The sequence below is a fragment of the Leptodactylus fuscus genome, chromosome 1, assembly GCF_031893055.1.
Source record: "Leptodactylus fuscus isolate aLepFus1 chromosome 1, aLepFus1.hap2, whole genome shotgun sequence".
NCBI classification, from domain to species: Eukaryota; Metazoa; Chordata; class Amphibia; order Anura; family Leptodactylidae; genus Leptodactylus; species Leptodactylus fuscus.
Window position 1 is genome coordinate 355,886,725 of NC_134265.1, and position 72,089 is coordinate 355,958,813.

The following is a 72,089-nucleotide window of genomic DNA, read 5'->3' on the forward strand; positions in this document are numbered from 1 at the left end:
TCTGCATCAGCTCTTTAGTTGTCCAGGACCATTGTCCAACCTGCAGAGGTGCGGTGTATGTCATTGGAAGGTTCCGGCACTCACCAGTGAGTAGTACATGACTCCTAGGAACAACCTGCTTATGGCAACATCCTATTACAGTGCAGGGCAGGAAGAGGTTAATTGGTGGCTGACATTATGAGGGGGCATCTGCAAATATAAGGGGTCTAGTTGTGTTCTCCATATGAGGAATGGAGGAAACTGATAGTTGTGAAGTGTTTGGTGCTGTGAGGGGAACATTATACATAGCAACAAAGTGAACCAGCCACACAAAATATATGAATAAAAATGAACTTTTATTAAGTGCTCCTAAAAAGGTGTAGCAACATATATACATACCAAATATATAAACAAACATAAAACAAAATCATATAGGGGTAGACAATGCTACAAATACCAACTTGTCAGCCATGGAATGTACAATGGATGGCAACACTAATATCATAGTACAAAGGGCTCAACCATAGCTAAAACTGAAAGTGTCCAATAATAAAGTGTTGTAAATGAAAACAACAAATAATCAGTGTAATAACCCACAGATAGCTATGAGACTGCCCACATCAGATGATCCAAGATTAGCCTCCATACATACCAACAGTAAAGGGACCCGACGCGCGTTTCACCTGTACTTGACAGGTTTCGTCAGGGGACCTGTATGTATGGAGGCTAATCTTGGATCATCTTATGTGGGCAGTCTCATAGCTATCTGTGGGTTATTACACTGATTATTTGTAGAGATGAGCGAACAGTGTTCTATCGAACACATGTTCGATCGGATATCAGGGTGTTCGCCATGTTCGAATCGAATCGAACACCACGTGGTAAAGTGCGCCAAAATTCGATTCCCCTCCCACCTTCCCTGGCGCCTTTTTTGCACCAATAACAGCGCAGGGGAGGTGGGACAGGAACTACGACACTGGGGGCATTGAAAAAAATTGGAAAAAGTCATTGGCTGCCGAAATCAGGTGACCTCCATTTTAGACGAATAGTGGATTTCAAATCCGGGTCATATGAGAATGTGAACTTTGTGACTATGAGACAGGGATAGCTGTACAGGCAGGGATAGCTAGGGATAACCTTTATTTAGGGGGGAATGTTATTAAAAATAACTTTTTGGGGCTCTATCGGGTGTGTAATTGTGATTTTTGTGAGATAAACTTTTTCCCATAGGGATGCATTGGCCAGCGCTGATTGGCCGAATTCCGTACTCTGGCCAATCAGTGCTGGCCAATGCATTCTATTAGCTTGATGAAGCAGAGTGTGCACAAGGGTTCAAGCGCACCCTCGGCTCTGATGTAGCAGAGCCGAGGCTGCACAAGGGTTCAAGCGCACCCTCGGCTCTGATGTAGGAGAGCCGAGGGTGCACTTGAACCCTTGTGCACCCTCAGCTCTGCTACATCAGAGCCGAGGGTGCGCTTGAACCCTTGTGCACACTCTGCTTCATCAAGCTAATAGAATGCATTGGCCAGCGCTGATTGGCCAATGTATTCTATTAGCCTGATGAAGTAGAGCTGAATGTGTGTGCTAAGCACACACATTCAGCTCTACTTCATCGGGCTAATAGAATGCATTGGCCAGCGCTGATTGGCCAGAGTACGGAACTCGACCAATCAGCGCTGGCTCTGCTGGAGGAGGCGGAGTCTAAGATCGCTCCACACCAGTCTCCATTCAGGTCCGACCTTAGACTCCGCCTCCTCCGGCAGAGCCAGCGCTGATTGGCCGAAGGCTGGCCAATGCATTCCTATGCGAATGCAGAGACTTAGCAGTGCTGAGTCAGTTTTGCTCAACTACACATCTGATGCACACTCGGCACTGCTACATCAGATGTAGCAATCTGATGTAGCAGAGCCGAGGGTGCACTAGAACCCCTGTGCAAACTCAGTTCACGCTAATAGAATGCATTGGCCAGCGCTGATTGGCCAATGCATTCTATTAGCCCGATGAAGTAGAGCTGAATGTGTGTGCTAAGCACACACATTCAGCACTGCTTCATCACGCCAATACAATGCATTAGCCAGTGCTGATTGGCCAGAGTACGGAATTCGGCCAATCAGCGCTGGCTCTGCTGGAGGAGGCGGAGTCTAAGGTCGGACCTGAATGGAGACTGGTGTGGAGCGATCTTAGACTCCGCCTCCTGCAGCAGAGCCAGCGCTGATTGGCCGAATTCCGTACTCTGGCCAATCAGCACTGGCTAATGCATTGTATTGGCGTGATGAAGCAGTGCTGAATGTGTGTGCTTAGCACACACATTCAGCTCTACTTCATCGGGCTAATAGAATGCATTGGCCAGCGCTGATTGGCCGAATTCCGTACTCTGGCCAATCAGTGCTGGCCAATGCATTCTATTAGCTTGATGAAGCAGAGTGTGCACAAGGGTTCAAGCGCACCCTCGGCTCTGATGTAGCAGAGCCGAGGCTGCACAAGGGTTCAAGCGCACCCTCGGCTCTGATGTAGGAGAGCCGAGGGTGCACTTGAACCCTTGTGCACCCTCAGCTCTGCTACATCAGAGCCGAGGGTGCGCTTGAACCCTTGTGCACACTCTGCTTCATCAAGCTAATAGAATGCATTGGCCAGCGCTGATTGGCCAATGTATTCTATTAGCCTGATGAAGTAGAGCTGAATGTGTGTGCTAAGCACACACATTCAGCTCTACTTCATCGGGCTAATAGAATGCATTGGCCAGCGCTGATTGGCCAGAGTACGGAACTCGACCAATCAGCGCTGGCTCTGCTGGAGGAGGCGGAGTCTAAGATCGCTCCACACCAGTCTCCATTCAGGTCCGACCTTAGACTCCGCCTCCTCCGGCAGAGCCAGCGCTGATTGGCCGAAGGCTGGCCAATGCATTCCTATGCGAATGCAGAGACTTAGCAGTGCTGAGTCAGTTTTGCTCAACTACACATCTGATGCACACTCGGCACTGCTACATCAGATGTAGCAATCTGATGTAGCAGAGCCGAGGGTGCACTAGAACCCCTGTGCAAACTCAGTTCACGCTAATAGAATGCATTGGCCAGCGCTGATTGGCCAATGCATTCTATTAGCCCGATGAAGTAGAGCTGAATGTGTGTGCTAAGCACACACATTCAGCACTGCTTCATCACGCCAATACAATGCATTAGCCAGTGCTGATTGGCCAGAGTACGGAATTCGGCCAATCAGCGCTGGCTCTGCTGGAGGAGGCGGAGTCTAAGGTCGGACCTGAATGGAGACTGGTGTGGAGCGATCTTAGACTCCGCCTCCTCCAGCAGAGCCAGCGCTGATTGGTCGAGTTCCGTACTCTGGCCAATCAGCGCTGGCCAATGCATTCTATTAGCCCGATGAAGTAGAGCTGAATGTGTGTGCTTAGCACACACATTCAGCTCTACTTCATCAGGCTAATAGAATACATTGGCCAATCAGCGCTGGCCAATGCATTCTATTAGCTTGATGAAGCAGAGTGTGCACAAGGGTTCAAGCGCACCCTCGGCTCTGATGTAGCAGAGCCGAGGCTGCACAAGGGTTCAAGTGCACCCTCGGCTCTCCTACATCAGAGCCGAGGGTGCGCTTGAACCCTTGTGCAGCCTCGGCTCTGCTACATCAGAGCCGAGGGTGCGCTTGAACCCTTGTGCACACTCTGCTTCATCAAGCTAATAGAATGCATTGGCCAGCACTGATTGGCCAGAGTACGGAATTCGGCCAATCAGCGCTGGCCAATGCATTCTATTAGCCCGATGAAGTAGAGCTGAATGTGTGTGCTAAGCACACACATTCAGCACTGCTTCATCACGCCAATACAATGCATTAGCCAGTGCTGATTGGCCAGAGTACGGAATTCGGCCAATCAGCGCTGGCTCTGCTGGAGGAGGCGGAGTCTAAGATCGCTCCACACCAGTCTCCATTCAGGTCCGACCTTAGACTCCGCCTCCTCCAGCAGAGCCAGCGCTGATTGGCCGAATTCCGTACTCTGGCCAATCAGCACTGGCTAATGCATTGTATTGGCTTGATGAAGCAGTGCTGAATGTGTGTGCTTAGCACACACATTCAGCTCTACTTCATCGGGCTAATAGAATGCATTGGCCAATCAGCGCTGGCCAATGCATTCTATTAGCGTGAACTGAGTTTGCACAGGGGTTCTAGTGCACCCTCGGCTCTGCTACATCAGATTGCTACATCTGATGTAGCAGTGCCGAGTGTGCATCAGATGTGTAGTTGAGCAAAACTGACTCAGCACTGCTAAGTCTGCATTCGCATAGGAATGCATTGGCCAGCCTTCGGCCAATCAGCGCTGGCTCTGCCGGAGGAGGCGGAGTCTAAGGTCGGACCTGAATGGAGACTGGTGTGGAGCGATCTTAGACTCCGCCTCCTCCAGCAGAGCCAGCGCTGATTGGCCGAATTCCGTACTCTGGCCAATCAGCACTGGCTAATGCATTGTATTGGCTTGATGAAGCAGTGCTGAATGTGTGTGCTTAGCACACACATTCAGCTCTACTTCATCGGGCTAATAGAATGCATTGGCCAATCAGCGCTGGCCAATGCATTTCTATGGGGAAAAGTTAGCTTGCGAAAATCGCAAACTGACAGGGATTTCCATGAAATAATGTGACTTTTATGCCCCCAGACATGCTTCCCCTGCTGTCCCAGTGTCATTCCAGGGTGTTGGTATCATTTCCTGGGGTGTCATAGTGGACTTGGTGACCCTCCAGACACGAATTTGGGTTTCCCCCTTAACGAGTTTATGTTCCCCATAGACTATAATGGGGTTCGAAACCCATTCGAACACTCGAACAGTGAGCGGCTGTTCGAATCGAATTTCGAACCTCGAACATTTTAGTGTTCGCTCATCTCTAATTATTTGTTGTTTTCATTTACAACACTTTATTATTGGACACTTTCAGTTTTAGCTATGGTTGAGCCCTTTGTACTATGATATTAGTGTTGCCATCCATTGTACATTCCATGGCTGACAAGTTGGTATTTGTAGCATTGTCTACCCCTATATGATTTTGTTTTATGTTTGTTTATATATTTGGTATGTATATATGTTGCTACACCTTTTTAGGAGCACTTAATAAAAGTTAATTTTTATTCATATATTTTGTGTGGCTGGTTCACTTTGTTGCTATGGTCATTTACCCACACATAATTTGTTATATTTGCCTCGGTACTATTCCGTTATCGGGCCAGCAGCAGCGCATTTCAGCACCAGCTTTCGGGACAGCAGTTCAGTTCAGCAGCGGGAATTACAATGACATCTGAGGACTGCTGGCCCGATGCTTGTGCCCAGTAGCCAGTACATCAATGACCCCCCCTCCATCTCCTCCTCCTTCCAGTGCTGCCCCCCAGCTCTCCTTACATCTACCCCGTACCCTCTCCCCGCCACATGACTAAGCCGATGCTGGCCCGATGATAGAGGCCGTGCTTGTGTGTAGTAGGCAGTACATCGATCGATGCCCTCATCCTCCTCTTCCTTCCAGTGCTGCCCCCCAGCTCTTCTTACATCTGCCCCGTACCCTCTCCCTGTAATAGGCCTCACCGTAAATCTTGAGCAATGAATGCTACTAGATAGCCGCCGGACGCTGCAGAAAGTTTGTCCCTCCGGCTCGCTGTAGCTCACCGTTCCTATAGTCGGCGTGTTTCTTGTCAGGGCCTGGATTGAGCCCCGGTGTCTTTCCTTTCGGTCTCGGTACTAGCGCTGAGGTGAGGCCTAGTCGTGTGGCGGGGAGAGGGTACGGGGAAGATGTAAGGAGAGCTGGGGGGCAGCACTGGCAGGAGGAGAAGGATGGGGGAGGGGGGTCATCGATGTACTGGTTACTGGGCACAAGCATCGGGCCAGCAGTCCTCGGATGTCATTGTAATTCCCGCTGCTGAACTGCTGTCCCGAAAGCTGCTGCTGAACTGCGCTGCTGCTGGCCCGATAACGGAATAGTACCTTTGCCTCTATTGTTTGCTGTTGGTTGAGCGCAACCATGCTCCATATCTGCATTTCCACGAGCCCGTCCTCATCCCTGTCCCCTTGCGCTAGCCTTACGCATTTTTTGAGCAGGAACTGCCTGCTGTGGATTCCTGCTATTTTTTGGGGGGACACCCCTAATAAAAGCTGTTTGTCACGTACAATGTTGGCCAAAAGTATTGGCCCCCCTGCAATTCTGTCAGATAATACTCGTTGTCTTCCAGATAATGATTACAAGCACAAACTCTTTGGTAATATCTTCATTTATTTTGCTTGCAATGAAAAAACACAAAAGAGAATGAAAAAAGAGTCAAATCATTGATCATTTTCCACAAAAGTCCAAAAATGTTCCGGACAAAAGTATTGGCCCCCTCAGCCTAATACTTGGTAGCCCAACCTTTAGACAAAATAACTGTGAACAACCGCTTCCGGTAACCAGCAATGAGTTTCTTACAAGGCTCTGCTGGAATTTTAGACCATTCTTCTTTGGCAAACTGCTCCAGGTCCCTGAGATGTGAAGGGGGCCTTCTCCAAACTGCCATCAAGAGATCTCTCCACAGGTGTTCTATGGGATTCAGGTGTGGACTCATTGCTGGCCACTTTAGAAGTCTCCAAACCATTTTCTAGTACTTTTTGAAGTGTGTTTTGAGTCATTGTCCTGCTGGAAGACCCCTGACCTCTAAGGGAGACCCAGCTTTCTCACACTGGGCCCTACATGATGCTGCACAATGTGTTGGTCGTCTTCAGACTTCATAATGCCATGCACACGGTCAAGCAGTCCAGTGCCAGAGGTAGCAAAACAACCCCAAACCATCAGGGACCTCCGCCATGTTTGAGTGTAGGGACCGTGTTCTTTTCTTTGAAGGCCTCTTTTTTTCCTGTAAACTCTATGTTGATGCCTTTTCCTACTTTTGTTTCATCTGACCAGAGAACATTCTTCCAAAACGTTTTTGGCTTTCTCAGGTAAGTTTTGGCAAACTCCAGCCTGGCTTTTTTATGTCTCTGGGTAAGAAGTGGGGTCTTCCTGGATATCCTACCATACAGGCCCTTTTCATTCAGACGCTGACGGATAGTACGGGGTGACACTGTTGTACCCTCGGACTGCAGGGCAGCTTGAACTTGTTTGGATGTTAGTCGAGGTTCTTTATCCACCATCCAATTTTTCTTTTCCATCCACATCTAGGGAGGTTAGCCACAGTGCCATGGGCTTTACACTTCTTGATGACACTGCGCACGGTAGACACAGGAACATTCAGGTCTTTGGAGATGGACTGGTAGCCTTGAGATTGCTCATGCTTCCTCACAATTTTGCTTCTCAAGTCCTCAGACAGTTCTTTGGTCTTCTTTCTTTTCTCCATGCTCAATGTGGCACAAACAAGGACACAGGACAGAGGCTGAGTCAACTGTAATCCATTTCAACTGGCTGCAAGTGTGATTTAGTTATTGCCACCACCTGTTAGGTGCCTCAGGTAAGTAACAGGTGCTGTTAATTACACAAATTAGAGAAGCATCACATGATTTTTCAAACAGTGCCAATACTTTTGTCCACCACCTTTTTTATGTTTGGTGTGGAATTATATCCAATTTGGCTTTTTGACAATTCTTTTTGTGGTTTTCCATTGAAGACAAATTAAATGAAGATAATAATACTAAAGAATTTGTGATTGCAATCATTATCTGGAAGAACATGAGTATTATCTGACAGAATTGCAGGGGGGCCAATACTTTTGGCCAACATTGTATATAGCAAGAAGTAACTGCTGTGGATTCCTGCTATTTTTTGAGGGGGACCCTTAATAAAAGCTGTTTGTCACGTATATAGCAAGACGTATCTGTTGTGTATCCCTGTTTCCCCGGGGAAAGCTGGACTGATGTCCCTGCAGTGTATAGCTCTGAGATGAGCTGTTGGTTTTCTTCTTTAGTTCTTCCCTGCCTATCTGAAGCTAATCACTATCTAGCCCTCAGCAGATATGTCTTTCTCTCCCTATCTCTGGCCGCAAAAATGGCGAATATGGCGGTGGCCGTTCTTATGAATCGGAGGTCACATGTTTTCGGCAGCCAATGGGTTTTTTCAATTTTTTCACTGCCTCCGTTGTCGTAGTTCCTGTCCCATCTCCCCTGCGCAGTTATTGGTGCAAAAAACACGCCAGGGAAGGTGGGAGGGGACACAAATTTTTACTGCGTTTGCCTCGTGGTATTCGATTGTAATCGAATACCTCGAATGGCCTGATATTTGATCGAATATCTATTTGATCAAACGATGTTCGCTCATCTCTAATCATTATTAATAACACAGATTTACTATTGTGTAGGGGGGAGTTTGGGGAACATTTTTGTTATAGTTTACTAAACTGTTTTACTTCCTTTTTGTGGAAAAAAGTCCTTAAAGTTCTCCCTAGTAAAGCTCTACCTAAGCTAGTCATGAGGGACTATAGGAGTGTGAGGTCACTGATGATGATGTCATAGTCATGGCTATTATGTAAAAAGTTCAACCATGAATTCTGTCATTTTGTGAGGACAGAGATCACATCAGACAGGGTATATTGGAGCAATTACTCACACTGACGTAACAAAGGATGTCGGAAGAACAACAGACTCCATATCTCATTCACTGACCTGTGAACACCTCATGGACACTTCACCTTCTATAGTCCACCCTCTGAGGTCACCTCATTACTTCTATCATACATGTCCATTCGGTGTCACTCCAGTAAAGGTTCTTGTCTTCTCCTTCAGATCCCAGTATCCCGCTGCTCAGAGCCATGTTTACCTGGAAGCAGGAAGAAGACAAGAGAAACAATTCACACCTGCTGCTATGACTGCGTGCCATGTTCAGAGGGAGAGATCTCCAATATAACCGGTATATGATAGTAGGAGTAGGAGTACTGTCTCACCAGTGTGATAATGTTCTAGTAGGAGTAGTAGTACTGTCTTACCAGTGTGATGATGTTCTAGTAGGAGTAGTAGTACTGTCTTACCAGTGTGATGATGGTCTAGTAGGAGTAGTACTACTGTCTTACCAGTGTGATGATGTTCTAGTAGGAGTAGTAGTACTGTCTTACCAGTGTGATAATGTTCTAGTAGGAGTAGTAGTACTGTCTTACCAGTGTGATGATGTCCTAGTAGGAGTAGTAGTACTGTCTTACAAGTGTGATGATGGTCTAGTAGGAGTAGTAGTACTGTCTTACCAGTGTGATGATGTTCTAGTAGGAGTAGTAGTACTGTCTTACAAGTGTGATGATGGTCTAGTAGGAGTAGTAGTACTGTCTTACCAGTGTGATGATGGTCTAGTAGGAGTAGTAGTACTGTCTTACCAGTGTGATGATGGTCTAGTAGGAGTAGTAGTACTGTCTTACCAGTGTGATGATGTTCTAGTAGGAGTAGTAGTACTGTCTTACCAGTGTGATGATGTTCTAGTAGGAGTAGTAGTACTGTCTTATCAGTGTGATGATGTTCTAGTAGGAGTAGTAGTACTGTCTTACAAGTGTGATGATGGTCTAGTAGGAGTAGTAGTACTGTCTTACCAGTGTGATGATGTTCTAGTAGGAGTAGTAGTACTGTCTTACCAGTGTGATGATGTTCTAGTAGGAGTAGTAGTACTGTCTTACCAGTGTGATGATGTTCTAGTAGGAGTAGTAGTACTGTCTTACCAGTGTGATGATGTTCTAGTAGGAGTAGTAGTACTGTCTTACAAGTGTGATGATGGTCTAGTAGGAGTAGTAGTACTGTCTTACCAGTGTGATGATGGTCTAGTAGGAGTAGTAGTACTGTCTTACCAGTGTGATGATGTCCTAGTAGGAGTAGTACTACTGTCTTACCAGTGTGATGATGTTCTAGTAGGAGTAGTAGTACTGTCTTACCAGTGTGATAATGTTCTAGTAGGAGTAGTAGTACTGTCTTACCAGTGTGATGATGTCCTAGTAGGAGTAGTAGTACTGTCTTACCAGTGTGATGATGTTCTAGTAGGAGTAGTAGTACTGTCTTACCAGTGTGATGATGTTCTAGTAGGAGTAGTAGTACTGTCTTATCAGTGTGATGATGTCCTAGTAGGAGTAGTAGTACTGTCTTACCAGTGTGATGATGTTCTAGTAGGAGTAGTAGTACTGTCTTACAAGTGTGATGATGGTCTAGTAGGAGTAGTAGTACTGTCTTACCAGTGTGATGATGTTCTAGTAGGAGTAGTAGTACTGTCTTACAAGTGTGATGATGGTCTAGTAGGAGTAGTAGTACTGTCTTACCAGTGTGATGATGGTCTAGTAGGAGTAGTAGTACTGTCTTACCAGTGTGATGATGGTCTAGTAGGAGTAGTAGTACTGTCTTACCAGTGTGATGATGTTCTAGTAGGAGTAGTAGTACTGTCTTACCAGTGTGATGATGTTCTAGTAGGAGTAGTAGTACTGTCTTATCAGTGTGATGATGTCCTAGTAGGAGTAGTAGTACTGTCTTACCAGTGTGATGATGTTCTAGTAGGAGTAGTAGTACTGTCTTACAAGTGTGATGATGGTCTAGTAGGAGTAGTAGTACTGTCTTACCAGTGTGATGATGGTCTAGTAGGAGTAGTAGTACTGTCTTACCAGTGTGATGATGGTCTAGTAGTAGTAGTAGTACTGTCTTACCAGTGTGATGATGTTCTAGTAGGAGTAGTAGTACTGTCTTACCAGTGTGATGATGTTCTAGTAGGAGTAGTAGTACTGTCTTACCCGTGTGATGATGTTCTAGTAGTAGTAGTAGTACTGTCTTACCAGTGTGATGATGTTCTAGTAGTAGTAGTAGTACTGTCTTACCAGTGTGATGATGTTCTAGTAGTAGTAGTAGTACTGTCTTACCAGTGTGATGATGTTCTAGTAGTAGTAGTAGTACTGTCTTACCAGTGTGATGATGTTCTAGTAGGAGTAGTCAGGGCCGCCGATAGGCCAGTATTACTGCTACTGGCGTCAGGGGCCCGGCCAAATTGAAAAATGGGGGGGGGGAGGCGGTTTTCGTCCGCCACCGTGTGTCGGCCCCCTGGCGCCCGCAGCAGTCGTGTGTCCGATTGCTCAGAGAATGCAGATCTGAGTTGGACACATACGCGGCTACAGCAAGGAGCTTACACAGGTCAGCTCCTCGCTTCGCCGCTGCCGCCGGCTACTGGCTTGTAGACGCGATGTGATGATCGCGTCTACAAGCCAGTAGCCGGCGGCAGCGGCGAAGTGAGGAGCTGACACAGGTCAGCTCCTCGCTTCAGCCGTGTATGTGTCAGCGAGAGAGGCGCGCAGCGGCGAAGCGAGGAGCTGACCTGTGTCAGCTCCTTGCTTCAGCCGCATATGTGTCAGCGAGAGAGGCGCGCAGAGAGCGGCGAGGGAGCGGAGGAGAAGGTAAGAACGTGAAACTGGGGGCAGATGAAGGAGAGGACGGCATGACACTAGGGGCAGAGATGGAGAGGACGGCATGACACTGGGGCAGAGATGGAGAGGACGGCATGACACTGGGGCAGATGAAGGAGGGGACGGCATGACATGGGGAGCAGAGATGGAGAGATTATACTGTGTGCGGACACATGAAAAATTAATGAGAATGGGCGGAGTCAACATAAAAAAGGGTGGGGCTAAATTTGCCGCAGAGCGCGCAGCACATTTTGTCCCTCTTTTGGTACTTCAAAAGTTGGGAGGTATGGGTACAGGGGGCAGTGGAAGGATGTTAGAAGGTGGACGGGGGGGGAGGGTGATTGTTGGGGCATCGGGTGTGCGGCACTGCGGAGAGGGAACTGGGGCAATAATATATAATATATAAGTTTTTAGCTGGAGAACTACAAAGCACACAATACCTCTAAAGGTATCCATCTTCAGCTCAACTTTATTAAGGACTAAAGTATAATATGGAACCAATTCAATACAACATTACAACTTGCTAGAATAACCTGTAACAAGCTTCATATCATATTACAATACGGGATAGACATCTTGTGAAGTAATATAGGAATATCATGTTGTTTTGAAAAGCCGGTCATCTCATGATACACATATCTGGTCATCTCATGATACACATATCTGGTCATCTCATGATATATATATATATATATATATATATATATATATATATATATATATATATATATATATCTGGTCATCTCATGATACACATATCTGGACATCTCATGATACACATATCTGGACATCATAAAGCTACAAGAACAAAGCCGATCATTTCAGAAAATGACAGAATCCAAATAGAATAAAAGGATCTCTCCCCAAAATATATAAAAATACATCAATTTATTCAATACAAAATATATATATATATATATATATATATATATATATATATATATATATATACTTATAAACATGAGGACCACAGCAGTTTTTTGGCATCACCCCCAGAACGAATATACAATACAATATATAACACTCATAACAAGCCAAGAGATGGCTAGTGATGAGATAAATCCAATAAGCAATGACATAGTGTATGTATAATAACTAATCTCAGAGCCGCCCCCATATTGTCATGTATATCCGATCTGGGGGTAGTGACAAGAAACAGTGTGGTCCTTATGTTTATAAGCATAGGTATTTTTTATTTAGAGTAAAAGTTATGTATTGTAATATATTTCAGGATGATGATTACAGGTTCGGCCAATAGTAAAGGTAAGGAAGGACACAGCTGTATGATCAGACATCATTGAAGTTGGCCAACACCACCAAGGATTGCAACGGAACTAGGGAGAGGTAAGTAACATTGTTTTTTTATGTTGGTATCCCCTCTCGGTCCCTGATTATTATACTCTGGGATCTAAAAAGACCTTAGAATATAATAATTGTTCGTGGGTGTTCACAATGGGGCATAATTAGAGATGAACGAACAGCGTTCTATCGAACACATGTTCGATCGGATATCACGCTGTTCGGCATGTTCGATTTGAATCGTACACTGCGTGGTAAACTGACTAAAAACTCGATTCCCCTCCCACCCTCCCTGGCGCTTTTTTTGCACCAATAACAGCGCAGGGGAGGTGGTACAGGAACGACGACAACAGGGACATTGAAAAAAATAGTAAAAACCCATTGGCTGCCGAAAACATGTGACCTCTGATTCAGAAGAACAGCGGCAGCCATCTTCGAGTCAGTCAGAGCTTGCACTTAGTCAGGGACGGAGGTCTCCGTCACTTTAGATAGGGATTAGATTCTGGTAGGCAGGGATAGAATAGGATAGGAAGGAGAAGAAAACCAACAGCTTTTTTAAGAGCTACATTGAAGGGAGAATCAGAAAATGATTGTCACAGTGTCCACCCACTAACGCTAACGTGGGATTCACAGGCTGCATCAGCGCTACACCGCTTTCCGCGGTGGGGATAATACTAAGTGGGATACACTGAAAGTGTATTCCCACATACTCTATATACCCTTAATCCACGTCCTAATAGTGTACCCTCCGGAACTAACTGGCATACACTGAAATGCTCAGCCCATATACCCTCAATCCACGTTCTAACAGTGTGCCCCCCCCCCATCCCGTAGCTAACTGGTATACACTGAAATGCTCAGCCCATAGAATGTGGATTAAGGGTATATAGGGTATGACAGCGTGCCCCCCGCACCTAACTTGTATACACTGGAATATTCAGAGCATATATGCAGCATCACGGTTGTCACGGTGTGTAATCCCCTTAAAGCAGATTTCCTCTACATACATTCAAAATCCCAGGATAATGAAGCTTCACCCAGGTTGTGACTGTTTTCATTCCCCAAATAATTTGGGGATGCATACACCTGAAATCTTAGCCTATTGCCATAATCACCTGGGTTGTCAGTGTTAATTCCCCAAATTATTTGGGGATACATACACCCTACATCTCAGGCTCTTGCCATATTCAACCAGGTTGTCAGTGTTCATTCCCCAAATTATTTGGGTATACATGCACCATAAATCTCCGGCTATTGCCATATTCAACCAGGTTGTCAGTGTTCATTCCCCAAATTATTTGGGGATACATACATTTCAATTCTCAGGCTAATGAAGCTTCACTAAGGTTGTGACAGTGTGTAACCCCCCCAAAACCTTGGCATACATACATTCTAATTGTCAGGCTATAGAAGCTTTAGCCAGGTTGTGACGGTGTGTAACCCCACCAACACTAAGTGGGATACACATTAATTGTCAGGCTATGTACGCTAAACCCAAGGAATACAGGTCCAAATTATACACCCAATTAGAGTAATTCGTAGAGGGATCGGAGAGGACAGGTCTGTGGTTGGCCAGGTACTCACGCAACATGCACCTATACTTTTCCCTCATGATGACACTAGGCCCCTAACTGGCAGTAGTTTGGGTGGGGGGGGGACATTAACGTGTACCAGACCTTGTACAGTGTTCCCCTGGTGGTTGTGCAGCGGATGGAAGTTGTGAGCCTCATGGAGGAAATATCCTCTCTGACACCCAAGAGGGTTTACGGAAACATTTCCATCAAATTCTGCACCAGTTGCTTGTGCCAATTATTTTTGCAATTTTTTTCCCTCTCCCCTAATATAACAAAGGAACAGACATTTGACCTATACTGGGGGTCGAGGCTTGCAAAAATCCAGTATTATTTGCTCTCCATGATGTGAAGTATGCGTTTGTCTCTTGAAAAGCAACCAGACATCAAGTCTGCCATATGTGCATCCCTAACTTTGGGGGAAGTGTGTGTTCTGTCGGCCAAGCTGAGTTGCTTTAGCACAACCTGCTGCGGTCTCCACACCCCAGTGCTGAAGCACGTTCAGGTCGCAGGTGTGGTCGAGGTTGCAGCACAGTAGGCTTTCAGTCAATCCCTGCCATGAATTTTGGACTGGTAGAGGAGATAGGCCACCCCAGTTTGAAGCCTGGGCCCATCCACAACTCCATTTAGCCGGCCTGTCATTACTGAGAGGCAGTGTCCCTGACCACAGGCGCTTGACTATGCGGTCAAGTTGTGCTTACAGTAAAGTGCGGAACTCAGGGCCCAACTTATGTTAGGGGACACGTGGTGGCGCAAGGCGGGGACGGCACACCAACAGAGGTAGTGTCGGCTAGGGCCATCATAGTGAGGTGCCGCACCTGCCAGCAGGTCACAGGAGGCCTGAGTCTCCACAAGCCTGGACGGCTAAATCTCCTGGGCCAGCACTTTTAAGATGAGGTGGTTGAAACCTTGGGCATGTGGGTGGGTTGCGCTGTTCTTCTGCCTGCGATAAAAGGCCTGGGAGATGGGGAGTTCCTGGGAAGAGGCGCATGATGGCCCAGGCAAAATGAGCAGTGGCAGAAAAAGTGGAGGATGAGGGGGAACTCCTCAAAGTGTCATAGGCAGATGTTGAGGTGTCCAGGCTGGTGGTTTCTCTGGGGTGGCTAAAAGAGTGAACATCTAGGTCCTTGCCGCCTCTGGCCTTGCTTCTGGGATTCACCTGTCCTGTGCCCATGGACATGCCTCTGCCTCTAGCCACCCTCTTTGGTGCTGCACTTCCCTCCACATCTACACTGCTTTCCCCCCTAGACATCATCCCTGTCCATGTCGGGTCATTGGCCTCGTCGTCCACCAATTAAAATTGCTCACTCTCCTCTTTCTGCAAACCACACATAACCATTGCTTGCCCTCATGACTGACTTTGATGAAGCCTATGGTTTTGGAGTTGTAACTCCATCAAAGGTCTCTGCTGCTGACACACCCTACTCAACACATGTTATATAGAGTTTCAGCGTGTGGTGACCTCGAAAAAACATCCTGAGCTTCACGCAGATATAGGCGTTGCAGGAGTGAATTGAGGCTAGCAGAGGCTAATGTAGACTTGCGAAAGTGCCCCCCCAAGCTCCACACTTTCACGACTAGATCGTCAACATTGGGGTACTTTTTAAAAATCGTTGCAGCACTGAGTTAAAAACGTGGCCCAGGCATGGAATATGTTGCAGGCTGCCAAGCTACAGAGCCGATCCCAGGTTCTGGCCATTATCACACACAAAAACATGCCTGAGCCCAGGTGCAGTGGCAAAAACTACATTGCCGTGTCAACGAGGATGGCATGACTCACTTTGTAGGCAGTGTGCTGTCTGGTCCCAAAGCTGATGAGCTTCTGCAGGGCCTGCTGACGTCTCCCCACGCCAGGGTTGCAACGTTTCCAGCTCATAGCTGGGGTGCACTTAACGGCGGAGGAGGAGGGTGGTGTTTCAGCCCTCCTCCCAGGAATGTTGTGCAGGGAGACGAGTCAGTCCACCACAGTTTGCGACCCGGTCCCCCCCTCAAGTACATTCAACCAGTGTGCCAAGATTGAAAGGTAGCGTCCCTGTCCGCATGCGTAGGTGGTCAAGTGGAGCTCTGTGCAAAGCGCTGAACTTAGGGACCGCATCATGTTTGGGGAAAAGTGCTGCTGAAAGGTGTGGACGGCACAGTGAGGTGGCGCGGTAGCCAGCAGGCCCAAAAAGGGCAGAGTGTCCACAAGCCGGGACGCCAACATCTCCTGGGTCAGAAGTTTTAAGATGAGTCCATTGAAGCCTTGGGCATGTGGGTGGATTGTGCTGTACTTTAGCCTGAAATGAAAGGCCTGGGAGATGGGGAGTTGCTGGGAAGAGGCGCATGATGGCGCAGGCAAAAGGAGCAGTGGCAGGAAAAGTGGAGGATGAGGGTGAACTCCCACAAGTATCAGAGGAAGATTTGGAGGTGACCTGGATGGTGGTCTGGACTGCAGCACCAACACTGTCAACAGTGGGAAAGGAAGTGGCAACAACGCCAGACGACGATTATCCTGCACTTGCTGTCACCCACTGAGCCCAGTGCTTGCTTTACAAATGACGGCATATGACAGAGGTGGTAAAGTTGCTCATTTTAAAGCCCCTACTTAGTTTAGCACTGCAAAGTGTGCAAACCACACTCAGTTTGTCCTCCACCTTTACATTTACAAATTATCTCCCCCATCAAGGAACGTGGCCTCGATGGGGGAATTTTTCTAAGGAGGCTAGAAAAGAGAGCATCTTGGGCCTTGCTGGCTCAGGCCCGGCTAGCTCAGGCCTAGCTTTTGTCAAGCAGCTGTCCTGTGACTCTGGATATGCCTCTGCCTCTAGCCACCTTTTTCCCTGCTTAGCTTGCCTCCACATCAACGCTGTTTTCCATGCTAGACATCACCCCTGTCCATGTCTGGTCGGTGGCCTCGTTGGCCACCACCTCCTCTTCCAATTGCTCACTCTCCTCTTACTACAAACCGCACATAACCACAGCCTGCCGTGATGGCAACTGTGTCTCGTCCTCAACACTGAGGCAGAGAAATGCTGGTTGGGGGGGAACAACCACAAAATTGAACAGAAATGGCGTATGCTCCAGTGTTTGGCCATCAAGACACACAAAGTCGTCTGGTAGCTCCTGGGATTGGTGAAGTGGTTGGACAGAGTGAGGGGCAGTTAAAGGACCTGAAAACATCTCCTGGGAGGGGGGGAATGTGGGATGACTCTCCTGGGAAGATTGGGCATGTTGGGAGGAAGGAGGACCAGGCTGTTGGGTAGGAGGAGGAGTTGAGATAGAGGCTGACCAGCTGGTGGAGAATGTGGTGGAAGCATTATCCACCATCCATTGTAACAGCTGTTCCTGGTGCTTTTGCCTGGTCTGCGTTGTACCCTGCTTAATGCCTCTGTTCTATCAGGAATTGTGAGGAGCACATGCTAATCTTTGTTTAGCATAAAATTGGGGTTTCTGTCCATACAATTGGGGAGGAAAGAAGGTTTCCAGGTATTTTCCACTTTCCATAGAGGTGGTGTTGAGTGTGTAAAGTGTGTAGTTGATAGGCTGTACTAGTGGGGTGATACTGTGACTTGTGCGTTTTTACAATGCTAGTGCAAGGCTCTCCTCACTCCAAGGGCCAAATACAATGCTGGTGGAAGGCTCTATTCAGTGCAAGGACCCAGTACACTGCTGCTGCAAGGCTCTCCTCACTCCAACGGCCAAATACAATGCTAGTGCAAGGCTCTCCTCACTCCAAGGGCCCAATACAATGCTGGTGCAAGGCTCTATTCAGTGCAAGGGCCCAGTACACTGCTGCTGCAAGGCTCTCCTCACTCCAACGGCCAAATACAATGCTAGTGCAACGCTCTACTCACTCCAAGGGCCAAATACAATGCTGGTAACATGCTCTCCTCACTCCAAGGGCCCAATACAATGCTGGTGCAAGGCTCTACTCACTCCCAGGGCCAAATACAATACATACAAACTACAACAACATAAGCTCTGGGGGTCTTGTGCCCCTAACACCTATAACACTTATAAGACCATAATGGCTAAGGGATAGTTCACATGTGAACAAAGGGATGGATTTTGACAGCGGATTTTGCTTCAAAATCTTCCCCTTTGAAATAGTGGTCTATGTAGATTGCTTTTTTTTTTTTTTTTTTTCTGCTAGCAGAAAAAAAGAAGCGACATGACCTTTCTTCAGGCGGAAGCGGCAGCATCCTCCGTTGTCAGCTCATTCATTTGAGCCGGCTATGGAGGGGAAAGCCACGACTGCGATGGTTGTGGAAAACGGGTTTTGACCGGAGAGTGACGTGGCTCCCGAGTCACTCTCTGTGTCCAAATCCGCCCCCACCACCCCCGTGTGAACGAGCCCTAAGTGTTCTTTTCTTTTTCTTGTCATTGTAGCATTCTAGGAATTATAATTGTTTCATTTTTGTCATTGTGGCCATATTGGGATGTTTCCTTCACAATGAGTTGTATGAACTTACTTATTAGCTTATAGTAACTATTTCTGCACCAAGTCTTTCATTATCTTTTTCTCCATTTCTTACCTTTATACTATGTGTCACATGATTCCACTGTCACTAAATATTTAGTTTGTTACATTTGCTATTGGTTCCCGCAGGTCCTGAGAGTCCTGACTTGTGGTGTTTTCAGACAAATCGGTCCTTTATAATATCTAATATGTAATTAAATCTTCCTACAGATTCCGACAGCTGCAGTAAATGCCAAAGTGATGAATGGCCAAATAAGAAGAGAGACCGATGTCTGCCCAAAGTAATAGAATTCATCTCTTATAATGACACCATTGCTTCTGTATCTTCCTGTGTCTCGTTCTTCGGATGTCTTGTGACTGGCTCCATATTTGGAATATTTATTTCCTATCGGGACACTCCTATTGTTAAAGCTAATAACCGGAACCTGAGTTATCTCCTCCTGGTCTCCATCATCCTCAGCTTCCTCTCTGTCTTCTTGTTTCTTGGTCGTCCCAGTGACGTCACTTGTAGATTACGTGAAACCAGTTTTGGAGTCTTCTTCTCGGTCGCCGTCTCTTCACTTCTGGCCAAGACTGTTATGGTTTGTGTTGCTTTTAAGTCCACCAAGCCTGGAAGCCCCTGGAGAAAATGGCTGAGTGTGAAGCTGCCCTATAGCATAGTGTTGTTGTGTTCTTCCTTCCAGGTTGTCATCTGTGTTCTGTGGTTGTCTATTTCTCCCCCATTCCAGGACCTGGACACTCACTCTTATCCTGAGAAGATCATCATTCAGTGTAATGAGGGCTCAGATCTCTGGTTCTACTCCATGTTGGGTTATATGGGGCTCCTGGCCGCTGTCAGCTTTCTTCTGGCTTTCATGGTGAGGACATTACCGGACAGTTTTAATGAGGCCAAGTACATCACCTTCAGCATGCTGCTGTTCTGTAGTGTCTGGATTGCCATGATCCCGGCTTATCTGAGCACCAGAGGGAAATACATGGTGGCCGTGGAGATATTTGCAGTAATGGCTTCCAGTGCTGGACTTTTAGCTTGTGTGTTTTTCCCAAAATGTTTTATCATTTTATTTAGATCAGAAATGAACAGAAAAACTGATCTGCTGGGGAGAAGAAAGGAAATATGTAATAATAGTAATAAATGATGATGTGTAATGTGCCATGTGGTAACATAATGCCCCCTCCCCCACACCACTATTATACACTGTGCTAGACAGAATATCTCTGTATTATATTCTATTATAAAGCTTTTGCCCCTTACACCCCTGAAGATGCTGCTGCAGGGGGCGGAGTTTGACCGCGGCAGCAGACGGTAGCTTCATGTGCTGAGCTCCGTCATAAGAGACCCACAATGAGAGTCGTGATATAGCGATCTTCACAAAGATGGTGAAGCCTGGCAGGGAAAAGCCTCTGGAAACCCCGGGGACCCCAAAATCGGTAAAAAGCCAAGGAGGTCTGCAGAAATTTTTGAGAAGAAAGTCCTCCTTCTCCCTAGCCCGCTCTCTCAAGATGGCGCCGACCTCACGCAATGAACAGGAAGCAGGAGAGGAGTCAGACCTAGATAGCACAGCAGAAGGTGAGCACATGGACTCTGCCTTTGCCACAATGTCCAAAGCTTTCTTTCAAAAATCAATCTCTAAAGCCCTCCAGCACGCTCTTTGCCCAGTACTTACCAAGCTGGCAGAAATAAAAGCTGAAGTTTTCAGTATCGGATCCAGGGTTGGGGCACTGGAAACAGGATGCGCTGCTATAAGAGATCATGCTACCTCACTTACGGCGGGTATACATGCCTGCAAAGAATATATAGACATATCTCTTCTCTTAACCGGTTAAGGACCGGGCCCAAAAGTATGTTAAAGACCAGGCCTTTTTTTCAAAACTGACATGTGTCACTTTAAATGACAACAACTTTGAGACGGTTTAACTTACACAAGTGATTTTGAGAATGTTTTTTCGTAACACATTATACTTCATGTTAGTGGTAAATATTAATCAATATTTTTGTATTTATTTATAAAAAAAAACTAGGAAATTTGATGGAAATTTGGAAAAAAATGCAATTTTCAAAATGTGAAAATCTCTGCTTTTCAGGCAGATAGTCATACCACCCAAATACATGAATAAATATTATCTCCCATATCTCTGCTTTATATCAGCATCATCTTTTGATTGTCTTTTAATTTATTTTGGACGTTACAAGGCTTACAAGTGTAACAGCGATTTTCTAGATTTGCAAGAAAATTCCCCAAACCAATTTTTTAGGGACCGCTTCAGTTCTGTAAGGAATTATAAAGGCCTATATAATAGAAACCCCCATAAATCACCCCATTTTCAAAACTACACCCCTCAAATTATTCAAAACAGCATTTGGGATGTTTTTAACCCTTTAAGTTTTTCATAAGAATAAAAATAATATGGAAGTGAAATTTAGACATTTCATTTTTTTTTAATTAATACATTCATTTAGACCTAAAATTAACACATTTACAAAGGGTTAAAGGAGAAAATGCAGCTCACATTTTGTTATGCAATTTCTCCCGTACACAGAAAAAACCCCATATGTGGGCGTAAACTGATTTTTGGGCACACGGCAGCGCATGGAAGGGAAGGAGCGACACTGTGTGTGTGAACAGCAGATTTGGTGGAATAATTTTCAGGCACAATGCCTCATTTGCAGAGACCCTAGAGTACCAAAACAATGGAAACCCCCCAAAAGTGACCCCATTTTAGAATCTACACCCCTCACAGAATTCATCAAGGGGTATAGTCAGCATTTTGACCCTACAGTTGTTTCACAGATTTTACTAACATTGGGATGTGTAAATGAAAAATTACTAAAATGTCACTTTATCCCCAAAGTTTTAATTTTCACAAAGGGATAAAGGAGTAAAAGCCCCCCACAGTTTGTTAAACAATTTATCCTGAACACGGCAATACCCCATGTGTGGCCATAATCTGCTGTATGGGAACATGGCGGGGCTCAGAATGGAAGGAGCGCTATTTGGCTTTTGGATGGCAGATTTTGCTGGAATAATTTTTAGGTGCCATGTCTCATTTGCAGAGCCCCTAGAGTACCAATACAGTGGAAACCCCCTAAAAGTGACCCCATTTTGGAAACTACACCCCCAACAGAACATATGAAAGGGTATAGTGAACATTTTGGTCCTACAGCTGTTTCACAGATTTTATTAACATTGGGGCATGAAAATGAAAAATTACTTTTTTTCCAATAAACTGTCAATTTAGCCCCAAATTTTTCATTTTCACAAGAGGATAAAGGGTAAAAAGTTCCCTAAGGTTCGTTAAACAATTTCTCCTGAACACAGAAATGCCCCATATGTGGTCATAATCTGCTGTATGGGAACATGGTGGGGCTCAGAATGTAAAGAGCGCTATTTGGCTTTTGAAGGACAGATTTTGCTGGAATATTTTTCAAGTCCCATGTTGCATTTGCAGAGCCCCTAAAGTATCAATATAGTGGAAACCCCCTAAAAGTGACCCCATTTTGGAAACTACACCACTCATAGAATTTATCTAGGGGTATAGTGAGCATTTTGGCCTCACAGCTGTTTCACAGATTTTATTAACATTGGGACGTAAAAATGAAAAATTACTTTTTTTCCCAATGAATCGTCCATTTAGCGGAATATTTTTAATTTTGCAAGTAGTTAAAGAATTAAAAGCCCCCACAGTTTGTTACAAAATTTCTCCTGAACACGGCAATACCCCATATGTGGCCATAATCTGCTGTATGGGAACATGGTGGGGCTCAGAATGGAAAGAGAGCTATTTGGATTTTGGAGGGCAGATGTGGCTGGAATAGTTTTCAGGTGCCATGTCGCATTTGCTGAGCCCCTAAAGTATCAATACAAAGGAAACCCCTCAAAAGTGACCCCATTTTAGAAAATACACCTGTCAAGGAATGTATCAAGGGGTATTATCATTTTGTGCCTAAAATGCTTCCAAAAAATGAATGTCCAAAATGAAAATTGAAATTTTGAAAGAAATATGCCATTTCGGTGCCCAATACGTTGCACCCCTTTGTGTTGTCAGAGACCTGCACTCCTAAAACTATTAAGGGGACATCCCGAGGGGCAAAAAAATATATATGTGGGTGTAAACTGCTGCTTGGGCACACAGCAGGGCTCAGAAGGGAAGGAGCACTGCGCTTTTTAGCTTTTGGGGTACAGATTTAGAGGGACTTTCTGGGGGCCATGTTGCTTTTGGAGAGACCAGGAGGTAACTGTAAACCCCATTTTGTAGGGGAAAGTTTAGGGTCTCTGCAAAAGTGTCATGGCATCCAAAAACCAAACCGTCTGTGCTCCAAAAACCCAATAACCCTTCTTCCCTTCTGTGTCCGTCTGTGCCCTAATACCAGTTTATAACCACATATGACATTACGTACGTTATCCCAGGTACACCAGTGTCATACATGTGGCATAAACTGTAGTTTGGGCACACAGCAGGGCGCAGAAGGGAAGGAGCGCTATTTTGGTTTCTGGAGCACAGTTTGGTTTTTGGACGTCACTTTTGCAAAGCCCCTGAATTGTCAATAAAGTGGAATCTGCAGACATGTCACCCCATTTTGGACACTAGCCCACTGATGGGATTTATCAGGTGGCGTAGTGAGCCTTTTTCACCCTTGAGTGTTGCATTTATTTAGTTTCCAGAAATGAAATCGCAACTGATAATGAGAAGTTAAAAATGAAAATTTTCCAGAGATTCGCCATTTCAGTGCCCGATATCTTGTGCCCGACTTATGTCAGCAGAGACACTCCAAAAACTGGTAGGGGGTATCCCGGGCACAACGGCTTTCAGAGTGTTCATCTCTGATACAAGTCGGGCACAACATATTAGGCACTGAAATGACGGATTCCTGGAAAAATGGTCATTTTCACCTTTCACAATCAGCTTCGTATTCATTTATGGATTATAAGTTATAACAACACTTGGAGGTTAAAAATGCTGTCTGTACCCCTGGATAAATCCTTCAGGGGTGTAGTTTCCAAAATAAGGTCACCTATCAGGGGATTCCACTTTACTGGCGTTTCAGCTCTGCAAAAGTGTCATGGCATCCAAAAACCAAACCGTCTGTGCTCCAAAAACCCAATAACCCTTCTTCCCTTCTGTGTCCGGCTGTGCCCTAATATCAGTTTATACCCACATATGACATTATGTCTGATATAACGGGTACACCAGTGTCATACATGTGTCATACATGTGGCATAAACTGCAGTTTGGGCGCATAGCAGGGCGCAGAAGGGAAGGAGCGCGACGTGGCTTTTGGAGTACAGATTTGAATATTTGATATTTGGCCGCCATGTCATGTTTGTAGAGCCTGTAAGGTACCAGAAAAGTGGATTCCCCAAAGGAGTGACCCCATTTTGAAAACTGCACCCCTCGAAAGGGTTAAAACGTTCAGTCGGAACTGAGTCCGACTGAACGTTGTTGAGGGAGTGGTTAGATGTTAGTAACACCTAACCCCTGCCCTCCCCCCGCCCCACCCCCTGCCTAGTGAGTCTCTGAAGACCGGCCGTAAATTTACAATCGGCCGGTCTTTGGAGACCAGGACCGCTGGTCCTGGCTGGCTGGTTACGGCCAGCAGCCCTTAACCGGTTAATAGAAGACCAGGAAAACAGGAGCCGTAGGCGAAATATAAGACTTAAGGGCTTACCAGAAGGAGGACAGGGAGAAGACCTCTCCAAATTAGCAGTTCAATTATTCACAGATTTATTGGGAGAAGAGAGGGGGAATTCTGTCACTATTGAATGAATACATAGAGCTGTTAGACCGCGACCCCAGCAGGGAGAACCACCATGTGACGCTATATGCGGCCTCCTCTCCTTTCAAGACACGGCAGCCATCTTGTCAGCGGCAAGAAGCAGAGAATCCATCTACATGGGGGAACATGAGGTCCTTTTGTTCCAGGATGTAGCTCCCTCGATACTGGCTAAAAGAAGAATCTTAAATAGGGTTAAATGATCGTGTTCGGGAAAAATCGGATCACGATCGGCGATCGAGTAAAAATCGCGATCGTGATCGGAATCCCGAACACAATCTTTTCCGGCGGGATTGAGGTCGGAGGTTAAGTTCCCACAATGCTTGGCTACTGGCCAATCATTGTGGGAACAGCTAACATGACGCCTGAAACTTAGGCACCATATTAGCTGTGGGCAGAAAGCTCATTGGTTGTCGGCAGCAGCATCACACCCCTCTATATAAGGGCAGTGATGATGCAGACGCCACCATTTTGCTGCACATACTAGCTAGGGAGAGGAGCTCAGTGGTAGCTAGGGTCAGTGTAGGCAGGTGTTTAGCTGTGCTAGTGAGGGTATATACTGTATATACCTTAGCCAAGAAAATATACGTCTGTTCCTGACACCCAGTGGCTGTTATAAGAAATAGGCAGTCCTGTCCTCAGAGAGAGATATATACATACCTTAGCCAAGAAGGTATACGTCCACTCCTGACAAACCAGTGGCTGTTATAATCCAATAGGCAGTCCTGTCCTCAGAGATATACATACCTGTGCCAAAAAGTTAACTATTTTTTAAAAAAAAACATGCCACCAAAAACAAAAAAAGGAAAAGGACCCAACAGAGGTGCTCTGGCCAGTGCTCAACCACCTGCCATGAAAGGCAAAAAACAGACGTCAGTATTGCGTGTGTGTGTGGCGAATCCGGTATTCTGAATGCTGATAAGCCAGTCCACAGACAACTAATTACTTCATATATTGAAGCATCTTCTTCTGGAAGGACTTCCTCCTCATATTCCACTGAACGAAGCTTTGGGTCATTTGCTGTGCCAAATGTTCAATAGGGATCCAGTTCACCCCCTTCTAAATTCACCTGTCCAACAAATTTGGCAGAAGCTGAGGGATCTGCTGCATTATTTGATCATTCAATGTCCAAGTTCACAGACATACTGCTGTCATCTGACGATGATGAAACACAAATCCAAGATGTGGCTCCTTCACCGTCATCCAGGCCAGTCAATGTGTTAGTGTGGAAGATTGTTCAGAAGAGCCAGTGGATGATGACTATGTTGACAAAACTTGGTCTCCACGTGAAGAGGATCAGGGAACTAGTTCTGATGATGAGGTTCAAGTTCATTTGCCAGTGCCACCAAAACGTCCTCCAATTAATGCTCAAATCCCAGTTATAACACGAACACCAGTAAACGCTTCTCCTGCTGGCACTCTGCGACCCAAAGCGCCTAAACGTGCTAACCTGAAAAAGAAAGGCTCCAAACAAAGTGTGTGGTTATATTTCACCAAAGATGAAAATGACCCAACGAGAGTGATACGCAAGACTTGCAAACAGTCACTTAGCCGAGGAAAGGACACTAGGCACCTCAATACAAATGCTATGCCTAGGCATCTGAAATCTGTGCACCCATCACTTTTTAAAATATTAAATCAACAAGAAAGTGAAGAGAGGGATGTGCCTGTGAACGTTGACCCACCACCAGCTTTGGCTAGTTCTTCAACCTACTTGTCCAATGCCAGTGCCACGTACACACCAACTTCAAAAGGCCTACAGCGAATTGTATTGTGGTATGTGTGATACAGATTCTGTCATTTTTGTACATCGTGAAGGTGACTGGTGTCCACCCTTTAGGTGATTATTTGGGCAAATTAACCAGCGAGATACCCGATAACACCTACATCACAGAATTTGTATCTACAGGACTAAAATCCTACAGCTACAAACTGAACACTGCTAAGACGGTTTTGAAGGTGAAGGGCATCACGCTAAACATTGCCAATTCTTGGGATGTCAATTTTTACAGCCTAGAGGATTTGGTTTTGGATTACATCCACAATCCACAAAATAAGAAAATGTGGCAGATTGAAACAAGGCCGTTGCGCAAAACCCAAAGGTGTGTATACACAAAGAGACGGCTGCAAGACGATTTTACCACACTACCTTTCGGTCTCTAATACCGTTATGACACACTTACACCATTCTATTTTCAGGCGAATTAGTTGCTCTTTTTAAGAAGATCCTGGATCCTGTTTTTGTGGTCGCCACACGATTATATAGCGAGGTCATTTGTGTTTTAATACCATGGACACACGCCTACAACATCCTTTTTCATCCATTTTTGTTGGTCCATCTAATTGTGGAAAGAGTTATTTTATAAGAAATCTCCTAGAAAATACTGACACACATTTATCACACAAACCCGATAATATTGTTTGGTTTTATGATGTTGGCAAAAACTTTATGCTGAACTCTCTCTACGCTTTCCACACATCAGGTTTATTGAAGGATTGTCGCATATGTTTGTAGATGATGACAACAAGGTAAATTTGACTGTTGTTGATGATCTTATGGAAACCGCTAGTGCAGTGGCGTAATTACCGCCATAGCAGCAGAGGCATCTGCCACAGGGGCCGGAACATTAGGAGCCCGGTGACAGCCGCTACCGCTGCTATCATTATACTCGGGGGTCTTTTCAGACCCCCGAGTATAATGATCGGCGGACCGGGAGAGGTAAGAAACATAAAAAACACTGTTACTTATCTCTCCACGATCCTGGCCAGGCCTCCTTCCTTGTTGTCTGACATCTCTGACGTCACATGAACCCGGCCTGCGTCCCAGATCATGTGACGTCCGACGTCATTGCAGAAGGACGGCAGTGGAGGCCGACAATGTAGGAGCCGGGGGACAGGTAAGTAGTTTTTTATGTTTTTATTCCCCCGGGTCTCTGATTATTATACTCTGGGGTCTGAAAAGACCCCAGAGTATAATGATTGTTTATGGGTGTCCACAATGGAACATAATACTGAGTGTAGGGGCCACTATGGGACATAATACTGTGTGCAGGGGTCACTATGGGACATAATACTGTGTGCAGGGGCCACTATGGGACATAATACTGTGTGCAGGGGTCACTATGGGACATAATACTGTGTGCAGGGGTCACTATGGGACATAATACTGTGTGCAGGGGCCACTATGGGACATAATACTGTGTGCAGGGTTCACTATGGGACATAATACTGTTTGCAGGGGCCACTATGGGACATAATACTGTGTGCAGGGGCCACTATTGGACATAATACTGTGTGCAGGGGCCACTATGGGACATAATACTGTGTGCAGGGGTCACTATGGGACATAATACTGTGTGCAGGGGCCACTATGGGACATAATACTGTGTGCAGGGGCCACTATGGGGCATAATACTGTGTGCAGGGGCCACTATGGGGGATAATACTGTGTGCAGTGGCCACTATGGGGGATAATACTGTGTGCAGTGGCCACTATGGGACATAATACTGTGTGCAGGGGTCACTATGGGTCATAATACTGTGTGCAGGGGCCACTATGGGGGATAATACTGTGTGCAGTGGCCACTATGGGGGATAATACTGTGTGCAGTGGCCACTATGGGTCATAATACTGTGTGCAGGGGCCACTATGGGGGATAATACTGTGTGCAGTGGCCACTATGGGGGATAATACTGTGTGCAGTGGCCACTATGGGACATAATACTGTGTGCAGGGGTCACTATGGGTCATAATACTGTGTGCAGGGGCCACTATGGGGGATAATACTGTGTGCAGTGGCCACTATGGGGGATAATACTGTGTGCAGTGGCCACTATGGGGGATAATACTGTGTGCAGTGGCCACTATGGGGGATAATACTGTGTACAGAGCCACTATGGGACATTATACTGTGTGCAGGAGCCACTATTGGGGATAATACTGTGTGCAGGGGCCACTATGGGGGATAATACTGTGTGCAGGGGCCACTATGGGACATAATACTGTGTGCAGGGCCACTATGGGACATAATACTGTGTGCAGGCGCTACTATGGGGTATAATACTGTGTGCAGGGGCCACTATGGGGGATAATACTGTGTGCAGGGCCACTATTAGGGATAATAGAACACGCAGGAATGCGTAGGAGGGGGTATTTGGCGTTGGTCGGGGGGGGGGGCATATCAATCTCCACAGGGCCCCGCCATTCTTAGTTACGCCACTGCGCTAGTGTAAACAATGAGCTAGAAAAGGCTTTTACCAAGTACGTCCATCATAGAAACCTAAGTATTATGTATCTGGTACAGAACATATTTTGTCAGGGTAAAAAGAGTAGAACGATAAGTTTAAATACCAAGTACATTGTTCTCTTTAATAACCCGCGTGATAAATTGCAAATTCTAACATTCGCGAGACAAATGTATCCTGGGAAAACATATTTCTTCTTGGAAGCCTTTGAGGATGCTACGCGGGAGCCTTATGGCCATCTGCTAGTAGATTTAAGGGCTACCACCCCTGAGCACCTCCATTTAAGGTCGGGGTTCTTACCTCCAGCTCCGCCGGCTGTTTATATTCTAAAGAAAAATACTTTTAAAAAGTGAGATTTAGAAGGTTAAGCGCGTTCTAGGCCGACTACGTAGCAGCGCCAAGATGTCGGAGAGATTACGTCGTTATTGGGCTCTCTCTCTAAAAACGCTTTAAAAAGTGACGCCTTCTGTCAGGAAATCTATTTTGCGTCATGCTAGCGATGATTTAATAGCAGCCATAGGCGAGATCGCCTTAAATATCTTGAAAGGTCGAATTCCGCTAAAGGAACGTCAGAAAAAGATACTAAAGAAGCGGCGTAAAGCTATAAGGATACTGTGTGATAAAACGATCCCCATAAAGAAAAAGAAGCGCTTAGTGAATCAGACAGGTGGAGTCAGAGGTCCGCTATTGGGATTTACAATTCTGTTAATAACGAGTTTGCTTTTTAACAAATACTGAATTATGCGGAGAAAATGTACTTGGTGCCCAAACACGAACTCAACAGAGTAAGCCGGGTCTTTACACCTCCACCCGATGTAAGACAGAGCGTAATACAAAGGCTGGACACTGAAATTAGCGATATTTTACGCAGCTCTGACTTACCGGATGACGTGAAAATTAAAAGATACAGAGAGATAATGCAGAGATACTTGGTTCTTGCTAAGCAGAGCGCTAAAGAGCTAACGACTTTACACCTTGTTAACCAGTCTGAGCCTGATCATCAACAATTGCCAAATACACCCGCTAATGAAAGTGATTCCTTTCATGAAATTGTAACGCATGTAACCCCCATTTTAAGAAAAATGCTGAACTTTTGTTAAGTAGGATGCTGCAGAGTCAAGGTGTTACGGCGTGGAATGATAAAAGTGAATTTATTTGCAAAGGCGACGTTGTTTCTGGTTCTAACTTGCTGGATCTTGTGCATAACGCAACGCAGAGCCTTAGGCTCTCAAGAAACAAAGCCCCTCCGGGCTGGGATGCGTTAATGCTTGCCATGGCTGACATAAATATGCCCTTCTACTTTTGTAGGTAATTCGTCTATGAGAGAGAGAGAAACGTTTTAAAAATTAACCTGGTTGAGTCGTCTGGAAATGTCATCCTTAAGCGCCATCTACTGGTCAAAACATCCTCAGTTATAGGCGTTACAAAAGCCAGCTTATTTCTGAAACAACGCGTTCCTTCCATATTACAAGCTTCTTGGTTAAGCTTGCAAATTGTAAATACTGCTCATTAGAGATGAGCGAGTAGTATTCGATCGAGTAGGTATTCGATCGAATACTACAGTATTCAAAATACTCGTACTCGATCGAATACTACTTGGGGGGGGAGTGGTCCTGTGGACTGTTGTGGATTGCAGTTTTTGTTGCGGTATTTTGAGCCAAAGGCAGGAGTGGCTACAAAAGGAATGGGAAATACACTCACCGGCCACTTTATTAGGTACACCATGCTAGTAAAGGGTTGGACCCCCTTTTGCCTTCAGAACTGCCTCAATTCTTCGTGGCATAGATTCAACAAGGTGCTGGAAGCATTCCTCAGAGATTTTGGTCCATATTGACATGATGGCATCACACAGTTGCCGCAGATTTGTCGGCTGCACATCCATGATGCGAATCTCCCGTTCCACCACATCCCAAAGATGCTCTATTGGATTGAGATCTGGTGACTGTGGAGGCCATTGGAGTACAGTGAACTCATTGTCATGTTCAAGAAACCAGTCTGAGATGATTCCAGCTTTATGACATGGCATTGCATTATCCTGCTGAAAGTAGCCATCAGATGTTGGGTACATTGTGGTCATAAAGGGATGGACATGGTCAGCAACAATACTCAGGTAGGCTTTGGCGTTGCAACGATGCTCAATTGGTACCAAGGGGCCCAAAGAGTGCCAAGAAAATATTCCCCACACCATGACACCACCACCACCAGCCTGAACCATTGATACAAGGCAGGATGGATCCATGCTTTCATGTTGTTGACGCCAAATTCTGACCCTACCATCCGAATGTCGCAGCAGAAATCGAGACTCATCAGACCAGGCAACGTTTTTCCAATCTTCAATTGTCCAATTTCGATGAGCTTGTGCAAAATGTAGCCTCAGTTTCCTGTTCTTAGCTGAAAGGAGTGGCACCCGGTGTGGTCTTCTGCTGCTGTAGCCCATCTGCCTCAAAGTTGGACGTACTGTGCGTTCAGAGATGCTCTTCTGGCTACCTTGGTTGTAACGGGTGGCTATTTGAGTCACTGTTGCCTTTCTATCAGCTGGAACCAGTCTGGCCATTCTCCTCTGACCTCTGGCATCAACAACGCATTTCCGCCCACAGAACTGCCGCTCACTGGATGTTTTTTCTTTTTCGGACCATTCTCTGTAAACCCTAGAGATGGTTGTGCGTGAAAATCCCAGTAGATCAGCAGTTTCTGAAATACTCAGACCAGCCCTTCTGGCACCAACAACCATGCCACGTTCAAAGGCACTCAAATCACCTTTCTTCCCCATACTGATGCTCGGTTTGAACTGCAGGAGATTGTCTTGACCATGTCTACATGCCTAAATGCACTGAGTTGCCGCCATGTGATTGGCTGATTAGAAATTAAGTGTTAACGAGCAGTTGGACTGGTGTACCTAATAAAGTGGCCGGTGAGTGTATATCAGATGTTCTTATACTTCTCCCTTCTGCTCAATCCACTCTTGACTTTGGCTCAAAAAACTGCAACAAAATCTGCAACAAATAAAGCAGCGTTTCCGCAACGTGGGGCCTTGGCCTAAAGGGGTTTTCCAAGACTACATATTAATGACCAAACCAAAAGAAGACTTTTTATTAAGTAGAAAATAGTACATGGTGTTTACCATGTGATTTAGGGTAAGTTCACACGGAGTAACGTTCCGCGTGATGTGGCACGTATACGGCGTGTGAGCTTTTGCGGGCCGTATACACTCCCATTGATTTCAACGGGAGCCGGGATCGTATACACGGCGTTATTTTGCAGCAAAATAGCGCCACATATATGATTGTTAATATTGTCATCTGCATCCAGCTCCGTACACAGTGCTGAGATCAGCTGACTGGTGGGGTCACCTGGTGTTGGATCCCCACAGATCTCATATCAATGGCTTATCCTGAGAATAGAACTTTACTATTATGTTGGGGTTCTCCAGATTCTCCAATAATCTACCAAACTCCAATGTCTTACTGAAGGGTTCATTGTCCACATTGTGTATGTGTGCTTATCAGGGGGAACATTAGATTGCAACCTCAGTGGTGTCAGGGGTTAATGTGAGTGATGACAATCTTTGTACAGGGCTATGGAATATGTTTGTATTATAGAAGGAACAAAGTAAATCTTTATAAGACAAGGACGGCTGAGACTGGTTATTTCTTCTACAATTCTCTATAGTAAGGACGGTTCAGAGCACAATCCTCGGAGAGCAGATCCAGAATGATGTGCGATGAGATCAGAGAATGTAAAATCTATCCCATAATACTGTATAAAAGGAGGGGAGATGAGAGCAGTCACCATATAGCATGTCCTGATCCTGGGGGCCGTGCTGTCTGTGTCACTGCTGCCTCACTGCTTCTATCCATCATGTCTTACTGAGGACAGAATATACGTCATCTCATCATCATCATCATCATCATCATCATCATCATCATCTTCACATTCCTACAAGAAGATGTTCATTTTCCTAACTTTGTTAGTTTTTCCATGGATTCCTATAACACAACTAGTCTGTGATCTCAGGATAAGAGAAGTTATAGATACGGTAGAGAAATGTTACCAGGACGGAGATCTCATCATTGGCGGGTTATTGACAATGTGTCAGTCTGAAGAGGAGGTTCAGAACCCGGAGGAAAAGCTCAAAAGTACAAGTATTATATGCGGAGTGTAAGTCCCGGATTCCTTTATGTAATATCCATGGTGAGAACAGTGTCAGGTCTGCAGACATAGCGTCACCAGTCTATCCATACAGTACAGGCTTCTATATATGTGTCTATATAGCTTGAGCAGTCTCTTCTTACATGCTGTAAGTGTCTTTACCTCCATCTGAGATATCCGGAGATGACCGGCAGCAGATGACCAGGTTAAAGAGAGAATGAGAAACTGTCAGATATTGCGATATCCACAAACTTTTCTCATAAAAACCGCTCACCTCGCACTTCTCAGGATATGTCAGTAACACTACAGATGTGTTCCTGATATTATTGAAGTTCTCGTCATGTCACAGCTCATAATAAAAGCTGCTCGTGTATTCCTATCGCTATTCTCTGCTACAGACATTCAGAATGCTTTTCTACGTGATCAATAGTAAACTATTGACTGATCTTTCATAATTTTTTATTTTTTCTCAAATCTCATTTTATCAAAAATGTTTTCAAAGTTTTTTTTTAACCACTTCCAGACCACCCATAGACTATATACATCCGGGAAGTGGTTGTCTTGTTCTGACAGGACGCACCAGTACGTCCTGTCAGAACACAGCTATTGCACGAGATCGTGCAATTGCTGAAGCTGGGAGCCAGCTGTAACTTCAGCCGGAGCTCCCAGAGAGATGGCAGGGAAGGTTTATTCCCGTCCCTGCCTTCTCAATCGGTGTATATACAGCGCTCAATGAGCGCTGACCCGGCGGTCACGTGATTCACCCGGGAGCAGCGTCTTGCAAGAGATGCTGGGTCCTGCAGGACCCAGATCAGCTCTGTATTCTTGGTATGTGTCTCTTATGACCTTATGGGGAAACCATCTGAAAAAATATATATATTGTAAAGCTTGTAGTAGAATTTCTGAAAAGCGTCAGCTATTTTGTCAGTATCTCTAACAATGTTGCCCTTATCGTCCTTAATTCTATTGATGTGTATCTTTGCTTGAGCTTTTTTAATCATCTGTGACATCATTCTCCCACCTTTATCTCCATGAACGTAGAGGCGAAATTTAAAGAGAAGGTGGTTTTTGGCAGTTTGCATATGGAACAGCCTTTTAAGTTTCTCTCTAAGTGCTGAGAGATCCGACATAGTGGAAGCAAGTCTCGTGAGTTTATGTGTCCGTTCAAGTGCTCTGATCTGGGCTAGCAGAGAGTCAACCTCTTTTTGCCTTTGCTTTTTGATGAGAGTTGCCTTTGAAATATAGAGACCTCTCATGTAGGCTTTGTGCGCCTCCCTGTCATACTTACAGAGACCTCAGGTGTGGAGTTAATTAAGAAATATTCTTCTAGACTTTTAGATGTATCCGAGATCAAGGAATTATCAAGGAATTATCAGTCTCCAGAACCACTGGCGAGAGAATATCTCCTGGATGAGAAAAGTAGCCGTAACAGGTGCATGGTCGGAATTGGTGGCACAATCAATGTCTGCGGATTGAGAGAAGGGCAACAAAGTTTGTGAACAAAATAGGTTATCAAGTTTCTGTTGCAAATTGTATTTTGGTGAAAAATGGGAAAAATCTCTCACAGATGGCTGGAGGGATCTCCAAACGTTTATGAACTGGAGATCTTGGAGGGCTTTGAGGAGAGAACTGACAGCCAGATGAGAGATCGCTAATTTACCTGATGACGAGTCTAATAGCGGATTAATTGTAACGTTCAGGTCAGGGGCCCCGCGGCCCGGCCCTAACAAAATGGTCCCGGTCAGCTCGGCAGTCGGGCAAGTGCCGGGGCCCACAGAGCCTCTGGGGGCCCCCCGGCACTTGCCTGTCACGATTTCAGCTCATCGGTGTCCGTCCGCCGATGAGCTGGAATACATACGAGATCAGTGGCAGAGGCAGCTGCCACAGGGCCCGGGACATAAGGGGCCCGGTGACAGCTACCTCTGCAACCCCCGCTCTTATCACAGACAAACTGTTTTAACTGTGCTAAGAGCGGGGGAAAGCTGAAAGGACCTTGTGTGACGTCATCCTTCACATGACTGGGTGGGCGTGTCTATAGCCCGTACAGTCCTGGAAAGAGAAGGAGAGATCTGCTGCGAGGTAATAAAGGGGAGGGGGAGGGAAGGGAGATGCAGGATGGAGAGTGTGTGTGTATGTGTGTAAGTGTGTGTGAGTGTGTATGTATGTATGTGTGGTGAGGAGCAACAGTAACCTAGGGGCAGAGATGGAGGAGAGGACATGAAAATGTGGGTAGAGATGAGGGGTGCATGAAACTGGGGGCAGATGGAGGGAGGGTATGAAATGTCATGTGACAATGTCACCGGAGACAGGTAACTTTTTTTTTATGTCTGTATCTCCCCTCGGTCTCCGATTATTATACTCTGGGGTCTGAAAATACCCCAGAGTATAATAATTGTTCGTGGGTGTTCATTATCGGGCATAATCCCGTGTGCAGGGGCCACAATGGGGTGTAATATTGTGTGCAGGGGCCACAATGGGGTATAATACTGTGCGCAGGAGCCACTATGGGACATAATTGAGCGTGCAGGAATGCGGCGTGTGGGGGGGGGTAGTCGGTCGAGATCTTCGGTGTCGGTCAGGAAGGGGGAGGGGGGCCCATGTCAAAAGTTCGCCAGGGGGCCCCGCCATTCCTAGTTATGCCACTGTACGCGATTAAAACAGGAGCTGTGAGCTCAGCTCCTGCTTTAAAGCTCCGGCCCGGCTTGCGTGTGTAGGCGCGATGACGTCATCACATCGCGCCTACACACGCAAGCCGGGCCGTAGCTAAGCAGGAGCTGAGGTCACAGCTCCTGCATCGCGTATGTGACTGGAGAGAGAGCGGAGAGAGGAGCGTCGGGGGAACGATGGAAGGTGAGTGTTAGAAGGTGAGTGTAAGTGTTTGTTTTGTATTAAATATTAAGGTGGAACATAATGAAGGGGGCCCATGAAACTGGGGGGCAAATGAAGGGGAGGGGGGAACGGCATGACACTGGGGAAGATGAAGGGGTGGGGAGAGAACGGCATGAAACTGGGGACAAAGATGGAGGGGGGGACATGAAACTGGGGACAGAGGAAGGGTGTATATGAAACTGGGGGAGAGATGGAGGGGGGGCATATAATTTACGGGTGACTGTAGGAGGATTATACTGTGTGGGAGCACATGATAAATGAATGAGACTGGGTGGAATCAACATAAAAGTGGGTGGAGCCAAATTTGCCGCGGCACGCAGAGCGCGCCGCACATTTTACCCCTCTTTCTACTCATTAAAAATTAGGAGGTATGGCGTTGGTGACGCCACACTCCTGCATGACGTCACTCGCTTCATCTGCGATGCACAGTGTCTCGACTCCCCCGCCTCCTTTACAAGGGGGCCCACTGAGGCTCTGTCGCCCAAGGGCCCATAAAAACCTGGAGCCGGCCCTGGGTCAGCATGTCCCGATTTCAACTCATCGGCGTCCTACGGACGCCGATGAGCTGAATACATAGGCGTTTAAAGCAGGAGGTGTCATGGCTCAGCTCCTGTTTTAATGCTGAGCTCCGGCATTTGTTGTCGCGATGTGATGATGTCACATCGTGCCTACAATATGTGTATGAGGGAGAGAGCTGCGGGGGAACGAGGGAAGGTCAGTGTATGTGAGAACAGTATGACGCTGGGGCAGATGAAAGGAGGGAGAACGGCATGACACTGGGGCAGATAGAGGGGGGAGAACAGCATGACACTGGGGCAGATGAAGGGGGGAGAACGGCATGACACTGGGGCAGAGACGGGGGGGGACATGAAACTGTGGGCAGATAAAGGGGGAGAATGGCATGAAACTGGGGACAGAGATAGAGGGGGGGACATGAAACTAGGGGTAGATGAAGGGTGTATATGAAAATGGGAAGAGATGGAGGAGGCACATATAATTTACGGGTGACTGTAGGAGGATTATACTGTGTGGAATCACATGAAAAATGAATGAGAATGGTCGGAGTCAACATAAAAGTGGGCGGGGCCTAATTTGCTGCGGCGCGCTGAGCGTAGGGCCCAGCCAAAGTCAATTGCCCAGGGCCCCGCAAACCCTGGATCCGCCACTGGTTCAGGTCACCTCCTAGAATAATGTCCCCTACTGCGAAATGACACAACTCCTGGAGTACGGATTTCATCCACAGGACTTGACCCTGATTGGGTGCATAGATATTAGCAATAGCCACTGGTCTTTCTGTCAATGTCCCTCTCAGAAAGATGAATCTACCTTCAGTGTCAAAGTGCTGTTGGTGAAGAGTAAAGGGCGTCTCATGATGAATAGTGATAGCAACACCCTTGGAAGACGAGGTGGTGTTACAATTATGGTACCATTGGTCATGTGGGTGCTTCGAGAAGGTTGGTATCTTCGAGGCCTTCAAGTGTGTTTCCTGGAGTCCACATCAAGTAACTCAGGGAGTTCTGGAAGCGGTGGAGTGGGTGACCAGGAGGGGATGTCCATTGGTGGGATTTTTAATTGGGCCCACAGGGTATGAAGGTCATTTTGAGTGTTGATGGTGATACGCCTTCCTTTGTGCATAATAGCTAGGCCAAAGGGGTACAGCCATGCATATTTGATGTCTTTTGCATGGGGTACCTCTAGGAGGGGTTTGAGTATGTGTTTTTTTGACAAAATGGATGGAGAAACATCCATATAGATATTTCTGCTTCACCAATACGAATTTCAGGCTTGTCAAGAGCTGCAGAAAGAATAGCTGCAACACCTGGGTAAGAGAGTATACTACAAATGTTATATCACGGTTAATCTCCTTACAATGGCCGCGGACGGACAGCCCTATGGATTCTTTCTATAATGATCCTTTCAGCTCTTTCTTGACCCAGAAGATCGGAGAACAGCGTATTGGCCATTTTGTTTAAGTCTTCCGATGTATTGCTTTCGGGGAGGACTTTAATTCTTCTATTTTTTTCTCCTACTGCGGTTTTCTTGATCTTCGATCAAGACAAATGTTTGTTTTGGTACCGTGTTAGCCAGTGGTTATAAAATATAAAAAACAAAAAAACTTTGCAAGTCTTCAGTAGGTGATACCTTTTTTAATGGCTAACTCATAATGATGACAGAATATGACGTTTCGAAGCTTCCTCTGAGCTTCTTCTTCAGATATAACTAAAAACACTCTGTAGAGGCTGCATATTTATGACTGGACACAGGGGTAGGATTACAGGAGGGAGGGGGGAAGAGGCTTATTACTATATACTTATAACAACAAACAATCAATTGCCAGATCCCAGGTTCTTATCTTAATGGCTGTTTTAATGATTTGTATAAAAAGACATAAACCCACGTGAGATGTTCATTCCATTGTCCATCGTCTGGAATAGGGTCATGGCCTTGTACTCATAAATCAGTCGCTGTTTCCTTGATTTAAAGTTCCCTTTTAAGATCAAGATTTTCATGTCATTGATGATGTTGTGGTCTTCCTGGCAGAAGTGTTTTGGCATGGGAAGATCAGTTCTCTGTTGTTTGATTGTATGGCGATGTGAATTAATTCTCATTCTGAGTTTCTGACCGGTCTCTCCAACATACAGATTTTCAGTGGAACATTTGGTGCACATTATTAAATACACCACATTAGGTGTGTTACAGGTGAACGTACCTGGGATTTTATATTCCCTGTTAGAGTTTGGGATCTCTATCATGTCAGTGGTCAGTATGTGCGGGCAGGTCTTGCACCTCTTCTGTCCACATGGAAATGTTCCTTTGTTAGTTGGAGGTGACAGAGAGCTGCTAATAATCATATTCCTGAGGTTTGGTGGCTGTCTGTAGCATAGGAGAGGGGGGTCTGAAAATACGGATTTTAGACGATCAAGACAAGTGAGCGATCTATATAAATGAAAAAAATCAATTAAGAGCAGGTTGTGGGGGGTCGTGGAGTGTCACATATAAGTGGGAGAAGGTGAGGAGCCCCCCCCCCCCTGATGTTGGAGTAGGGGCTCAGCACTCCCTTCACCCCACTAAAGTGTCTGCCTGTAAGGGTTATCCGACCAATTCAGGAGAATCTGTAGATGGCGAGAGGGCCTATAGGCACAGTCCACTGTGTAAGCTACCTTGGAATGGGTGAGGGATAACAGGCGATTCAATGACCAGGTAGTTAGGAGCAGAAAAAAATATACTGGTTCACTCACAAAGTAGATGACAAGTAGACAAGTTAAAGGCCCTCTATGCTGCTGCAGTGTTGCTAGATGAGTGAGCAGGGCCTAGATGCAGGGTGGTAGAAGAAAATGTTTAAATGAAAGTTGATCCAGGAGAGAACTGCTAGGCAATCTCTCAAATTTGTGGGGTGTCAGCCAGGGTAAAGGAGTGGGGATTTATTGGGTATCAGGGTGGTTGATAAAAGTTCCTAGATGGCCAACTAGTGGTTAGTGCAGTAGAGGTAGGACACCAACACTTCTGTAAGCCCTGGTGTACTCAAGGTGCTTAGTACCTCTCACGTTTTAGGGAACACAGGTCGGAGGTGATTGCCTCTTAGGTGTGAGAGTACACTATGGGCTGGAGGTGGTTAATGTCCAGCGGAGTATGTAGGCCACAGAATTAAAATGTCGGCCGCGGCACCTGGCGCTCACTGGCGGTAATGAAGGTGGTGGGGACCTGTATTCGGCCTGGATAGGGGTCCCTCCAGAGTCTCAATGCACACCGTAGGGGCCTCTGGTGGTCTCACCTTAGTGAGAGTGTCCCGTCTTGCCGCACGTGTCTCGTTCTGTAGGCTGCAAACAAGATGGCGGTTGTCGTGGTGGGACTGCAGGCCTCACCTGGACCGGTCAGCAGCAGGGTCGTTTCCAGGTGGATATCGCGGCATAGAGCTGCGGGAGGCACTTGTCGGCTAGCGTGGGAGCTGGTGTCCGTGCTCAAGAAGAAGCCAGAGTGGCTCTGGTCAGTAGCTACAGTGATGGGAGCAGGCCACATGGGATCCTGGGCCAGGCCGCAAGTTAAGATAGCAGTCACGCCACAATGAGGGAATCAACACCTGTGGAGTCACTGAGACCGGACAGCAGGACTAGTAGCGTCGGAGGCTTCAGGTAAGATTCTTCTCCCTCTCCGGTCTGTGACACAGTCTTTTAGAGCTGAAATCGGGGTCAGATGTTGGCAGGGCTACCGTTGATGATGTAGGCCGCAGGCTCTGACACTCAATTTTCAGGCTGCAGCAGTGACGGACTGTGTCGTGCGGCTTTCACTTACCTTACGATAGCTGACTGGGGTTGGGGGAGACCCTGAGGGTAGTTTTCAGATGATTCATCCTGGGTAGGATAATAGATGCAGGCAGATGAGATGGTATAGAAGTGGAGCTCTTCAGAATGCGTCCTGCTTTGGCGCCAGCTAGCTATGCCCCCTGATCTTTCATAGTTTGTAGAGATTCCTCATTTGGCACTTCATGTTTCCCTGTCTTCTGTTTCCCTTTTTCCTTGATTCTGCTTGTTTTGACCTTTTTGTTACTGACCTCGACTAGTTCATTACTGCCAGTGGTCTTTTCCCCTTCCAGGAGCTGTTTGACAAACACCAGCAGGGATTACTCAGGGTTACTAAGGCAGCTTCTTAAGTGGGTTCATCCTTATCATCACAAATTGTCCACTTGTGGTCTAGAGATAAGTCTCAGGGAAAGTTCTTCATTTCTTACTTAGCCAGTATGGTAATGCTATATCTGGCAGTGGGTGAGCATTATACTGAGTGGTTACCTGTGTCCGGTCAACAATAAATTATACATATTACAAAGTGACTCCAAAAATATAACTCATCCAGCAAAAACCAAGCCCTTACATGCCAGAATCAACTGAGGAGTTAAACAAATAGTTATGAGCCTTGGATAGTGGCACCAAAAGTTAGGAGTATTAAAACCTGATGGTGACTGTCACATTTCCTCATCTGGGTATATATTTATCTATTTACAGGACAGATTTTGAGGGATTTGTACATTCTCTGATTTTTCTCTTTGCCATTGATAATATTAACCAGAATCCTGACATTTTACCCAATATTACACTGGGATACCATGTATTTGACTCGTGTTTAGACAGACGAGTGGCAGTGAGCCGAGTATTACATCTTCTATCTGGTCCGGATAAGGTGATACCTAATTACTTCTGTAGGGGGCATGGCCAGCTGGCCGGTATCATTGGAGACCACCACTCATCTACCACTATTCCCGCAGCACAAATCCTTGGACTATATGGATATCCTCAGGTATTGGAATCTACAAGCATTGTTATTAATACTTATTATAAGAATAATATTATTGTAATTAATATTCAGGGATTCGGCTCGCAACAATCAAGACTTTTGGTGAATATATCAAATTGTTTGATATTTACTAAAATGGCCACAGAGACTCGATTTGCATTAAATTATTATACTATAAGGTCAGTTAAAACCTCAGAGTATAATAGGAGTAGGCCCAAAGGATTTGTAAAAAAAATAAATTTACACTCACCTTCCCTCACCTCCTTCAATCCTTCTTGCAGCATTCGGGAATCTGTTTCTTCGCTCTTTGCGTGACTTTTCAGAAGAGCACTTCCAGGAGGAGCAAAGATGAAATGAAAGGCGAGCATGATTTTTTATTTTTTTTTTTAGGGGGCATTCACACTACGTATACTGAAGCTTATTCTGAACATAAAACATGTTCAGAATAAGCGACGTATAAAGCAGCTCCATTCATTTCTATGGGAGCCGGCATACAAGCGCTCCCCATAGAAATGAATGAGCTGCTTCTTTCACTATGAGCAGTCCCATTGAAGTGAATGTGAAGTGCCGGCGTGTACGGCAAGCTCTGCTCATGCCGGCTCCCATAGAAATGAATGGAGCTGTGTTACGTTCAGAATAAGCTTCAGTATACGTAGTGTGAATGCCCCCTTAAACAGCTCTCCTGGGCCTTCTCCTTTTAAACATCTGGGTATGAACAGATACCAGAGTATGATCATGTTATTCTACACTATGTTTTATAGATAGGTTACTAGGAGTCCTGACAGTGTTCTACACTATGTTTTATAGATAGGTTCCTAGGAGCCCTGATAGTGTTCTACACTATGTTTTATAGATAGGTTCCTAGGAGCCCTAAGAGTATTCTACACTATGTTTTATAGATAGGTTCCTAGGAGCCCTGACAGTATAATACACTATGTATTATAGATAGGTTCCTAGGAGTCCTGACAGTGTTCTATACTATGTTTTATAGATAGGTTCCTAGGAGCCCTGATAGTGTTCTACACTATGTTTTATAGATAGGTTCCTAGGAGCCCTAAGAGTATTCTACACTATGTTTTATAGATAGGTTCCTAGGAGCCCTGACAGTATAATACACTATGTATTATAGATAGGTTCCTAGGAGTCCTGACAGTGTTCTATACTATGTTTTATAGATAGGTTCCTAGGAGCTCTGACAGTATTATACACTATGTATTATAGATAGGTTCCTAGGAGCTCTGACAGTGTTCTACACTATGTATTATAGATAGGTTCCTAGGAGCTCTGACAGTGTTCTATACTATGTTTTGTAGATAGGTTCCTAGGAGCCCTGACAGTGTTCTACACTATGTTTTATAGATAGGTTCCTAGGAGTCCTAAGAGTATTCTACACTATGTTTTATAGATGGTTCCTAGGATCCCTGACAGTGTTCTACACTATGTTTTATAGATAGGTCCCTAGGAGCCCTAAGAGTATTCTACACTATGTTTTATAGATAGGTCCCTAGGAGCCCTGACAGTATTCTACACTATGTATTATAGATAGGTTACTAGGAGTCCTGACAGTATTCTACACTATGTGTTAAAGATAGGTTCCTAGGAGTCCTGACAGTGTTCTACACTATGTTTTATAGATAAGTTCCTAGGAGCTCTGACAGTGTTCTACACTATGTTTTATAGATAAGTTCCTAGGAGCTCTGACAGTGTTCTATACTATGTTTTGTAGATAGGTTCCTAGGAGTCCTAAGAGTATTCTACACTATGTTTTATAGATGGTTCCTAGGATCCCTGACAGTGTTCTACACTGTGTTTTATAGATAGGTCCCTAGGAGCCCTAAGAGTATTCTACACTATGTTTTATAGACACGTTCCTAGGTAAGAGTTTTTTATATTTTTAAGCTATTTTAAAATAGTTGGTGTCACGGAACAAAGGTATACGTCTTCCTCCGGAGGATATCTTGAATCAACAGGGACGCAAGAGGTCGGGAGACAACAGCAATTTATTGTAATCCACAAAGTTAGTAGCCGGTGGCGGTCACATCAACCGTAATAACAATAAGTCCACAGAAGTCACAATCCAATGATAGCTTTGGTTCCTTGGTCCTGTAACTATATCCTGGCTCTCTGCAGAGCTGTTCACAGGCCGGCTAACACATACTAACTCCAGCTACAACTATATACTAAGACTGTTACACCTATATCTGTGGGTGGGAAGGGCTGAGTCACAGATCCTTCCCCCCTCACCTATACCAAGGAGAGCAGACTCCCTGTCTCCTGTGGACAATGCACCGTCCAACATCTTCTTGGAGACACTGATCAGATTATCTCCACCCATTGTCCTCACTGGTCCTCACTAGTTAGAGGTATTTGCATACAATGTGCTAACACACTAGACCCGAATCACCCAACTACACACTGATGTTTACAACAGGTTAGAGAATACATTCCACATGAAATATATATTACACATTGCCTATAATATAGACTCTAACCATCCCGTGACAACCCCTCCCCCTCTCAAAACATGTGCATGACACAATTGGCCTACACAGGTAAATTGGGGAATGCACATCAGTCTCTATAGCTCATATGTCCTCCTGCCGGGATAACCCATCTGCGTTCTGGTGTTGGTTCCCTCGGCGGTACTGAATGGTAAAGTTGTAGGTTTGAAGGGCTGGCATCTGGCAGAAAATCCGGTCGATCCATGTTGGCGTCTCTCTGAGCTTGGCTTCGGGTCACTGCTCCCACAAAGTGGCACTGTAGATTTCCAACATCGTTGCCTAACAGAACATCGGCCGGCAGCCCGCTCATCACACCAATTGTGCATCGTTTTGGTCCATAACCATAGTCGAGTTCCACGGTAGCTTTAGGAATACGTCTTTGAGTACCCCCTGCCAACTTGATAGAAATGCCAGGGCCCTCCTCTAGGGCCTCGGGTCGCACAACTCGGGGGTCCGCTACCGTTAGGAAAGCTCCCGAGTCCCGGAATCCAACAACTGTTCGGCCATCCAGTAGGACCTCCTGCAAGTGCTTCCGCTGAAGGTTTGCGGGATGTGTGGCGGAAGGCTGAATCCCATAGACCCCTGGAGGTGGAACAGATGGGTCATTCATGGAGTCATCTGGAAATGGGGCCAAACTTTCTGTCCTAGGGGTGGTTCCCAGGTAGTGAATAGGCCGGGATGCCACGGTGGCCCGTGCCCCCATGTTAGCAGGGCAACTAGCTTGCAAATGTCCAGGCCGCCCGCACCCAAAACATCTGCGCTCTAGCATTCTTCCAGTGGGTCGTTGTCTAGGGACAGGGTTGTTCATAGCTGGAGGCCGATGGGCTGGGGCAGGGGTAGAGGGGGAATTGTAATCCTGAGGCCGGACACGAAAGGTGGGTGGCTGGCTGAAGGGTGTCTGGCGGACTGTGGTAGTTTTCCGCTCCTCTGCAAACAACCTCTTCCACTGCGGCTTGATGGTCAGGCCCTCATCTGCAAGAGAAGCAGCTTGCTCAACTGTGGCTGGGTTCCGTTCCAGCACCCACTCACGGATCTCAGCGGGGCACTGGGAAAAGAACTGTTCCTTAAGTATGACTTGGAGGATCTTATCGACTGTGACAGCCTCCTCTCCTTCTAGCCAGCGCTTGCATGCTTGCTTCAACTTGTGGGCGAACATGTGGAAGGAGCTTCCCCCATTGTAAGACAAAGAGCGGAACTGAACTCGGTAGGTCTCTGGAGTGACTGCATAATACTTCTGCACCGCTCTTTTAATGGCCTCATAGTCCCGCTGATCACTAGGGTCCATAGCTCTGAGAGCTTCCGCAGCCCCATCTCGTAGGTGCCCCACCAGATACCGGACCCAATCCTTCTCTGGGACTTCCATCAGGTGGCACTGGTGTTCGAAGTCCTGAAAATATCCATCAACATCCCCAGCCGCTTCATCAAAGGTCTTGAAGTGTTTATGGGAGACATATGGTGGTTCTCTCACTGTTGGGCTGGGGGTCGGCGTTTGATTATAATTCCTCGTAGTTATCTCAGCCATTCGCCTTTCATGCGCCATTCTTTCCTTTTCATGCGCCATTCTCTGTTCCTCCTTCTCCGTTTCCTGAGCCCTCTGTAATGCTCTACTCCTTTGCTCTGCAGTTGCTCCTAGCCCCAGCACTGCCAATTCCTCCTCATACAAAACAACCCATCTGCTCTTTTGGGTCTGTACCTGCCACTCCCGTATCTCTCCAGTCTCCTGGGGGCAGCCCTCCTCATGGTCGCTTTGCAGGGTCATCTCCTCCAGTGCCTCGATCAGTTGATCTTTCGTTCTTCCCTGGTAACTCAGGTTTAGTTCCCGGGCCCTTACTTGTAGACTTGCCATAGTCCAGTTCCTGTATTCTGAGGTTGTGGCTCCATTAATCGCTGAGCTGCTGTAGTCCATCTCGCTGTCCGCTGTTGATCCCACCGCTGCCAACCAGTTGTCACGGAACAAAGGTATACGTCTTCCTCCGGAGGATATCTTGAATCAACAGGGACGCAAGAGGTCGGGAGACAACAGCAATTTATTGTAATCCACAAAGTTAGTAGCCGGTGGCGGTCACATCAACCGTAATAACAATAAGTCCACAGAAGTCACAATCCAATGATAGCTTTGGTTCCTTGGTCCTGTAACTATATCCTGGCTCTCTGCAGAGCTGTTCACAGGCCGGCTAACACATACTAACTCCAGCTACAACTATATACTAAGACTGTTACACCTATATCTGTGGGTGGGAAGGGCTGAGTCACAGATCCTTCCCCCCTCACCTATACCAAGGAGAGCAGACTCCCTGTCTCCTGTGGACAATGCACCGTCCAACATCTTCTTGGAGACACTGATCAGATTATCTCCACCCATTGTCCTCACTGGTCCTCACTAGTTAGAGGTATTTGCATACAATGTGCTAACACACTAGACCCGAATCAGCCAACTACACACTGATGTTTACAACAGGTTAGAGAATACATTCCACATGAAATATATATTACACATTGCCTATAATATAGACTCTAACCATCCCGTGACAGTTGGGTTCTTACCCAACAGAACCTTGAAATCAAGCCACCAAATCTGGAAAGGAAACACACCTTAAGAGGTTCGCCTATCACACATTCATTGAAGTCCCTGCTCTTTCTATGCTTAGAAGTAAAGGAGGCAGTCCTATCAGCTATTTGCTGCCTCCCCTCTATGACTGTGCAGACAGATATAGTTGTCAATAGTTGATAGGACCGCCTCATGGACTTTTCTGCAGGGAAAGATCAGAGTTTTCTAAGGAAACCCAAAAAACAAACAAATCTTTTCCCACAAAAATATACATCCATCTGCTCAGCTTTTCCTGCTCAATAACAAGCTGCCTGCCGATTGGACAATAGTTTTAATGTGAAAGGTTCCCTTTAACTGATTGAACACTCTCTACAGAACAACCTCTGTCTCTTCTGTCTTGTACAGATCAGTTATGGAGCCACCGACCCCTCATTATCTGATAGACTCCTCTATCCACATGTGTTCCGGACAGTCCAAAATAGCCACATCCACAATATGGTGGTCACCGAACTGTTGGAGCACTTTGGCTGGACCTGGGTTGGGATTTTAGTATCAGATGATGATAATGGAGAGAAAGAACTGCAGATACTGACAAAATACATGAGAGAGCGCGGGATCTGTGTGGCCTACACCATAAAACTTACAGAGAAGAATGCAGAATATAAGAAGATATTGCCTGTAATAAACAATCCACAAGTCAGTGTCATTATAATGTGTGGGACCTTCACTACGAATGGAGCTTCATTACAATATAACTATGCATCTGTATTTGTGAACAGAACTCTCATCTATCCTCCATCCTGGGTCTCTAGTGCTATCCTTCCAGACTCAAAGTTCTCACAACTGCACGGAAGTCTAGCCGTGGACTTCTCATCACACAATTTTCCAAGATTGCAAGATTTTGTAACCAAATACAGAAAACTTCCCGTTATATGTCACAATTGGATGTCATGGCACATATTAGATTCACTTGTAATAAATCCACACAACAAGTTATTTATTCTCGCTTATAGTAATTACTTTAATTTGACTGTAAATTTTACTGTATCAAGCTTGAGGAATTTGCTCTCATCGGGGGTCACCCCAAGACTGTATCAGGCAGTGGAAATCCTGGTAAACGCTCTCCATGAAATGTTCTTATATATTCAGGACAAAAATAAAGAAAATCCAATAAGTGGACTTGTGCAATACACACAGAAGTTACAGCGCCACCTACAGAGGATGAAGAGTCCACTGGATCCAATGAGAACTGCATATTACTTTAATGATCAGGGGGAAGCCGTACATCCATATATGATAATAAACAGGTTTTATATAGATGATTTCATGCACGAGGCTGGGGTAGGAAATTGTACCCCTTGGGCTGACGATGGTGACAACCTTTATATAAATACTCCCTCTATAACATGGAAGAATATGAAGAAGGTAAAAAGTCTTCAATTATACATGTGATGATGTAAAGCTTTGGTCTGCTCTTATATAACATTATGTAGGTTACCTATGGGATTACTCTACACAAGTTGTTTACTTACTCTATAGATACATTGTGTTACTTGTATTTTAAATGTAGCCCTTGATAAGAAACAAGCAGATTAATAAAATCTGTAAAACTAAGCTCAAACTGGTTTATGATAAAAAGCAGAAACCAATGAATACCAAGAAAAACATTTTCAAAAATTCTGAAAAGGGAGTAGTTTCGGATTGATGGTGCCCGATAGCCGAGTCCTCTAACAGTAAGAGAGGAGGAGAGGAGACATTTGCCGCTTTCTCCGGATATATAAAAAACACGAAAACTTGGTGATCTTCAGTAGTTGATACCTTTTTAATGGCTAACTCATAATGATGACAAATGGCTAACGTTTCGGAACGCCAATGACATGAAAATTCTGGTTTTGAGAGGGAATTTCAGATCAAAGAGAGAACGGCGTATACATGAGTATAAGTTCATGACACTGCTTCAGACACTAGAGTGTGGGCTTAATGCATCACAGGGTTTCATGTCTTTTTACAGTAACGTGTGAACTGATAAGGACCTGTAAGTGTTTACATTGTCTCTACCAATTACCACATTGTCTCTACCAAATGTCTCTACCAAGTGCTTACATTGTCTCACCAATTACTAACAACCCCCCCCCTCCTGAAATCTAACACCCTTTGTGCCTGCTCTGTATATAAATATGCTCCTTCAGAAATGTTTTTAAATTTACTTTGATAAAGGAGCCTTTTGCGTTCCGAAACGTTAGCCATTTGTCATCATTATGAGTTAGCCATTAAAAAGGTATCAACTACTGAAGATCACCAAGTTTTCATGTTTTTTATATTTCCAACCCACTGGCTAACACGGTACAACAACGAACATTTTCCTTTCTCCGGATAGACAGGCAAGTAGTTATGATGAGAGTTGTGATGAACTCACGAAACCGTTGAGGAGAATATCAGTGACCTGCAGAAAGTAGTGGATGATGAAGGAACGTCATCATCATCAGGAGAAGAGGGTGGCAGCTTGCGTATGAGGCAGTGACGGAGTCAGCTTGGGTGGAAGAAGTGGGAGGTCAGGGGATAAACATGCCCGGGGTATACCACTTGCTTTGTAGGAGCCTACGTGCCCAGAAAGCATTGGTGCAGGGGTTCACGGAGGCAGTGGCAGTTACATTCAGTTAGTGTGGAGTGTTGGTTGTAAAATCAGCTACTTGGCAGTTTTTTGTTAAGTCACCAGGGAAGGTGAACATGGACATATGTTCAATCTATGGTCAAAAGGTGAAGTGTGGCCAGGATGCCAATGTTGGCAGCACAGCTCTGCATCAACATATGCAGTGTCATCATAAAGTGGCCTGAGAGAATCGTAGCTCCAATATGGTGGTCCAGAATGCCTCAGGAACCATCCAGTGGCACTCACCCCAATTCAGGCAGTCAAGGCTCCACCACCTCAGCTGAAGGAAGCTGTGTGTCTTTCCCATCATATGTTGGTCATGATGCTCGTACTCTTCCTACTCCTAGTCAATAATTACATCAGCAATCGATCACCAAAGCTATTTCAAAGCGACAACAGTATGTGTGCACTCATACAACAGTGCAGAAGGTGAACATGTTCTTGTCCAAGTAGCTGGTGCTGCAGTCCCTCCCTTTCCAATTGGTGGACTCTGCACCTTTCAGAGAACTTATTGCCAAAAAGGTAGTACCAGCCCTGCACAAATATGTAAAACAGATGGTGGGCCAGTCCTTTAGCCTGTCTATGTCTTCCAAAGTACACAGCAGTATTGACCTGTGGAGCTGTAACTACAGTCAAGGAAATATATGCTCTTTACAGCCCACTGGGTGAATGTGTTTCCTGCCCAGACACACCAGGAACTTTGCCAGGTGGCACAGCTTCCACTTCCACATTCTCACGCCGTTGGTCATGCAACAATGTCAGCCTCATCCTCCACTGTGTCCTCCACCTCCACTTCAGGGACAATTCATAGTTCAGCAAACTACATGTGCAGGACAAAATTGTAATCATGGTGACCGACTAGGGGAAGAACATGGTGTCGGTGCTGCATCAAGGAGGGCTGAGCCATGAGCCTTGCATGGCGCACTTGTTCAATCTGGTTGTCAAGCATTTCCTTAAGTCTTCTCATCTGCAAGACATTTTAAAAATGCTAGGAAATGCATGCACTTCAGTCACTCATACACTGCCAAGCACACCCTTCTTGAGTTGAAACTGCAGAATGGCCTCTCCTAACATAGACTAATATGCAACATTTCCACCCATTGAAATTCAACCCTTCATATGGAGGCAATCTATGGCCGGCTAAGGCTGCTGCACTTCCACATTATGTCACCTTTCCACTCTGTGGCCTCCTCATGCCACTGCCACCTCCACACTCTCTCACCAGGCACTGTATGGCCTCTTAAGGCTTCTGTTACTTCCACATTATATCACCTTTCCACTCTTTGGTCTTCTTACGCGGCCACCACCTCCAAATTCTGTCACGGGGCACTCTATGGCTTCCTAAGGCTGCTGCCACCTTCACACTCTCTCACCAGGCACTGTATGGCCTCCTAAGGCTTCTGACACCCCCACAATATTTTACCTTGCCACTCCTTGGCCTCCTCATGTGGCACTGTGTATGTCCGAGCAGCCATTTTGGTATAGTTTTTTGGAGAACTGAGCTTAGAACTGAGATTTGAGGAAGAGGGCAGATGGAGGAGACGTATCCATGAAGGAGGAGGGCAGTCGAAGCACAAGAAGTAGAGAGACAGTGTTAAAGCTATGATGTGGGGGGTGCTAGGAGGCCTTGGTGAATGACCAGGGTACTCCATGGGGTTAATTAGAATAAATAAATAGAGTGTTTTAAAAAGAATCTGCAGGGACAAGAGAAAAAGTAAAGGTAGTAGTAAAATAGACATGTGTTTAGCACAAAAGCATTTTTACCAATGATAGAATTTATTAAATAACCACTGACTATCTGGCCATCTATCAGGGGTTATGTCTCATCCATCCAGGAACTGACAATTGGTACCCTTTGACTACCCATCCATCCATTCATCCAAGTTATGTCTTCTCCATCTAGTTACTTGTCAGGATGATCTGCTTCATATGACTGGACACTTCACCTTCTATAGTCCACCCTCCAAGGTCACGTCATTACTTCTATCATACTTGTCCATTCTGTGTCACTCCAGTAAAGATTCTTGTCTTCTCCTTCAGGTCCCAGTATCTCGCTGCTCAGAGCCATGTCTACCTGGAAGCAGGAAGAAAGCAAGAGAAACAATTCACACCTGCTGCTATGACTGCGTGCCATGTTCAGAAGGAGAGATCTCCAATATAACCGGTATATGATAGTAGGAGTAGTAGTACTGTCTTACCAGTGTGATGATGTTCTAGTAGGAGTAGTAGTACTGTCTTACCAGTGTGATGATGTTCTAGTAGGAGTAGTAGTACTGTCTTACCAGTGTGATGATGTTCTAGTAGGAGTAGTAGTACTGTCTTACCAGTGTGATGATGTTCTAGTAGGAGTAGTAATACTGTCTTACCAGTGTGATAAGATAAGATAAGATAGGATAATCCTTTAATAGTCCCACAGTGGGGAAATTTCAGCATGTTACAGCAGCATAGTAATACAGGTACAGGATGATACACAGTAATATAATACAGACACGCATATGCTGAGAAGAGAAGATATACTAGGAGTCCATAGCAGCTAAGGAAAATGGAAGAGAAGGAGCAAGACTTCATGGTCATCGTCATAATCATTAGTTCTCTGTGTGGAGTGATCTACGCTTGGTTTGATGTAGATTATACAGCCTGGTCGCTGTTGGAAGGAAGGACCTGCGATAGCTCCTTCTCACACTTGGGGTGGAGCAGACGGTCACTTACAGTGCTGCCAAGTCCCATCAAGGTCCTATACATGGGGTGGGATTTGTTCTCCCACATGGAGGTTACCACAGACAGTATCCTTCTGTCACCCACCACCTGTACTGGGTCCAATGGGGTTCCCCAGGTCAGAGCTGGCCCTCCTGATCAGCCTGTCAAGTCTATTTCTGTCCCTGGTTGATATACTGCTCCCCCAGCAAGCCACACCGAAAAAGATGGCTGAAGCAACCACAGAGTTGAAGTGTCCCCTGGACTCCGAAGGCCCTCAGGCTCCTGAGCAGGTAGAGTCTGCTGTGGCCCTTTGTGTGCAGCACCTCCAGATGATCAGCCCAGTCTAGTTTATTACTGAGGAGCACACCCAGGTACTTATAGGTCTTGACTATCTCAATACATGTTCCTTGGATCTCCACCGGGGTCGGAGCACCTCTCCATTTACTAAAGTCCACCACCATCTCCTTGGTGTTCCCAGCATTAATACTGAGCTGGTTCTGCTGGCACCATTCAACAAAATCCCGGTTTAAGTCTCTGTATTCCCTATCGTCGCCATCAGTGATAAGGCCTACTATAGCAGAGTCATCAAAGTACTTCTGTAAGTAACAGCTGGATGAGTTGTGCCTAAAGTCAGCAGTGTATAGTGTGAAGAGAAATGGGGCAAGAACTGGACCCTGTGGTACCCCGTACTACAGATCACAGTGTCAGACACACCGTCCTGGGCTCTCACATACTGAGGGTGGGTTGTCAGGTAGTCTAGGATCCAGTTGAACAGGTGATGGTCCACACCACCAAGGTTCAGCTTCTCCCTCAGTAGCCCTGGCTGAATGGTGTTGAAAGCACTGGAGAAGTCAAAGAAAATTATTCTCACAGTGTTCCCGGGTTTCTCTAGGTGAGAAAGAGCTCTATGAAGAAGGTGGATGATGGCATCATCATCTACCTCAATGCCCAGCCGGTAGGCAAACTGGAGGGGGTCCAGAGCAGAGCTCACCAGGGGGCGTAGGTGTGTCAGGACCATTCTCTCTAGGACCTTCACCAGGTGGGATGTCAGTGCTACAGGTCGGTAGTCATTGTAGCCCATCGGGTTGGGTTTCTTTGGGACTGGTACCACCCAAGATGTTTTCCACAGTTAAGGTACCACTCCCAGCTTTAGACTCATATTGTACATGTGCGTGATAATACCAAACAGCTGGTCACTGCACATTTTAAGAACTCCTGCGCTTATACCATCAGGTCCTCTGGCCTTGTCTGCTTTAATCTTCTTCATTTCCCGACACACCAGAGACTCCTGCAGGATCAGATAGTCAGATTGCAGTTGTCTGCAGGTTGGTGGGGGTTGGGTCTTGGTGAGTAGGGGAGGGGGGTTGACTGACATGCTGGTGGAGAGAGCATTGACTTGGAGTTGAATCTATTGAAGAATAGATTAAGCTCGTTAAGCCACTTCCTGTCCCCTACTGTTCGATGCCCTGTCTTTTGCTTGTGTCCTGATATAGCCTTAAGACTGTCCCACACCTCCGAGATTCTACCCTCCCCCATCTGTGGTGATGATGTTCTAGTAGGAGTAGTAGTACTATCTTACCAGTGAGATGATGTTCTAGTAGGAGGAGTAGTACTGCCTTACCAGTGTGATGATGTTCTAGTAGGAGTAGTAGTACTGTCTTACCAGTGTGATGATGTTCTAGTAGGAGGAGTAGTACTGTCTTACCAGTGTGATGATGTTCTAGTAGGAGTAGTAGTACTGTCTTACCAGTGTGATGATGTTCTAGTAGGAGTAGTAGTACTGTCTTACCAGTGTGATGATGTTCTAGTAGGAGGAGTAGTACTGTCTTACCAGTGTGATGATGTTCTAGTAGGAGTAGTAGTACTGTCTTACCAGTGTGATGATGTTCTAGTAGGAGGAGTAGTACTGTCTTACCAGTGTGATGATGTTCTAGTAGGAGTAGTAGTACTCTCTTACCAGTGAGATGATGTTCTAGTAGGAGGAGTAGTACTGTCTTACCAGTGTGATGATGTTCTAGTAGGAGTAGTAGTACTCTCTTACCAGTGTGATGATGTTCTAGTAGGAGGAGTAGTACTGTCTTACCAGTGTGATGATGTTCTAGTAGGAGTAGTAGTACTGTCTTACCAGTGTGATGATGTTCTAGTAGGAGTAGTAGTACTGTCTTACCAGTGTGATGATGTTCTAGTAGGAGGAGTAGTACTGTCTTACCAGTGTGATGATGTTCTAGTAGGAGTAGTAGTACTGTCTTACCAGTGTGATGATGTTCTAGTAGGAGGAGTAGTACTGTCTTACCAGTGTGATGATGTTCTAGTAGGAGTAGTAGTACTCTCTTACCAGTGAGATGATGTTCTAGTAGGAGTAGTAGTACTGTCTTACCAGTGTGATGATGTTCTAGTAGGAGTAGTAGTACTGTCTTACCAGTGTGATGATGTTCTAGTAGGAGTAGTAGTACTCTCTTACCAGTATGATGATGTTCTAGTAGGAGTAGTAGTACTGTCTTACCAGTGTGATGATGTTCTAGTAGGAGTAGTAGTACTGTCTTACCAGTGTGATGATCCTCTAGTAGGAGTAGTAGTACTGTCTTACCAGTGTGATGATGTTCTAGTAGGAGTAGTAGTACTGTCTTACCAGTGTGATGATGTTCTAGTAGGAGTAGTAGTACTGTCTTACCAGTGTGATGATGTTCTAGCAGGAGTAGTAGTACTGTCTTACCAGTGTGATGATGTTCTAGTAGGAGTAGTAGTACCGTCTTACCAATGTGATGATGTTCTAGTAGGAGTAGTAGTACTGTCTTACCAGTGTACATGATGGTCTAGTAGGAGTTGTAGTACTGTCTTACCAGTGTGATGATCCTCTAGTAGGAGTAGTAGTACTGTCTTACCAGTGTGATGATGTTCTAGTAGGAGTAGTAGTACTGTCTTACCAGTGTGATGATCCTCTAGTAGGAGTAGTAGTACTGTCTTACCAGTGTGATGATGTTCTAGTAGGAGTAGTGGTACTGTCTTACCAGTGTGATGATGTTCTAGTAGGAGTAGTAGTACTGTCTTACCAGTGTGATGTCGTTCTAGTAGGAGTAGTAGTACTGTCTTACCAGTGTGATGATGTTCTAGTAGGAGTAGTAGTACTGTCTTACCAGTGTGATGATGTTCTAGTAGGAGTAGTAGTACTGTCTTACCAGTGTGATGATGGTCTAGTAGGAGTAGTAGTACTGTCTTACCAGTGTGATGATGTTCTAGTAGAAGTAGTAGTACTGTCTTACCAGTGTGATGATGGTCTAGTAGGAGTAGTAGTACTGTCTTACCAGTGTACATGATGGTCTAGTAGGAGTAGTAGTACTGTCTTACCAGTGTGATGATGTTCTAGTAGGATTAGTAGTACTGTCTTACCAGTGTGATGATGTTCTAGTAGAAGTACTGTCTTATCAATGCACAGGATGTATTAGTAGGAGTATTAGTACTCTGGCTTACCACTGTGGATAATGTTTTAGAGCACTGCTTCCCAAACTGTGGGTCAAGAAACCCTGACGGTGTATGTAGCAGTTCTGAGTGTGTGGGAGGAAGGTGTATGTAGTGGAGCAATGTGTGTGTGTGGGATGGGATCTAGTAGTGCTGACAGATGTTTGTTAACATGATATATTATTAAATCTTCCTACAGATGCCGATAACTGCATGAAATGTCAAAGTGATGAATGGTCTAATGAGAAGAGAGACCGATGTCTGCCCAAAGTAATGGAATTCATCTCTTACCAAAATGACACCATTGTTTTTGTATCTTCCTCGGTCTCCGTCTCTGGATGTCTTGTGACTTTCTTCATACTTGTAATATTTATTTCCTACCGGGACACTCCTATTGTTAAAGCTAATAACCGGAACCTGAGTTATCTCCTCCTGGTCTCCATCATCCTCAGCTTCCTCTCTGTCTTCTTGTTTCTTGGTCGTCCCAGTGATGTCACTTGTAGATTACGTGAAACCAGTTTTGGAGTCTTCTTCTCGGTCGCTGTCTCTTCACTTCTGGCCAAGACTGTTATGGTTTGTGTTGCTTTTAAATCCACCAAACCTGGAAGCCCCTGGAGAAAATGGCTGAGTGTGAAGCTGCCCTATACCATAGTGTTGTTGGGTTCATCTACAGAAGCTGTTATCTGTGTCCTCTGGTTGTCAATCTCTCCTCCCTTCCAGGACCTGGACACTCAGTCTTATAAGGGAAAGATCATCATTCGCTGTAATGAAGGGTCTGTTATTGGCTTCTATTCTGTATTGGGATATTTGGGGCTCCTGGCCGCTGTCAGCTTTCTTCTGGCTTTCATGGTGAGGACATTACCGGACAGTTTTAATGAGGCCAAGTACATCACCTTCAGCATGCTGCTGTTCTGTAGTGTCTGGATGGCCATGATCCCGGCTTATCTGAGCACCAGAGGGAAATACATGGTGGCCGTGGAGATATTTGCAGTAATGGCTTCCAGTGCTGGACTTTTAGCTTGTGTGTTTTTCCCAAAATGTTTTATTATTTTATTTAGACCTGAAATGAACAGAAAAACTGATCTGCTGGGGAGAAGAAAGGAAATAACTGCGGAATATTAACCTCCAGATAATAATGACTAGCTCTGAATGTTACACATGTAGAATCCATACTGCGCTACAATGAAAGCTTCTCTTGTCGGTTTGTGCATCATTAAATCGTTAAAATATAAAAGTTTTCTAATTCCATCATTTTCAGTAATCAGATTATTTATTAGAAGATAATTCTGTTTGATTAAGAAAAAACCTGGAACTAATTCACCTATTTATAGTCAACTATAGGGAAATAAAAAGGATGAAGGGTGACAGAGTATAATGGGGTGACATCAGGTGACAAGTTATAACAGGAGGTGACAAGATAGAACAGAGTGACATAGGTGGCAACCAATGTCGTAACTAAAGTCTTGTGGGCTCCGCTGCAGACCTTTGTCCGGGCCCCCTACCCCCTCCCTACAGCAAATTCTTAATAGTGACGGTTACGGGTGCTGCAGCAATATCTCAGATACTTGAAAAGGATATAGTTTCAGTACCCACAACTAGAGATGAGCATGTAGTATTCGATCGGATACTATGGTATTTGAAATATTCATACTCAATCGAATACTACTAGCTATTCGCAGTAAATATTCGATTCAGAACCAGCGTTCATTGGCTGAATGCTATACAGTGTATAGCATTCGGCAAATCAACGCTGGTTCTGCAGCAGGCTTGTCCTTATTATGTGGGAGCTGACTTTTTCTCATAGGAATGCATTGACTAGCATTGATTGGCCATTGTACAGCATTCAGCCAATCAACGCTGGTTCTGCCGGAGGCTCGCCTGTGAGGAGGCGGAGTCTAAAATAGGACCACAACAGTCTCCATTGTGGTCCGATCTTAGACTTCGCCTCCTCACAGACGAGCCTTCGGCAGAAACGGCGTTAATTGGCCAAATGCTGTACACTGGCCAATTGGGAGAGCTGGCAGCTTGCGGTTACAAGAGAGCTTACTTTTTATAAGCGCTGTGCAGTTAAAGTGCACAGACCCCATAGACTATAATGGGGTCGGTGAGCTTTAACTGCACAGGGCTCCTCCTAAACACTCTCCTCCTGCTACTCGTGGACTTGATGACTCTCCTTTAGTTGAATAGTGGTTTCCCCTGAAACGAGCATTTTTTCCCATAGACTATAATGGGATTCGATACTCAATCGGGTAGTCAAATATTGAGGCTCTACTAGAAACAAATATCGAATCTAGAATATTTCACTGTTCGCTAATCTCTACCCACAACTGTGGCTATGAAGAATATGGCGAGTGAGCAGCGCAGCGCTCGACATGTGGACAATACTGCAAGCTGCGTGGTTTGGGAAACAGCTGATCTTCAGAGTCCTAACAGTCTAAGAGATGTAAGATCAGTGGGGGTCCAACACCCGGGGCCCCTGCTGATAAACTCTTTGAAGATACTGTGGTACTTTTGTGCGCTGTGACTCCTTCACTATTCACACTGCACAGTATCATGGACTGAGAAAATCAGAATGATCATTGCAATGAATTTTGCCTTAGCTATTAGGAGAAGATGGGAGTAGTGATTACGTGAGGGAACACAGACACGGCAGCAGGGCCCAGACAGATCACTTGTAGAAAGGATCATTTGACCTGCAGGGTGTATTTGGTTGCTTGGGGCTCAGGTTGCACCTGTACAAGTTGTTAGAAAGCAAACAGGTGAACTTGCAGGTAAAGGAACAAATCAGAAAACCTATGGCAAGCACAGACAATAATAAAATAATAGGGTAATAGGCAAATCAGCGAAGAAGAGGTTAAACAAGAAGCAAGTCAACATCAGGAAACCAGAGCCTTGATTGACTCTGCAATCCAAACCTTAGACTCAGACTCGGACTGGCCCACTGCTGTACCCTGTTCGTTCCCAAACTTTTAGGAGTTCTCCCCCACCACTGCTTTTTAAAAAGCCATTACCAGTTGCATTACTATAGCAGATAATGGCTGCTATTAAAATACCAATACCCGCTCCTGCCCACAGCAGCCTCACACACTTCCTCTTCGGTCCACTGGGGGTCCAGTGCACAGTACACGATGTCATTGCATTGGAAAATGTGTGGTGCACAGTGCCCCTGGAGGATGAAGGGCGAAGGAGAAGTGGAGGCCGTGGGCAGGAGCTGGGATCAGTAATTAAATAGTGACCATTACCTGCTTTATACCATGTAGGAGCCAGTAAACGGGGCTTTATACCTTGTGGAGGGCCAGAAAATGAAGAAAAACCTGAGACAGAAGTCCTCCTCAATTACTCTTCATTTTTTGTCAGCTAAACAGGCCCTTATACTTCCCTGACCCTTTAACAACTAAAACCACCAGCAGCCCCAGATCCTCAGGATGTGCTGAGATTTGCAGATTTGCCCTTGCCAACCACCGTACCATTATGCTGCAGTGATTGTGCCTGCTCCAATGGCCAACACAATCTCAGCCATTGAACCCCTTAGATGCCGCAGTAAAAATCGACTGACTTCTGAGTAATATGGAAACTATAAGAGCTGATTTACCAAGATTAATGTTTTCCTCCTGTGGGAGTTTGTGCATAATTTATAGTGAAGTGCACGCCTTGTCATAGCCACATCTTCCAGGGTCCATGCACCAAAACACAACCCAGTACAAGATACGTGCTGGCATGGAATACCAGCATCATTTATGACAAAAAACTGGAATAAATTGGTGAAAAATCTAATAGGGCCAGGAAAGTGGTGTGACTATTTTTATAGCTTGTACTCCACTAGCAGTATGGTGGGTCCCTAAAATCAATTCAACAGGATATCCTAGTCCAATTCTAATCTGACTGGCTGAGCAGACTCAGCAAGAGTTTGGCTGATAGGCACAGCAACCTTAAAGTCATGACAACATGATAAATGTCCAAGCCGTACTGAATCTCCCCCAGCAGTGCTGCACAAAAAGGAATGACGAGTCCTGGGTGGAAAAGCAGGAGTACAGATATGTAGATTACAAACGTCCAGCCAAGAGGACCGGTGATGGAGGGAACACTGTACAGTGAATTAATATAGAGGTTAATATAGGTTCATGCTAGCATGTGGGATTCTGTTATTCGGGTCTGCTTGAGTGATGTCATTGGGTTTGGAGCACACAGGGGTTTGTGAGGCAGGAGCTGTCTGTGGACTGTCTCCACACAGTATAATGCCTGTTCAGTCACCATAACATGATACGCCAGTACATTATAATGTCATCCTCCTGGTGCCCCCAAAATTTAATGTCCCCCTTCAGTCTAATGTCCTCTACCCGCTGACCCAATTTAATGTCCCCCTCCAACTGCTCCCAATTTAAAGTCCTGCCTTCTTCTGCTCCCATAGTAAAATGTCCCTCTTCATCTGCTCCCACGGTTTAAGGTCTTAGTCCTGGTAACAAACATAAAGAACACTGATACTCCATACCTCCCAACCGTCCCGATTTCCGCGGGACATTCACGATTTGGGTGACATGTCCCGCGGTCCCGGTTGGAGGGAGGTATGTCCCGATTTCAACTCAGATCTGCGTCCAGAGGACGCAGATCTGAGTTGAACACGTATGCGGCTGAAGCAAGGAGCTGACACAGGTCAGCTCCTCGCTTCGCCGCTGCACACCTCTCTCGCTGACACGTATGCGGCTGAAGCGAGGAGCTGACCTGTGTCAGCTCCTCGCTTCACCGCTGCCGCCGGCTACTGGCTTGTAGACGCGATGTGACGTCATCACATCGCGTCTACAAGCCAGTAGCCAGCGGCAGCGGCGAAGCGTGGAGCTGACCTGTGTCAGCTCCTTGCTTCAGCCGCATATGTGTCAGCGAGAGAGACGCGCAGAGAGCGGCGAGGGAGCGGAGGAGAAGGTAAGTTTAATGTGGAGGTGGAACATGAAACTAGGGGCAGATGAAGGAGAGGACAGCATGACACTGGGGGCAGAGATGGAGAGGACAGCATGACACTGGGGGCAGAGATGGAGAGGACAACATGACACTGGGGGCAGAGATGGAGAGGACAGCATGACACTGGGGGCAGAGATGGAGAGGATGGCATGACACTGGGGGGAAGAGATGTGGGGACATGAATCTTGGGGGCAGAGATGGAGGGACATGAATCTGGGGGCAGAGATGGAGGGGACATGAAACTGGGGGCAGAGATGTGGGGACATGAATCTGGGGGCAGAGATGGAAGGGGGACATCAGATGAAGGGTGTATATGAAACTGGGGGAGAGATAGAGGGGGGACATATAATTTATGGGTGACTGTAGGAGGATTATATTGTGTGCGGGCACATGAAAAATTAACGAGTGGGCGGAGTCAACACAAAAGTGGGCAGGGCTAAATTTGCTGTTTGCATTTTGTCCCTCTTTGTCCCTCTTTCGGTTCTTCAAAATTTGGGAGGTATGATACTCAACTCTCAATCGCTCCCCTGCTGCTATCTCTGCAGCCTCTTCTCCTGGAGTCTAAAGGGAGTTGCAGGCCCAGTGTGAGTGACATTGCACCTACTTCCCAGGGCCGGAGTACATGGAGGCAGATTGGTGAGGCAGGAACTGTTTGCGGACGGTTCCTGTTTTACCACTGTATTCAACTCATGCCGACCGGGAGAGCAGGAAAGGATCCAGAATTCAGAACTGCCCTGCTGAATCCAGGATGGTTGGAAGATATGACTGAATATATGCAGTGTTGTAAGTTTGAGAACAAGTCCTTTTCAGTAATGGTGGATATAGAGAAAGATCTGTGGTTCATCTCACTGCATCATATAGAGCACTCGGTTCTGAAAAGCTTACAAAGTTGTAAGCAATTGTTACAATGGTGGCAGATTGTAAGCATATCGAGTAATTAAATAAAAAACTCTTAGACTGTGTTCACACGGAGTATTCTGGCTTGTCATTTGGTACGTAGATGCCGCGGGAGGATTTGCTGGCCGTATACGCTCCCATTGTTTTCAATGGGTGCCGGTACCGTACACGCGGCGCTATTTTGCGGCCGCCGCAAAATCACAGCTGCGTCTACGTACCAAATGATGAGCCAGAATACTCCGTGTGAACCTGGCCTTAAAGGAATTCTACCATTAAAACACATTTTTTCTAGTTGAAACATAGGAATAGCCTTAAGAAAGGCTATTCTTCTCCTATCTTTAGATGTCTTCTCTGCACCGCCATAGAAATCCCAGTTTTCGTCGGTATGCAAATGAGTTCTCTTGCAGCACTGGGGGCGGGCCACAGCGCTCAAACAGCACCCCAGTAAGTAAGCGGCTACTTTCTTCTGGCCTGTGCGCATGCGCAGTTGGCTCTGCCCGAGGCCTACAAGTTTGACCGCTTGTGCCAGAAGAAGACGCATGAAGAGGACTTCCTGAAGAAGATGGAGGTGTCGCTGGAGAGTTCTCTCACAGCATTAGGGACACTCCCATTGTCGGGGAAAAAAAGATAATTTAATACTAAACTAAACACCCTCCCCGCCTAACTTCTAACTAACTGACTTTATCAAAAATGTATATTCACCTACACCATCAGTGGGTGGGGGGAGGGGGTCATGTGACACCTCCCCCTCCCCCTGGCACATTTTATGATTTCCAAGAAACATTCTGTTTCCCTGTTTCTGGAAACAGAACGTCACCAGTACTCTCCCACCACCCCATCATACTTACCTGTTTGCAAGTCCTGATTTTCTGGGTGGGGATCTGAGTGAAGAGCAATGTATCATGGTAGTTGTAGGTTAGGAAAACAGGAAGCCACCCAGGTAAACAAATGCAGTGGATACAAAGAGTTCCCAGAGAAACTGCTAAAGGTATTTGGGAGCACTTTTAGATTAATAGAACAAACAGACCTTTAAAAAAAAAAAAAAAAAACCCTGTAAAACCCCTTTAATGGGAGTCTGTCAGAAAGACAATTCATATCAGCCTGTAGGGCTGTTTCTATCATTTCTACAGATTTTTTTTTTTATCACACATTACAGTTTGGATTTCATGATAATAAGCACTTTATTTTGAGGCAGATTAGCAGAAAATGACAATGGGGGCATCTCTTCTCCTTCTGGGGCTTCACTTTTCACTCTAGATAACGGTCTCTAACTGCAAACAAAGTGAGGCTAAGTGCCCTAAAAAATCTCTAAGAGCCCTAAAAATTAATGAGGTAGCCTCATTAAGGTATTTTAAGTATTACATTAGGGTGAAGGGGCTGGGGTTGGAGGAGGAGGAGCAGGAGAAGTATGAGTGAATTGGGTGCTGGCAGCCCCTCTCCAGTACCTGGACTGTAGACTGGATATCCAGCTGGATATCCACGTCCACGTCCTCGCCCACGTCCCCTGCTGCTACCCTGCTGCATGATTGGCAGGTTCACTGTATGTGTATAGTGTTCCTGCAGTGGAGCTCCGAAAAGAGCTGTTTTATAATAATGTTTTCCTGCCTAGAAAATGCTAAAATATGTTTCTCACCCTAAGAACAAGCTCTCTCCATCTCTCTAAAATGAGAATGAGACGAACGCGGCCGACACTATTCTTATGAATCCGAGGTCACCTGATTTCGGCAGCCAATGGCTTTTTCCTATTTTTTTTTTCAATGCCTCCATTGTCGTAGTTCCTGTCCCACCTCCCCTGCACAGTTATTGGGGCAAAAAAAGCGCCAGGGAAGGTGGGAGGGGATACAAATTTTTACTATGTTTGCCGCGTGGTATTCGATTGGAATTGAATATCTCAAACAACCTGATATTCGATCGAACGCTGTTCGCTCATCTCTAATTCTTACCTGTTTTGATTCACCCAAAGAGTGAGTCCAGACATGCCAACATTTCCATGGATTTCTGATGAGGTGCCCCTGATTCTGGTTGTTGATATCTTCCATCACATGCATGTTACCCCGTTATATCATGTCTAGAGATGAGCGAACACTAAAATGTTCGAGGTTCGAAATTCGATTCGAACAGCCGCTCACTGTTCGAGTGTTCGAATGGGTTTCGAACCCCATTATAGTCTATGGGGAACATAAACTCGTTAAGGGGGAAACCCAAATTCGTGTCTGGAGGGTCACCAAGTCCACTATGACACCCCAGGAAATGATACCAACACCCTGGAATGACACTGGGACAGCAGGGGAAGCATGTCTGGGGGCATAAAAGTCACTTTATTTCATGGAAATCCCTGTCAGTTTGCGATTTTCGCAAGCTAACTTTTCCCCATAGAAATGCATTGGCCAGTGCTGATTGGCCAGAGTACGGAACTCGACCAATCAGCGCTGGCTCTGCTGGAGGAGGCGGAGTCTAAGATAGCTCCACACCAGTCTCCATTCAGGTCCGACCTTAGACTCCGCCTCCTCCGGCAGAGCCAGCGCTGATTGGCCGAAGGCTGGCCAATGCATTCCTATGCGAATGCAGACTTAGCAGTGCTGAGTCAGTTTTGCTCAACTACACATCTGATGCACACTCGGCACTGCTACATCAGATGTAGCAATCTGATGTAGCAGAGCCGAGGGTGCACTAGAACCCCTGTGCAAACTCAGTTCACGCTAATAGAATGCATTGGCCAGCGCTGATTGGCCAATGCATTCTATTAGCCCGATGAAGTAGAGCTGAATGTGTGTGTGCTAAGCACACTCATTCAGCACTGCTTCATCACGCCAATACAATGCATTAGCCAGTGCTGATTGTCCAGAGTACGGAATTCGGCCAATCAGCGCTGGCTCTGCTGGAGGAGGCGGAGTCTAAGATCGCTCCACACCAGTCTCCATTCAGGTCCGACCTTAGACTCCGCCTCCTCCGGCAGAGCCAGCGCTGATTGGCCGAAGGCTGGCCAATGCATTCCTATGCGAATGCAGACTTAGCAGTGCTGAGTCAGTTTTGCTCAACTACACATCTGATGCACACTCGGCACTGCTACATCAGATGTAGCAATCTGATGTAGCAGAGCCGAGGGTGCACTAGAACCCCTGTGCAAACTCAGTTCACGCTAATAGAATGCATTGGCCAGCGCTGATTGGCCAATGCATTCTATTAGCCCGATGAAGTAGAGCTGAATGTGTGTGTGCTAAGCACACTCATTCAGCACTGCTTCATCACGCCAATACAATGCATTAGCCAGTGCTGATTGTCCAGAGTACGGAATTCGGCCAATCAGCGCTGGCTCTGCTGGAGGAGGCGGAGTCTAAGATCGCTCCACACCAGTCTCCATTCAGGTCCGACCTTAGACTCCGCCTCCTCCGGCAGAGCCAGCGCTGATTGGCCGAAGGCTGGCCAATGCATTCCTATGCGAATGCAGAGACTTAGCAGTGCTGAGTCAGTTTTGCTCAACTACACATCTGATGCACACTCGGCACTGCTACATCAGATGTAGCAATCTGATGTAGCAGAGCCGAGGGTGCACTAGAACCCCTGTGCAAACTCAGTTCACGCTAATAGAATGCATTGGCCAGCGCTGATTGGCCAATGCATTCTATTAGCCCGATGAAGTAGAGCTGAATGTGTGCGCTAAGCACACACATTCAGCACTGCTTCATCACGCCAATACAATGCATTAGCCAGTGCTGATTGGCCAGAGTACGGAATTCGGCCAATCAGCGCTGGCTCTGCTGGAGGAGGCGGAGTCTAAGGTCGGACCTGAATGGAGACTGGTGTGGAGCGATCTTAGACTCCGCCTCCTCCAGCAGAGCCAGCGCTGATTGGCCGAATTCCGTACTCTGGCCAATCAGCGCTGGCCAATGCATTCTATTAGCTTGATGAAGCAGAGTGTGCACAAGGGTTCAAGCGCACCCTCGGCTCTGATGTAGCAGAGCTGAGGCTGCACAAGGGTTCAAGCGCACCCTCGGCTCTGATGTAGGAGAGCCGAGGGTGCACTTGAACCCTTGTGCACCCTCAGCTCTGCTACATCAGAGCCGAGGGTGCGCTTGAACCCTTGTGCACACTCTGCTTCATCAAGCTAATAGAATGCATTGGCCAGCGCTGATTGGCCAATGTATTCTATTAGCCTGATGAAGTAGAGCTGAATGTGTGTGCTAAGCACACACATTCAGCTCTACTTCATCGGGCTAATAGAATGCATTGGCCAGCGCTGATTGGCCAGAGTACGGAACTCGACCAATCAGCGCTGGCTCTGCTGGAGGAGGCGGAGTCTAAGATCGCTCCACACCAGTCTCCATTCAGGTCCGACCTTAGACTCCGCCTCCTCCAGCAGAGCCAGCGCTGATTGGCCGAATTCCGTACTCTGGCCAATCAGCACTGGCTAATGCATTGTATTGGCGTGATGAAGCAGTGCTGAATGTGTGTGCTTAGCACACACATTCAGCTCTACTTCATCGGGCTAATAGAATGCATTGGCCAATCAGCGCTGGCCAATGCATTCTATTAGCGTGAACTGAGTTTGCACAGGGGTTCTAGTGCACCCTCGGCTCTGCTACATCAGATTGCTACATCTGATGTAGCAGTGCCGAGTGTGCATCAGATGTGTAGTTGAGCAAAACTGACTCAGCACTGCTAAGTCTGCATTCGCATAGGAATGCATTGGCCAGCCTTCGGCCAATCAGCGCTGGCTCTGCCGGAGGAGGCGGAGTCTAAGGTCGGACCTGAATGGAGACTGGTGTGGAGCGATCTTAGACTCCGCCTCCTCCAGCAGAGCCAGCGCTGATTGGTCGAGTTCCGTACTCTGGCCAATCAGCGCTGGCCAATGCATTCTATTAGCCCGATGAAGTAGAGCTGAATGTGTGTGCTTAGCACACACATTCAGCTCTACTTCATCAGGCTAATAGAATACATTGGCCAATCAGCGCTGGCCAATGCATTCTATTAGCTTGATGAAGCAGAGTGTGCACAAGGGTTCAAGCGCACCCTCGGCTCTGATGTAGCAGAGCTGAGGGTGCACAAGGGTTCAAGTGCACCCTCGGCTCTCCTACATCAGAGCCGAGGGTGCGCTTGAACCCTTGTGCAGCCTCGGCTCTGCTACATCAGAGCCGAGGGTGCGCTTGAACCCTTGTGCACACTCTGCTTCATCAAGCTAATAGAATGCATTGGCCAGCACTGATTGGCCAGAGTACGGAATTCGGCCAATCAGCGCTGGCCAATGCATCCCTATGGGAAAAAGTTTATCTCACAAAAATCACAATTACACACCCGATAGAGCCCCAAAAAGTTATTTTTAATAACATTCCCCCCTAAATAAAGGTTATCCCTAGCTATCCCTGCCTGTACAGCTATCCCTGTCTCATAGTCACAAAGTTCACATTCTCATATGACCCGGATTTGAAATCCACTATTCGTCTAAAATGGAGGTCACCTGATTTCGGCAGCCAATGACTTTTTCCAATTTTTTTCAATGCCCCCGGTGTCGTAGTTCCTGTCCCACCTCCCCTGCGCTGTTATTGGTGCAAAAAAGGCGCCAGGGAAGGTGGGAGGGGAATCGAATTTTGGCGCACTTTACCACGTGGTGTTCGATTCGATTCGAACATGGCGAACACCCTGATATCCGATCGAACATGTGTTCGATAGAACACTGTTCGCTCATCTCTAATCATGTCGACTCTTGTTGTACACAATAATTTTATGTCACCCCCAGTTATACCCTTTATAATAATAATAATACATTTTATTTATATAGCGCCAACATATTCCGCAGCACTGTACAATTTATAGGGTTCAGATACAGACATACATAACAAAAAACGTCATTTCACACAATGGGACTGAGGGCCCTGCTCAAAAGAGCTTACAATCTATGAGGTAGAGGGGGTGACACAAGAGGTAGCAGGGGCGGCATTGCTTATACAGTGTTCAGACAATTTTGTGCATTAGGAATTGTGATAGGCTTGTCTGATAAGATGTGTCTTTAGTTTGCGTTTGAAACTGTAGAAGTTGGGAGTTAATCTTATTGTCCGGGGTAGAGCATTCCAGAGAAGTGGTGCAGCTCGGGAGAAGTCTTGTATACGAGCATGGGAGGTTCTGATAATAGAGGATGTAAGTGTTAGGTCATTGAGTGAGCAGAGAACACGGGTTGGGCGGTAGACAGAGATGAGGGAAGAAATGTAGGGAGGTGCGGCTTTATGGAGAGCCTTGTGGATGAGAGTAATAACTTTATATTTTATTCTATAATGAATAGACAGCCAGTGTAGTGACTGGCACAGACCAGAGGCATCGCTGTAGCGTCTAGCCTGATAGATGAGCCTGGCCGCTGCATTCAGAATAGATTGTATGTTGTCTAACTGTAAGCAACTCCCTGGAATATCTTAGTGTCACTCCTGTTATATTGCCACCTATTTCACCTATTGTACCTTATCACCCCAAGATATAACTTGACACCTGATATCACCCCATCATATATTGTTGCCCCTTTTTACATCCTATAATCTGTCACAACATATACAAGGATCCGGAATACTCCCAATGTACAAATAAAACCTAACTTCTATTAGGACTGTTAATTTTTTTACGGAAGCCACTCAAGCCCCCCAATGCACATAAAACATAGCTATTACCCAACATCCCTAACAGTTTGGATTCTAGGGTATACAGGGGTATACAGTGATACTGCCTAATCCATATTAAGGCTATTACAAGATGTTTAAAACCCTAGCTCTAGGTATTCACCAAGACCCCTAACTGACAGGAACCCAAGCTGACTTGCCCCTCTGTTCTAATTTGAGGCAGCAATATCTACCCCCTATTACATTCTGTGATTGCTAGATAGTGAGGTATACTACCAGTTCCTATTAGAAGGGCCAGACTGATGGGTAACAGATAATTTGCACTGAACGCTACACTATTACGTCCATGCCCGGTCAAATTCATCTCAACGCGTTTCTTTCTCCAAAATTCATCAGGAGACAATTAGGAAATTGTAACATGCATCTTGGGTTTGCTAATGCATGCTGCCTAACCTATCTTAATATAGAAATGATGTGTTGCGGTGAAACCGCAGTTAGCCGGGACCCTGATGGTGGATCCTGGCAGTGCAGAGAGGCCGACACTGCGTTCACAAGAGCCCACTCCTAAATAGTTCACAAGCGAGCTCAAGCCCCGCCTCCCCTTGGTCCCACCTCCAATCAGATGCCCTCTCGGTGAACGATGCCTATTGACGTCAAACAAGGGGCGGAGCCAGCACAGAGCTGTTCCTAGGTCTGGCAACAAAAGACCTCCGCGCCTTTCCACAGAGAAATCATACACACAACAAATATAGACTAAACAGTAAATATAACGGTAAACCCACGGTCCCTGATCGTCCCAACCAAGTTCTGGATATACAGAGGGGTGATAAATGACTATGAGTGATCCTATCCGCCAGGTTTCTTCCTCTACGGAATGTTATTGATGCATGGTGTGGAATAACATCACATATAGGCGGATCCTGTTTCAAGACACTCCAGTTCCTCCACACTGTTTAGAAAATCCACTGCCACCAATGCACTCCTCCATTGGGGGAGTCATCATCCACAGACATTGAAACGGGGAATACCCAAAGGACAGTTCCTCCGTTTACGTAGGAACTGTTAAGATATCAGGGATTATGACAGGGAAAGTGCAACCCTAGTAGAACGTTTTGTGACACGTGGTTATCCCCACTCGCTGGTATCCTCTGCAAGAGAATCTGCACGCCGGGTCCCACGTGACTCTTTATTGGTCCCTAGAGTTAAACAAAGCGGACAACAGTTAATATGGATGATTGGGTCCTTTGGTTCATGGACCAGCCGCAATGGTAATATAGCAATGACAGGCCTGGGAGCCTTCACTAGGCTGTCACCTGAACAGGTCGGCTCCTGCAACATCACCACGCAGGAGCCAGCCTGAAACTTTACAGGTATGGAGCCGGTGGGGAACGGCCCCGTGGGGGTAGTTCACACTTCGGGGGGGAGGGGCCGCCAATACAGACCCGGCATCCACTGTAATAGAAATGCGGATACCAGGGAGGGTTAGATACCGGCACATGTGCCGGGGCCTGAGACATCGCTACACTCCTGCCCTGAAGGAAGCCAGCGGCGGCAGGAGTGATGCTGCTATTGCAGGGAGGGACGGAGGAGTGGAATAGCAGCATCGCTCCTGCCGCTGCTGGCTTCCTGCAGGGCAGGAGCGTAGCGATGTCTCAGGCCCCAGCACATGTGCCAGCTCTAACCCTCCATGGCATCCGCTTTTCTATTACAGCGGATGCCCGGTCTGTATTGCGGCCACATTCAGACTATAAGACGCACCCTTCTTTTCCCAAAAAATTTTGGAGAAAAAAAGTGCGTCTTATAGTCCGAAAAACATGGTATATAAACTATAAACCAATGTAAAATATGAAGAAACTGTAAATATTCCCCAAAATATCAGTCATGTCAAGTCAGGTTTTATTATTTAGTAAGAGCACACATATAAGGGGGGTTTGTTAGGAGTATAATATGGATTATATATATGTAACAGTTAGAATTAACTACTATTATTAAGGGTTAATATTCTACAGTCATTCATTTCTTCTCCCCAGCAGATCAGTTTTTCTGTTCATTTCAGATCTAAATAAAATGATAAAACATTTTGGGAAAAACACACAAGCTAAAAGTCCAGCACTGGAAGCCATTACTGCAAATATCTCCACGGCCACCATGTATTTCCCTCTGGTGCTCAGATAAGCCGGGATCATGGCCATCCAGACACTACAGAACAGCAGCATGCTGAAGGTGATGTACTTGGCCTCATTAAAACTGTCCGGTAATGTCCTCACCATGAAAGCCAGAAGAAAGCTGACAGCGGCCAGGAGCCCCATATAACCCAACATGGAGTAGAACCAGAGATCTGAGCCCTCATTACACTGAATGATGATCTTCTCAGGATAAGACTGAGTGTCCAGGTCCTGGAATGGGGGAGAAATAGACAACCACAGAACACAGATGACAACCTGGAAGGATGAACACAACAACACTATGGTATAGGGCAGCTTCACACTCAGCCATTTTCTCCAGGGGCTTCCAGGCTTGGTAGACTTAAAAGCAACACAAACCATAACAGTCTTGGCCAGAAGGGAAGAGACGGCCACTGAGAAGAAGACTCCAAAACTGGTTTCACGTAATCTACAAGTGACATCACTGGGACGACCAAGAAACAAGAAGACAGAGAGGAAGCTGAGGATGATGGAGACCAGGAGGAGATAACTCAGGTTCTGGTTATTAGCTTTAACAATAGGAGTGTCCCGGTAGGAAATAAATATTCCAAATATGGAGCCGGTCACAAGACATCCGAAGAGCGAGACGGAGGAAGATACAGAAGCAATGGTGTCATTATGGTAAGAGATGAATTCCATTACTTTGGACAGACATCGGTCTCTCTTCTCATTTGGCCATTCGTCACTTTGGCATTTCTTGCAGTTATCGGCATCTGTAGGAATAGTTTATAACATATCACTTGTTACATGCACAATATCTGTCAACATCTCAAAAAGGATTTCAGCTGAGTAATTACAATCTTCTTTATTAGATGAATGTAATAGGTGGAGCCATGGTTACTAACAGGGCCGCCGATAGGCCAGTATTATTGCTACTGGCGTCAGGGGCCCGGCCAAATAGAAAAATGGGGGGGGGGGGCCCGGTTTTGGCAGCAGTCATGTGTCCGATTTCAACTCAGATCTGCGTCCAGAGGACGCAGATCTGAGTTGGACACATACGCGGCTACAGCAAGGAGCTGACACAGGTCATCTCCTTGCTTCACTGCTGCCGCCGGCTACTGCTGCTGCCGCTGCATGCCGGCTGTGTAGACGCAATGTGATGACGTTACATCGCGTCTACAACTATGCGCGAGTGAGAGAAGAGGCGCGCAGACAGCAGCGGGGGAACGAGGAGAAGGTAAGTTTAATGTGTACACTGAGGTGGAGCATGAAACTGGGGGCAGATGAAGGAGGGGACATGAAACTGGGGGCAGAGATGGAGGGGGACATGAAACTGGGGGCAGAGATGGGGGGACATGAAACTGGGGGCAGAGATGGGGGGACATGAAACTGGGGGCAGATGAAGGGTGTATATGAAACTGGGGGAGAGATAGAGGGGGGACATATAATGTACGGGTGACTGTAGGAGGATTATACTGTGTGCGGGCACATGAAAAATTAATGAGAATGGGCGGAGTCAACATAAAAAAGGGTGGGGCTACATTTGCCGCAGAGCGCGCCGCACATTTTGTCCCTCTTTCTGTTCTTCAAAAGTTGGGAGGTATGGGTACAGGGGGCAGTGGAAAGATGTTAGAAGGTGGACGGGGGGAAGGGGGATTGTTGGGGCATCGGGTGTGCGGCACTGCGGAGAGGGAACTGCGGCAATAATATATAAGTTTTTAGCTGGAGAACTACAAGGCACACAATACCTCCAAAGGTATGCGTGCTTTGTATTAATAATGATGTAGGCGGCTATGCTACTAGCATGGCAGCCTGTTTGGGGGTGGGACTTTCACTTTAAAGGAGTGTTCACATTGCGTTTTTGGCCTCCCTTGCCGGGATACGTTGGTAACCAGTCACAATCAGCTACCCACTTATCCCTGCACGGAGAACTGCAGGCCCCCCCTTTTTTTTAATGGCCAGTTCTTTGTGCAGGGATAAGTTGACAGCTGATTCTGACTGGTTACCAACGTATCCCGGCAAGGGAGGCCAAAAACGCAATGTGAATAAGCCCTGAGGATTTATTAGGAGGGTTCTTATAAATGGTGTTGGCTCTCTATAGGCGCTGTCACACGTAGCAGATTATACCTGCAAATAGAATCTGATTAAGCCTTGTAATGCTGCTAAATAAAGAGAAATGTAATACAGAATTGGTATGTCGCAAAATAAAGTAGTTTTAAAAGGGGGGGGGCAGACACTTAGGCTGTATGGGGCCCCAAAATTCCTCATGGCGGATCTGGTTACTAATAATCACAATCATCAGAGTAAGGTATATAGGAAAAAGAAAAGTTAAGAACAGAAGTTTATTGAAGGGGTTGTCAAGGATTAGAAAAACATGGCTACAAATATAGAAGAGCAAATATAGAACATTTTGTTTTGCACATTTTACAAGGTTTCTAACTAACACTTATAGCCAATCAGTCCAATAATACACTTGTGGTCCCACATTCCTACACTCACTATTATGTCCCATAGTGGCCCCTGCACACAGTATTATACCCCATAGTGGCCCCTGCACACAGTATTATCCCCCATAGTGGCCCCTGCACACAGTATTATGCCCCATAGTGGCCCCTGCACACAGTATTATGTCCCATAGTGGCCCC

General features: G+C 46.0%; 2 protein-coding genes across 2 annotated transcripts in view; one reads left to right on the forward strand and one right to left on the reverse strand.

Moving 5' to 3' along the window:
* Positions 1–29,427: 29,427 nt before the first annotated feature.
* On the forward strand, positions 29,428–55,973 carry LOC142204891 (vomeronasal type-2 receptor 26-like). Its single transcript, XM_075276516.1, has 8 exons — positions 29,428–29,727; positions 37,026–37,298; positions 39,531–39,697; positions 40,711–41,002; positions 46,454–46,951; positions 47,198–47,389; positions 50,739–50,862; positions 55,051–55,973. The coding sequence occupies exons 1-8, from the start codon at positions 29,428–29,430 to the stop codon at positions 55,971–55,973; spliced, it is 2,769 nt and encodes a 922-aa protein (XP_075132617.1).
* Positions 55,974–69,309: 13,336 nt separating this feature from the next.
* LOC142206306 (vomeronasal type-2 receptor 26-like) overlaps positions 69,310–72,089 on the reverse strand; it is a 24,837-nt gene continuing 22,057 nt past the window's right edge. Inside the window, exon 4 of the mRNA XM_075276631.1 lies at positions 69,310–70,217. Coding sequence (XP_075132732.1) covers positions 69,310–70,217 — 908 coding nt within the window. The remainder of the gene's footprint in view (positions 70,218–72,089) is intronic.

Bases quoted from the DNA above. Each gene is read 5' to 3' on its own strand.
- LOC142204891 (XM_075276516.1), top strand. From the start codon at position 29,428: ATGTACTTGGTGCCCAAACACGAACTCAACAGAGTAAGCCGGGTCTTT. The intron at 39,698-40,710 runs GTCAGTAGCTAC...ATCTATTTACAG, and splicing joins AAGAAGCCAGAGTGGCTCTG to GACAGATTTTGAGGGATTTG. The intron at 47,390-50,738 runs GTAGGAAATTGT...CTTCTCCTTCAG, and splicing joins ATTTCATGCACGAGGCTGGG to GTCCCAGTATCTCGCTGCTC.